The sequence below is a fragment of the Eschrichtius robustus genome, chromosome 6 (assembly GCF_028021215.1).
Source record: "Eschrichtius robustus isolate mEscRob2 chromosome 6, mEscRob2.pri, whole genome shotgun sequence".
NCBI classification, from domain to species: Eukaryota; Metazoa; Chordata; class Mammalia; order Artiodactyla; family Eschrichtiidae; genus Eschrichtius; species Eschrichtius robustus.
In genome coordinates, this window is record NC_090829.1 from 28,549,386 (window position 1) to 28,619,913 (window position 70,528).

A 70,528-nucleotide genomic window follows, 5' to 3' on the forward strand; every position below is an offset into this window, starting at 1 on the left:
ATGATAAATTTTCCTCCTTTCTTCTCCATTAAAGTTGTGTTATTCACTTTAATAAGAATGGTTTTGGCAATTATGCTATGCCTTCATTTGTATCAATAAATAACTATATGTTGTCTTGAACACTGCCAGATAAAACCACCTACAGATTTCACAGTATAAATATTTAATGGTATCTTTGCTTTGGCCAGAAATGCACACTTCCTAGATGTCATCCAGCAATAGATCGAATTGATCATTTCTCTTCAATTTGATTCATTATACTTGAATAACTAAATGAACACATAGACTAAATAATTTTTGATAACTAGAATATATGTGAAATATATTTTATATAACAGATATTTTTCTAACTAGACGTGTTAGATGTATCTATTTAAAACTAAGCAAACTGGAAATTTCTTGAATTCCTAAACTGATTTTTACAACAACTAGTCTTGAACCTAAGTCTTTTATATTCATTATCATGGGTTGTGGATTCTAGGTCCCAATTCACCCATGAGCCTGAACAAACTTCATCTACCACAAGTACAACTATAGGATAGCTGGAAACATATTGCTGGAGGCTAGAAACATATCACTGCCTTGCTTCCTCCATGTCATTGTAGAATATCTCAGAAGACAGAGCCCTAAAATGCGCATTTCTATATCTTTACTTTCTAAATTCTCTAAAAGGTTGGGGAATGGGTGAGAAGGGCAGGGAGAGAAAAGAGAATACCTAGAGTCGTTTTACTTTTAAATGAAACAATTTTTAAAAAATCGTTAAAATGATTATAAGTTTAAGAAAACAAGCATATATCCTCTGAGGACTTAAGTATGATTTCTATGTGTATCCAATTTCCTACATTTCTAAGCCTAAAGTCAAAATACTCATTCACATTCTTTTCTGTGAAACTTACAGAACTGTTTTGAAATGGCTCAGACCTACCACATTATTAATTAAATAATAAGGATAAACTAACAAATCTACCTATTCATTAAAAAATTCTTAAGGGGGAATTATTCAGAAATAGAGGTAGTCTCCTTCATTTTCTTCTATATCACTTATGTCTACTATTCTTTTAAGCCTCTCCTGATTCCAATTCTCTGCAAGGTGCTTGTTCTCAAATTTTTCTTTTGCATTCTGGGCTTGTTTATACCTTTCTGCTACTTTTGTGCTACACCAAAATTCTATGTGGAACAAAGCTTTTGTTAAGCAAACTTCCCCCTGCTCTGACCCACAGCCTACCAGAGAGAGAAAGTCAATTCTGCCCAGAGAACATGAGAAGGGGCTTCCAAGGAGAACTGGTGACCCACCCTCCTCTCTACCTGCAGATGGTTAAAAGAAACCTGAAAGAGACCTGGCCAATGTTTGGAGAAATCATAGAGGCTCTCAGACATTCAAATCTGCATACCCGGGTTGTGGCATGAGTTGGTGCTGCCCTGGTCAACTCCATCCTTTTGGAACAAAGTAAGCACTCCTCTCACCCAAAGGAATGACACTCCCTAAAGAGAGTACTGCAAACGCCCCTGTTCTTTTTAATTTGTCCTCTGTGTTTCTGCAGCTCTATCTGCCCCAGAAATTAAGCCATGGAAATTGGTGAGGTTTTGCCATCTTGATGGTAAAGAAAGGAATGTGGAAAATTCTGAACCCAGCTAGAAAACACAGCCAAGGGAAGTTCATTTTTTCCTCTATGTCAAAGTTCAGGGAAAGGCAGCCCAGCCCTCTAAATCATTTCAGATCTACAATGCGGGGGTTAAAAAGAGGGTTTAAACCAATTTTAGACTTTTACAAGATGTTTTTCTCCACCTGCTAAAGTATTTAGTTTTATTGGAGGAAGTATTCAGAACCATAAAGCTCAGGAATTGGGAAAACTTCCCCAGTCCCACAGGGTTCCCAGGGGCCCCAAGAGCTTCTGGACTCTCATGGCTCCTCCAGGAACAATAAATCCTCCAGGATCTTCGGGTTCATTTCCCAAACCTCCCCATTACCAACTGTCCTGAGCATTAGTCCCTCAGTTCTCCCCACCGTTCCTCTCTCTCCCTCCATCCACTCCCCATCCTTGTGGAAAAGTCATTTGTAAGAGAACTACAGTCTTGTGCCATGGATGTGATCAAACTAGAATCTGTTGACTCCCCCAAATATAAACTTTCCTCCACTACCAATTTTGTTTCCTGATTATCTTATCGACTTTGTTGAAGGAAAAAAAAAAAAAAAGAAAGAAAGACCAGAGAGAGATGTGTATCCCACACCCAAACTGTCTTCTATTTAACCAGCAACTAGCAATCATCCGACATTAATTTATACGGTTTGTACAAATACCTAAGCTATTTAAAAGGCTGCTCTGGGTCGTGTGTGGCAGGGAACATCTATCTGGTGAATAGGCAGTGTCACACGGTAGCATGCTCCCTTGTCAAGGCCGATTGTGTTTTAGGCAAACATTTGTGCAAACATAAAGGCAAAGGTCAAGGACTGTTCAGTCCCAGTATGTGCTAATTCACCTAGCGAACCAATGGGGCAAAAGTTGCATTTTATATGCTCGCCCCGCCAGACCCAAGCGCAGGAGTCGCGCCTGCTAACGAACAAAATCACCTCCGCTCCGCGATCAGCTAGCTCTCTTGTTAACTTCTCTCTGGCTGCCTAAGTCAGTTTCTCTGGGCTTCCTTGGCAAAAACTGGCAAAGACGTGTTTGCCAACATGTGGATGATCTCTGCCCAACCTTTGGCGCAGCACGTGTTTATTCCACTTTCCTGAGTAGGGGTGACCTAAAATTAGTAAATAAAATCTGGCTCACGGCAGATGCTTGCGGGTCGCTGTTTAGTGCTTGAATGAACGACCACTCTGTCCGGGTGCCTAAATATTGGTGTCATGAAATATACAACAGATCAGCAATATTATTCAAACCACAAAACCGAATCCCAGAGCCGCGGGTTCGTGACAGGAAAGTGCATATTACTACGCATTTGCAACACATGTTTGTGGAAAAGGGCGCGCGCGCGCTGGGAGCCGCCTTTCCAGTTTCTTTGGGGCCACTTTCAAACAATTCAGCGAACGCGGGGCATCGCTTTCCGGTGAGATATGCCTCTCACTAATACGTGTCTACGCCATCTCCCACAGATCATTCCTAGTTATTTTCCCAACCCCTGGGGAAAAAAATACAAACGATTTCGAGTGGATGTCAGTTTGAGCAAGTCGGAAGTGGAATACTTTTAGGGTTAAACAAACGCGCGCGCGCTCCAACCCTAGGGTTTACTTTGCATCAATAATCATCTGGCGAGAACCAATGGCTGAGTTTTTCCAAACCGTCCATTTAAGGGAAGAGTTTTTTCCGCTGATCAACCCGAGGGTCGCAGCTGTGCGCGTCCACAGGCAAAGAGTTTACACGTGCAAAATTCATTCCTGCGAGGCGGGCCCCTGGCTCAACAGCGGAGCGGCGCGGCTCTCGCCCGGGGCTAGAGGCCAGGACTTGTTGCCTCTGCCGCCGGAGAGGCTCTCCAAACCCCGGCACTCAGGGCTCCAGGGCTTCTGGGACCGTGATGACAGGGCTCGGGAAGAAAGCGCCTCCCTGTAAAACACCCGCAAAACCAGAGCAAAGTCGCAGGAGGCAGCCAACCCAGGAGGGAGCCTGGAGTTAGTTTCTCTTCCCTAAAACCAACAGGAAAACTCTCCCCGAAGTGCATTTTTACTGCGTTCCAAAACCAAAGAGAAAACAGGAAAAAAAAAAAAAAAAAAAGCAACTTACCCCGACCTGCCACAATACTACATTCTGAGCGTCCTTTTAACACTTTGATTCTTCCTTTAGTGCTGCAGCCTTTTCTTTCCTCTTGCCAGAAACCAACTTTCAAACTAGCTGCAATGTAAAAATAAAAATAAAAATAAACAAACAAAACTAAATAAAACCGGCTTTTACCCTTCTCACATCTTGCCAGCTAGAATCTGCCTCAAATACTTCTTCATTCTTTCTTTACCAAAATTTGCTAAACACCACCTGGGCAGCTTCACAAGGCTTAAAGTTTGTGTGGTTTGTGTGCGCAAATGTGCTAGTGTGTGTGAGTGTGTGTGTGTGCGCGCGCGCGCGGGTGTGAGAGTTGCTTTTAAAAAGACGTCGTTGTCATTCAGAGTAATAAAAGTGTGGCCCCCATCTTTGGGTGTGAGTTCTTACATGCACCTCTCATTCCAGTTAACTTTTTTCGAGCTGAGAAAAGCTGCTAGCTTACTTTCGGGAGACTTTGCTCGTTATTCATCTGTTTAGTCGCCTCAGAGGCACAAAAGCGGATCCGCGGCGTTATGAAAAATGGCCTGGGCGCGGAGAATGTCACAGTGGTCGGCGTATTATTTTAGCCTTCTTAAAAAAAAAAAAAAAACTCAGGGAAAGTTTGCTTTTGATGAATTCAATAAAAGCGAAACTGCAACGGAAGAGATTTTCAGCTAAAATCATACAGCATGGGGCAGAGCTTAAAACAGCCAGATGGCCAAAGGTAGAGAGACCCTCTCGGTTTCAAAACCCAGATCTGGAATTCCGCCGGCTGAACTTCTTAGTTTATTTAATCCCGCGTGTATCTTTTTTTTTTTTTCAATTGATTTCCCCCGCTCTTTTTTCCACCTCTCTTTTGGTTCCCCACCCCAGAGCTGCTGGTGAGACCCTGTCTTGGGATTTGCAGAAGTCACTTTGCAATTTCCCCTTTGATAATAGAGTTAAACTTTCCAGCGCTCGCAGTCTAGGGAGAAGCTAACTCGGAAGGCGGTAGGCCCACTTGTTTTGGCCCATCATCAGGTTCTTGATTCAAATGCCGCGGCCTTTGACAGCTAAGGCCTTTGAATATAAGGACAAATATTCATCCCACCCCGCCTGACCACCCCTCACCCCGCACCCCGCAATCGTGGAGTATCAGAAGAGTTTGGCTCATTCCTCAGATTTGTGCCCTCATGGATCCCTCCCTTGCGATCCCAACCCACAGGGAGCTACTTAGAGTCCCAGTAGATTTCTTAAAGATTCCCTAAAATATCCTCGGGCATCAAAGAGGAACAGACTGGAGTGACCACAGTGGCTCCTTCCTGACTTGGAATGGGACTTGTGAAATTAATATACATCCTATTTGAACCTTGTTCTTGAAGTCAGATGTTGGTTAAGCATAGAAATGGGGGGAGGGGAGCAGTAAAAACGGATGATAGGACTTAACACCTGGGACTCTTCCTCTCGAGATGGGAGGTGGGGTCGGAAGGCACCCAGGACCCCATCCCTCAGAGTCAGCCCTGACAGGATTTAGTTTGGTTTGCGAGTTAGGCCACCACCTCCGGGAAGGCCTCCGGATGGACTCTGTCCTAGAATCCCTGCAACTCTCTAGGCTGAGGAACTGGCCATGAAGGGGCAGGTTTTCAGAAGCGAGTTGGACCTGGCCCATCCTAGTCTAAATCCGAAAGACAACCCCCCAAATTGCAGGGGGTTTGGGGCATGGGTGAGAAAGAGGACAGAGAGATCAGGAAGAGCAAGGATTACTACTGGAGACTTGACTTCAGCGATCCTGCGGGGGCGGAGAAAGGGGAGGCACTATCTGAACTGCCCCAGCCTCCCCAAAGCTGAAGGGGAGAAGCAGCTCAGGCAAGGAGAACAGTGGGCCCTTTGGGGGCTCGCTGCTCCTAGTATCTGCTGTGCCACTTCCTAGCTGAGGGATCCTAATTAACGTCCCAGCCCTCTGTTTCCTCATCTCTAAAATGGACATAAATGTAGAATCTGTTTCAAATAAGGGTTTTGGTTCGTTCGTTTTATATGGGACTGTGAATGCAAAGCGCTTAGAGAAAGAGCACAATAAACATTTACTAGTGTGTTGTCAGTGTTACTTCCGCTGTTGTTTTATTATAGGCTGACGTAGGCGTTGCGGTGACAATACCTCGAAGCACAGGCTCCAAACAAGCGGGTCTCTGGACCCACGTTCTCACTCTCTAGGCTCTAGAGATCCAGACTCAGGCCCCTGGAACCCTACAGAAATCTCGACAGTCCTGGGATCGGGCCAGCTCTGCCCACCCGAGTCGATCTCCCTCCTTTCCTTGCGCAGAGCTGCAGAACCCCAGGTATCTCCGGGAAGGCCTGGAGCATTCCCAACCCTGGTCTCTCAACAGTGCCCGCACTCTAGAAAAAGCCTCCAGCTTTTCCAGAAGGGGGTTGGAAAAGGCCTTTTGGAAAAGACAAGGCGCTCACTTTTCTTTTGGAAGCAAAGGGAATCAGCTGGGGAAGGGGAACGGCAGAAAGACTCGGGGGTGACTGAGAGGGTCAGGCCAGCGCACCCTGCTCACCCCAAGTTCACACCTCGGAGCTTCCTGCTCAAGTATTTTTCGCAGAGGATGCTGGGAGGAAACCTCTGCCTTCTCCCCAGCAGACCTAAGAGGCAGAGGGGGTGGAGAGGTGCGGTCGGCCCCAGAATGGAAGCTGAAGCCCCCAACTGCTCTAGGACCCTGCAGGAAAGAGGCACAGCAACAGATCGGAATCCAAGGTACAACTCTGAAATACACTGTCATAATCAATGTCCCCATCTTGTGGGACAACCGAGCTAAAAATCCACAAGCCATGAGGTCGGCTCACATCAACCAGCGTTATGGGGCACATAGATAACAAGCCCTTTTACCTCCGCTTGGAGTTCCCCACTCATCTGTGATGTTTGAAGTGCACAAAGGTGATGCCTGGCCTCCACCTGGTCTGAAGAGGCAATGAGAACTAGAGTTCCGTCAGTGCTTTGCCTACTTTGGGCATCTCACACCTCAGACCCAAATTAGAGCACTGCCTAGCATTCAAGTTAAAAGTGGTGCAGGTCCCACACATCCTCAAGAGAAGGGGGTACCGTAAGTCCACATCCATCCCAGGGCCTCGGACTCTCGTTCCTGCGGGGGAAGCTGAGTCAAGGATCCCTGGCTTAGGGCGCAGTCGCCTCTCTCCTCTTCACTCCCCCGCTGCTGCCAAGGTTCTTTCCCAGGCAGGAGACAGAGTTTGCAGCCGCGCCTCACGTCGAATATTTACACCCTCAAGAATGGCGGTGGGAGAGAGAGGAATTCCAGGACTGAAGTTTGTGCCTAGGTTGCTCGGAAATAGGGGGAAATTTATTGGCTTTGTCCTGAAGATTTCTGTAGTTTTAACTCAGAAAAACAAGCTGCCTGTGGCCAATAGACGTTTGTAGGGGAGGGGGGTTGGAGCTGATTTTCATAACTGTCCTAACAGACCCCTGACCTTCTGGGCTGAAGATTTCTTACGATCAATGAATAGGCTCTGCTTTGAGCTTTGCAATTCTAATTAAACTACTGGAGACCCTGTCCACTTAAACATGTGTCCCGCTCCGAGGTGATGAATCGTGGTCTGTCCAAGGCACTCGCTTAGCCTCAGCTTTTAGGGCATCCCATTCAGACAACTCCGTTGGGCCAACGTTTGCTTAGGACAAATTCCACCCCCCCACCCCACCCCCCTTCTCCCTACCCGGCATCTCTCTCTTTCTCTCCCTCTCTCTCTCTCTGTCTCCCTTAATTCTCACTTGTTCTTGCCTTTCTGGGTTGGGCAAGTATCCATAGAAAGGAACTTGGGTGCGCAGGGTGGATGACTTTCCCGCCCGAGGTGGAGATCTCACATTAATTGTCCCAATAAATTGAGATATAGTGTGCGTAATGCAATGGAACAATATGGTCATAGTTCACGTGTATGACTTAATTAAGCTATTTGCAGCTTGATGCTGCAAGTCAACGGGTGTGCAAGTGGATTAACAATTGCCCGCTCCCTTATCCTCAGGATGGCGCATAATTACTTTACTAGCGGTACATATCAATTTTTGATGATTGCGGAAGCCATGCTAGCTTCACCAAGAAGCCGCTTAATAACTCTCCGTTGTGTATTAAAAAAGTAGTGTTTGGAAATATTTTGAAGCCACTCCCAACATTTTTATAGGTTCTGATTGTGGCCTTTAATGGGCCGCTGTTTCATTCCTGATGTATATTTTATAAAGGGGCAAAGGCTAAACTCCTAAGTCCCTGCTCTGAGAGGGAATTGGAGTCCCCCACCTGCTCTCCACCCAGCGAAAGCCTCTCGCTTCTGCTCCAAGCCGAGTTGGCTGACTGGTACGTAATGGATCCATATAAAGGCTTGCAGCCAGGGCTGCCACCCTTTAAAATCTTCTCTTTCTGACTCCACTTCTCTCTCTCTCTCTCTCTCTCTCTCTCACACACACACACACACACACAATCTCTTTCTCTTTCTACTAAAAGATAATCCAGGGAATCTAGAAGGATTATGAGCCCCCTCCTTCCAGGACCCTCTTCCCAGCTCCCCAAACACCTCTATGTCCTGAAGGATGCATGTCCGTCATGGGCAAGACTACGGAAAGCAAGGCGTCTGGTGGCCCAGCAGGGAAGTGTGTACTAACATGGGTTGATAAAATTTGCAACAGGGCTAATAAAATTACCCAACTTGATGACAGAGATATTGACAGTCAGACTTCCCCTGCTCTTTGCCCTTTGTCTGGAGTAAGATGGCGTCAAAGCCCCAGCTCACTTCCATCGTGGCTGGGGATGGTGACGATGATGATGTGCGTTTGTTCCATGTGATTTACTATTTGAATCTTAAGTCAAGGCTGATCGTTTGACCTCTCTGGATCGAACTAAATTCATCACTTATAATTTTATTTAAAAGCCCTGTGGCCATCCATCATAATGAGAGCATGGGGAGCCAACATTTTCCAGGGAAATGTGTCAACTTCATGGACACATGGCGCTTACACCATCCCTTTCCTGTCCTGGACTGAGCAGACACATACCTAGGGTTCCCTCTGAGGACACAAGGTTAATTCAGCTCCTGATGGGTGATGACATTTGAAAAGAGGAGTCCTTTGCTTGCCTAGGACCAAAGCTGAGTGAGAAGATGCCAAGATTTAGGCCAAGTTCTAAATGAGCTCCCTGCCTTTGGACTCAAGAGATGGTTTATGAACTGTGTGCCCATCCTCAATCCAAAGGAAATTTCAAAACATTCCAAAAATTCCTGTGAAATCAGGATCAGAGTTGATCTCCCTCATTCCTAATAGTGCTGCTGTAAATCACTTTGAAACTGCAGTGTATCTCAGCTCTACATCTTTCTGAGTATCCATGTTATTGCCTTCTAGTGAATAAATGTTACAGCAGTCTCATTAAAAATTTTAAGAAGAGTAAAAATTTCCAGTGGTCTTTAGACACAACTCAACATTAATTCTTAAAACTAAGGTTACAGAGTCCCTATTTCGAAGGTTTCCTGGTTGAGTCTATTTGTTCTTCTACCTGAAGCAGGTGATGTTTCTGCAGAAACATCTGAATGACAGCGGGAGTGAAGGACAAATCTGATAAAGCCTAATAAAGCATGAGCATTGAAATGTCATTAAACTTGCAAAGATGAGACTCAAAATCACCAAAAAGGTAAATGTCTTCATTAGTCTGATCTCTGAAGACTGTCGAACATTTCATTAATTTATAATTTATGATTGTTTGACAAATATTGAAAAGTATGTAAATATGAGCTGGATAATGTCTTTTCTGCGGGAGATGAGGAAATGACCCAAACTGTACGTGCCTGCAAGATTACACACAGGACCCAGCTCTCTGTATCAAACTGTGCCACCCCTTTAGCCAACATATTGTGCAAGTGACAAGTGAAATAGTGCAGATAAACCAATGGTTTAAAACGTAATAAAGACAACAGCCATTTGCATTTTTTACATTTTATTACAAAGGTAATTTACTATGACACATTTCTGAATGTAATTTATGAAAACATGTTAAAGCAATTACATAGTGTATACAGCCCTCAGAGCTACAAAATTCAGATAAATAATAATATTATAGACCTTTAGAGATGTTCACTATTGAAAACATATCCTTTATTTCAAAAATGGGTTGTACAGAAGAAAATAATGGCATTAAAATTTAAAATTAAGAATAAAATCTTGAAGAACAATAGAAAGTAAATGAATAATATTCTTTGCTGGAGTTGCAAAATTAAATCTTTACGATGACAATTTGCTTATTTCACAGGGTTTATTATCAACAATTTTTTTTTTCCTTCCTGGATTCAATGTTAAGTGCAAAGTATTAAAGGATTTGGGGGAGGGAGATACAAGAGGAATGTATGTTTCCTCTTTCAAACTTCTCAGCTCATTCCTTTGCCCCATTACTCTTTTCTGAAGCACAGGATTGTGCCAGCTTTGAAAAGTAAAGAGAAATCCACTCCCTGAAGGTCAGTACTGTCTGAACTGATCCTTCAAGCAGATTTTCTACACCAGCCTGTCATGAGTTATCAAAATGGGAGAGGATTCCATGGGGGACAGGAGGAGGAAAGTTTATATAATAGAGCAGGAAATAAAAATGAGAAATGTTTCATTTCGGCTCCCACTTCCCAGACATTAATTTATTTCATAATAACTTCATATTATGCTTTAAATCTGGGAGTGCAGGATTAGGTCCTTAAGATTCAGCCTCCAACTATTCTTATCAACTTTTTGGGGGGGGGGAATCTTCCTTCCTTTTGTATTTATAGGTAAAATGCTTTTCAATTGCTTTAGCTTTAAACGTCAATCATAAAAGCAAGCCTGAAATGGGGCCTTTTCCTGCCTGTGGGGGGCATGCCCTGGGTTTATTCCACAAACTTGAGACAATCTGCAAGGCCTGTTGTATGTTTGCTTGAAAGATCCCTAGGGAGTGTTAGCTGCTGCGACGGACTTACAGCCATAATTTCCCTCCCAGCCATATTAAATCTCTCAAGAAACAAACAAACAAAAACAACAACAACAAAAACACCTTATCACAACTAAATCAGAATTTGTGGGGCATTGGAAGCATATAATAATTGTGCCGAGTCCTCTTTTTCAGCTGGGAAACCTAGCAGCCCACAATAACCGGCCTTCAAAATTTCCCCCATGCCTCCCGGTTCGAGCACCCAACACCCCACCCCCCAAGTGGATGCACAGGCACTGGGCCCCTTGAAGCACCCCCATAGAGTGCTGTCCAGTTACCAGACGTGGACCATCGCCTGAATGTGGCCACCTTTCTCCAGAGCAGTGGGCAAGTGAGTCCGGGTATAGTGACCTGGACTCCCGAACTCCCTGCCCACGAACTTCTGCTCTGCCCCGCCCCCCGCTATACTGAGCAAGCAGCTGACCGTCATTCCACCTTCAGGCGAAGCTGGCGCCGGGGATGCTTCTCCCGCCAAACATCCCTCAGGTTGACGTCGCTGACGGACAGACCAGCAGCTCAGCGGGCTTTAGCTTCAGGACCCATCCCTCACCCCTACCGTACCCTTTCAGCGCCTTGGGTCGCCCTTGTACCCTGCTTTAGAGCTGATTCTCATTTTGACGCCAGGAATTGCCCCCACCAGCCGTCCCTAGCCCAGCCAAGGCTGGGGCCTAAGCCTGTTAGTCCCTGGCTCGAGCCGGGTCTCGGCACCTTCTCCTTGCCTCCAGAGCCGGACTGGGCCAAGGAGGTAGGCTGTGGGTTTGTTTTCACCAGGGTGAAGTCAGTCCTCGGTTCCAGCCTTTGTCTCTCTTGGAATGTTTAGGGGCTGCATATGCTTTTGTGTTGCAAGCAGCAAGCGGGGTCCCCAGGAGTCCCTGACCCCATGCCTTGGCGGGAGCACGGTTTCCCTGGACGACTGTGGCCGGCGAGGGGGGAGGGGGCACCGGGTGGTAATCTTGCGCAGGCACGCTGCCACGCACCCCCGAGCCAGCGCAGACGAGCAGCGCCCGCAAACACACACAAAGAAAAGTTCCTAAAGAAATGAAGAATGAATGAATGAATGAATTGCACTGATGGTGAACTCCCTGAATTCGTGGACTAGAGAAAGGAGGGAAATATAATGAGGGAGGGGATCAATAAAGAGAGGGGGCCAGAGGGAAAAGAAATAATACCTGCTGATGTGTCAACTTCAATGGGCAATCTTATAATAACAAATGAAACAATGAAAGGACTGCATTGTTTCCTATTAAGCGCTCCATCCATGACCCCGTTTATATCTGCAACAGCCATGTTTTGATGACTTGGAGTATATGCAAAAACAAACTTTCCCGCGGTGTTATTTTTTTTTTTCTCTCCTTCTACTCTGCTTGTCAAGCTTTTCTTTCCAAACAGTCAGATATTTTTTTTAAAAAAAGGCAAAGGAGAAGAAGTGGGAAAGAAACCTCCACCACCATCGCTACCCAAGAAATGATAAATAGCATCGAATAGCTAATCGCTGGAGGGCGCGTTTACCAATTCATAATCATTTATTCTTGGTGATGTATGGCTCTTACTCTTAAATCTGAAAAGCTTCTATTTGAAGGTGTAAATAGCTTTTTTTCTTTCTTGCAGTAAACCTTCCTGCATTAGCAGTGATTGATCTCATGTACAATTCGTCCCAGAGTGCTATTTTACAGGGGGAACACTAGCTTTTGGAGATTAACTGGGGCGTCTATTACATATTAATGAAGCCGGGAGATATACTAACGTTTTGGTAATTTAGTTATTTGTATCTATAGCTATCCTCGTTATTTTCTTTTAGACCCCTGCGGTTGTTATCTATCGAATTAAAAAGTGGTCCTCAGAATTATTTTTTTTTCCACTGGCAACTAAACGCCATTTAATGTGAAAAACAAATGTTGACTTCTCTCTTGAAGGAAGTGTGTTTCTTGGCAAGACATCAAAGTGTTTTAAACTGTATTAGTGGGTGATGTTAGTTCTCTTACTGGGCAGAGCCTGCGCTAAAGTAATAACTAACAGGAGGAAAAAGAAAAAAGAAGTCTTGGCTTGCTTCTATCTTAGAAAAATTATTCGATCTTCTAGGAGAGAGGGAGAAAGTTAAAACTCTAGGGTGAATGTGTTCCTCGCAAGAGGTTCCCCAAAACATTTGGAAATCCAAACTTAATCAATGTTCGGAGTGGGGTGGGGGAGGAGGAGCACAGGTTGCTCATTGATTTGCAACTTGATAATTAATATCCCACCAAATGAGACATCAACATCATTAATGCCTCTGTATTCCCGGAGACAGATTTAGTGAATTGCAATCCCGAATAAAAGCCACGTTCGACAAAGAGGTTGCTTCATGGCCCGGGATTAAATGGCCCTATTTCTCTGTTTTCTTGTAGGATTTTTATGGGGAGGGAGATTTCCTAAAATGCTCTGGCTTCCCACAGAAGACCTGCGGGATTGTCTGCGGGCAGGAAGTCTCTCCTGACACCCCGCAATTTCCCGGGTTCTGTGGAGGACGCAGGACCACTGCCGATTGCGGGAGTAGGGATAGGAGAGGAGAAAAGGGGTTGCGAAAGGCTTTGGTTCGAAGGTGGATCACCCTTTTCTACTTCCGGGAACTGCCTGCTGAGTTCAGGAGAGGCCAGGAAGCGGCATAACATCCCCGAGGGACACATCTGCCCCTGGGTCCTGACCATGTGAATCTCAGCCCCTTGGCCCTTCGGATCGCCTACCCAGGCCCGGTGCGTCTCCCCTCCTCCAAAAGGGAGTCCCCTCTACATTCCCCTCCCACAGCCTGTTACCACCCTTCTCCCAGAAGCCCCGATCTGGAGCTCCAGATGACTGGGGCCTTCCAGCCCAGCGTTTGCATTGAGGGCAGCTTCAAGACGCAACAAACTTTCTAGAGCCGCGAAACACTGAAGCGTGATGGCGCCAGTTGGCCGGGGCGCGCCCCTTTTGTTTTCGGGGGGCGATTTATGTTCTTTATAAAAATGTGGTTTGGAAAAATAGAAAGGGCCTTGAAAACGTTGTTACAATGAAAAAGGGACAAATTAGAAGACATTTTCCGTGATCAAAGGCGAGAGGGAGAGCGCGCATGGACATTCACAAAGCTTGACTTATTCACTCCCCTCCTTTGCAAGCCAGGGCAACAAGCGTGTCCCCCATTGACAAGGCGCCCTATTCAGACTGCAGGTGCGAAGTGGGCCGGAGAGGCCGGCCACATTATGTCAAGGTTGTTGGAGATTAGTGTTCGGCCTTAATAACTAAAGCGCTTGATTTACATTGGAAAAAAGCCCCCTCAGCCGTGAAAACAAAATCGTTGAACGCGTGATCATTGCGAGGGCGGCTGATATCCTAATACTCGAATTGTTCTCTGCTGGGCCCAGGCGCGCCCTGGCCTCCTCAGGAAGGACAAAGCCTGGGTTGCTGGCCTTGGACCAGGTCTCCAATCACACACCCTGTCCGGGTTCTGGAGAAATGACGATGGGTAGAAGTTTTACAGGGGCCTGAGGAAGACAGAGTGGGAGCTTCCCTGGGAGTCTAGATCTGGTCCCCCTGTTTTGGCAAAGCCTGGCATGGGAGAATCATGGCGGCTCCAGGGCCTCAGGCCCAGTGGTCAACTGTCTGAAGGCTGAAGGGCCTCCGGCATTACTTCGGTGGGAAAGCTGAGGGACTTGTCTTGAAGTGTCATGGGCAAGAACAATTCTACTCAAAGGTGATGATCCTTTGGGAATGACTGGAGAGCTGAAGGAACTTAGGAAGGACTAAGACACACCGACTAATCTGGGCTGGCTCCAAGAAGGCCAGAGTGTTCAGGCCAAATCTATTCCTCAAGGGAGAGCCCACTTCAGAGACATCCAGAACTACTTGCAGCCTCTACTTCGCTTTCTCTGCACTTTCCCTGTTTCATTTTCCCAGAGATTGGTGGTGGTGGTGGTGGGGGGGGTCCACCTTGGCCTTCGTTCTGCTTTCCCTTGTGTGGAGATTTTAGGGTAGATTCCATCCCCCCCCCATACATTACTGTATCTGTGCCTCCCAGACTCCTCCTCCCCCACCCATGAAAAGGGATGCAGAGAACAAGAGATCTGTGGTTGGGACCTAAGAACAGCCATTTCTATGTGGATATGTATCTATTCTAACTGCAATATAGTTTGTAAAAGTCAAGCTACTTAAGGCAATTTCCGTAAGATCTGTACTAGAAGAAAAGGTTCGGTGGGGACAAGGTGAGAAAGCTGTTAACTATTGTCTGGCCCTGAAAAGGTCGTAAGTCAGAGCCTTGGTAGCTGACCTGTCAGGGAAAGGTAAAAAGGCTTTATTCATGCAGTGGCTGCAATGTTCTCAGCTCTCACAGAAGTGTTTTTATGATTAGATTCTCTTACCTCTTTTCTTAATTAAAAAGCTGAACCATTAGAATAGCACCTGCATCGTGTCCTGATGGTGCCTGCATACTAATTCCAGAGCCTTTACAACCAGTAATTATAACATAAAATCAGAGATTGGATAAAACAGAAGGATTTTGCTCCCAAAGCCCTGCTAATCCCCTTTTAAAAGGGTCTGGTGAAATAATTCAGAACAGTATCCGGAAGTTGGATTACCGTTCCTTTTTTAACTTTTCACAATGAAATGATATTTCACGCTTAAAGGAAGCTCTGTTTTTCTACAACAGTTTTCTTTTCTTTTTTTTTTTTTTTGTAAGAAAGTTGGCAGGTTTTTTGAACTATACAAAGCATTTGACTATGGATTCCTTGCTTACTAAATGCAGTGCCAGAAAATGTAGGGGAAATTTGTATGGCAGGTTTGAAACACATTTTCTCAGGTAAAAGTGGCTGCAGCGTGATTGAGAATTGCATAGGTGCATCAGGCAATTCTTCTCACTTCTTTCAGAGAAAATAAATAAGCAAATCTTTTGGGGTCAGATGCCTATTTTTCATGACTTAGAAATATGCACATTTTAGGCAAAACACTTCACTAAGATGCTTTTTAACACTTAACGAATACATTGATGAGTTCAAAGGCTAGATGCCTCCGTTGAACCCCGAGCAAGACCTTGCAGTGGCACAAGCCAAGGACCATGAGCTGTCTGCAGTTTCTCCCCAGGTCTGGCAAAGAACATTATCCTCATCTGGCTAATCTGATCTTGCATGGGCCAGCCGTCAGTCACAGACAAGAGAAAACTGGGTCATCCTGATTTTCTGTGTGAATCATCTGATCATATTGTGGGTGGGTTTTTCCTCTTCTTTTCACCATCATTCCACAAATGCATGGCACAGCCAAAAGCATTGAAATTTACCCAATTTTGGTTTCTTTTCTCTGCAGACATTTCTCAAGGCTGCCCATTTATTATTGAGGTTCCGAACCATGCACAGCCCTGGTTGACTTGTTTTGAATTGACGAATACTCTTGCCCTGCATGTTGGCTCACACATAGTCTATATTGGATCTAAAGAAGCCAAAAATGCAAGACAAGTTTCAAGTTCATCTCCCCGGTCCTATTTACATTTTATCAACTTGCAACCTGAAGTAATTTTTTTCTCTCTCTTTTTTTTTTTTCTACACAGCTGTTTTGGATGTTTGCAAAGCCACTGGAAGATTCAGAGGCAAATGCCAGGACCTCTCTTAGTTGCCTACTGAGTTTCTCTTTTTCTTAAATGGTTTTGGGGTCTGAACTTGAAAATGTTCCTAGAAAACTCTCAGGCATTTTCCTCATTGAAGATATCTGGCTAAAAAGGCAATGGTGTCCTGATGCCCAGACAGGAAGTTGGTGACAAGTAGAACATGTTACTGTGGGATTCTCAGTCACTTGGTGACTAAGATCTTATTAATTTTCCCACAATGGAGATTCAGTATGGAAAAACTATGATTATGAAAAAAAAAAAAAAAGGTTCTGACGCCTTACTGGAAAGAATGTGTTTTTGTGTGACTTTTGCCCCAAACCGCTCTGCCCTGGGTTGCCCACCTTTGCTTCCCACTTGCATATTCCCTCCCTTTACACCTGGGTCTTGAAAAGCCCAAAACCAACACCGGACTCAGAGTAACCTCAGAGACTTATGGTAAAAATAAATCAACATCTGGGCCGTCTGCAGTGTCAGTGTCTTAACAAGTCATGGGGGTGACATTACGATGATCGGGTTTCTCCTGCTTCATTCTGCACCGAAATAAACTCGATTCCCTCTCATTTTTCTTGAGCCTTTCAAAAACAAATGGCGTCTCTGCCTCAGTGCCCCACTGCACCAGCATCTGGAACTCTCAGAGAACATAAACTCATGCTGTTTCAGGACCCTCAGCTAGCCTAGGTGCTGCCTGCCGAGGCACACCCTGATCTGGAGCTTGAGGCCCCTGGGTGCCACGCTTTCTAGGAGGGTCTGGAAATCTGATTCAGGGAGGAGCTAGGGGACGTGTCTGAAAGATGGAGTCTTGTGAGTAATAATAACAACAACATTAACAGCAAGCACTTAACGGGTAATTCTGGATGGTTTCAAGGATTATCCTATTTCTTGCTCAAGACACACTTGTGGAGACGATTCTTTGAAATTCTCTTTTGGCAGATGAGGAAACTGAAGCACAGGGAGGTTTCATCCCTCATCCAGGGGCACAGGGCCACAGGTGGACAAGCCCAGCCAATATTCCCATCACACCCGCACTTTCTACCTAATGCTCGCTTTCGAAGAAGCTAGTGGAGAGGCTCACCGGAAATCATTAGCAGGCTAAGGCGCCCCCAAACTGCCCTGGGGGCTGCCACTGCGGGATAGGAGGTGGGTAACTTCTTCAAAGGACACTTGAGGTTTTCTCTAGGGTGAGCTAGCCATGGGCACTCGGGCAAGAGTGACTTCACCCCTCTGCCAAAGGCCACACCATTCAACTTTCTGCCAAAAATAACTTTTCGAAGGAAGCCCGAGAACTCTTAGGGGCAGCGGCGCGCAGGTGTCCCAGCGCACTTCCCCTTTCCTCTCCTCATCCCTTGATTCCTCGGCTCGAACTCGAACTTGGGAGGTTCACAGGGCAGCGGCCCTCCTCACTCTCTCCTCTCGGCTCTCGGGGACGGTTGGGCCGCGACTCCCCGGTGCCCCTGCGGCACAGCGCGGTCCCAGGCGGGGTGCGAAGGCGCAGCTGGAGGCGCGGACGTTTCCTCTGGCAGACGTTTCCTGGGGCGGCCGTGCGGGCGGGAGGCAGCGGGATCCGGCGACGAGCCTGGAAGAGCCCTGGCCCGGGGTGCCCGGGGCCCTTCTCATCCCCACCTGCTCCCACCACAAGGATTCCGCCAGTGAAAGGGCTTTACGGAGTGCGCTCTCCCACAGAGGCCGGGCGGGGGGACCCAAACAGCAGGAGAGGCTCCTCTAACTGGTCCCGGACCCCGAGGAGGGGGACCCTTTGGCGAGAGGGACGGGAGGGGGCGCTCATCCCAGGACTAATGGCCAAGGACCTCCTCCCTCGCGGCGCCCACCGACTCGGACGCGTCGCGGCGGTTCCAGTGGGCGTCCCCTCGGGGCTGCTCTTTTCACACCGGCGCGTCGCCCTGGCACCTTTGCGCGCTGAGGTCCCTCCCGCAACCTTCTCTGCAGGCCTGCCGCCCTTGCCCTACAAGCTGGTTCTCCCAGGTGTTCTCGAAGGGAACCTAGCATCCAGACCCCCAAGAGCCGTCGTCTTCCCACTCAGAGCATCCCAAGCCCCAGCCAGGCCCTGGAGACCCAACTTCTCCCTCTTCCGGCCAGGCGGATGCGGCGCCTGCGCAGTAGGAGCAAGGGAGCCCGGCACGCGAGCGCCCGGAGGCTCAGTGACCACAAGGGAGGGTGGAGCAAGGCTCTGGTGGTTCAGGTGCTTCTGATACATCTGAAATAATTTCTCCAGTGGCCGGGCCGGATAAGAGAGCTTCTGCGTCAGATGCTAAAACTCACTGAAGAGCCCAGTCTCCCAGTCGGGGTCAGAGAAGAGTCCTGTGGGCTGTAGCCGCACAGTCTTAGGGCTTGGCTCTTCGCAGCTCTCTGCAGGGAGTAGGGAGTCGAGAGGTCTGAGCATCCGCTACTCCCAGAGAGAGGAGCGTCCAGCTGGGAAGACTCCTGCGGGCAACTGTGCCCGAGGTACCCCATCAGGGCTTAGGGAAGGCTTGGAGCCAGCCCGCCCTCTCTTTTTCTTTGTTTTATTCCCGCCAGCTAGCAGACATTTCTCTGGGAAGTCAGAGGTGGTTTGTGAGAGGGTGCGCGGTGCCGCGGAAGGCAGCCTTTCTCGGAAGACACTGCGAGCATGGTTTTACGTTTTTCTCTTCCGCAATGGAACCCGGTTAATGAGTGCCAGTGTCATTGGGGTGAAATTGGGAGCGAGAGAAGTCTTCTCTACGAAGGCTGCTTAGGTGGGTCCCTGTGTTTTTGTTGCCCCGCACAACTAGGCTTTAGAGTTGTCTCTGCGAAGCCCCCGAGGGAAGGCAGGGAAGAAGACGGGATGCTGCGGAAGGGCCCCAAATCTCTCCCAAGATGATGAAGCAGTAACAGGACACTCGGATTCAAAAGGGGAAGGGGAACATCACATCGTTTATTTCCAAAGAAAATAGCAAGACGGAGCTCCATGTACACAAAAGCCTTTGGAGGGAAAAGGAATCACAGATTTTAATTCACTTTTACATATTTACAGTGAAATTAAACCACAGCTTTCAACTATGTTTTCATTCAACAATCACTTTCAGTCAAATACATGACAACTTTTTTTTTTCTGTCAAGTTAGTTCATAATTTAAGGATGCTAAGGGGACAGGTGATAAATCACAAACAGTGTGGCTAGAGAGGGTACCAAATAGTCTAAGATTTCAGTCAGGCGTTCTTGCGTGTGTGAATTATGATTACAAAACATTTGCCTGTCTGTATAATTCACATTCATTGCAATCATTACATTGTCCCATAAATTAGCAATATAAACAAACATATGGGGACCTCCAGTAAACAAATAAAAATCAATATAAGAGACAACATTTTGTAGCAACTATAATAACAGCATGGGTTACAGCTTGGGGAAACTTCTTTACAAATCATTTAGTCAGCACACACGGGGTGGGGAGGCTGGAACATCCTTGTTTATTTAAACCACCTTTAAAACTACATCAGAAGGTTTGGGGAAAGCTGGACGGGTGAAAGTTTCTTTCTTGGGCACAATATGAAATGAAGAACTGCACATGTGGATGGGAGGGGGGCGTTTGCATGCACTTTGGGGTCGTGGACCTTCTGAACTCCAAGTGCCAAGATTCTGAAGAAAACAGGAAATTATAAAAATGTCTGTCTCCCTCAAGCCACTCTCCTTTCTATTAATGGCAGAAAGAGCTTGCTGATTGCTGCTAGTGGGAAGAAACACACAATGGGTCTATTTTTAGCAGAGATTGTCTTCGAAGGAGCAGGAAATAGTAACAATTGCTTGGCTGCAGCCTTGGTTCCAAGGATTCAGAGCAAGAATATTGGGAGCTTGAGGGGTCTCTAGGTGACCTGACTTGGACTAATTGAGTGCAGACCAGAGAAGAGAGAAGCAGACATACAGTGTAGGCTTAGGGTGTATACCCTCTGCCTGCGCTGTCTCTGCATTCTTTCCCTCCTGTCCCAGAGCCTGGGCAAAGGGCCCCTCAACATCTGCACACCTCCGCAGGCTCTGGACCTGATGTCTCTGCATTGCTTTTGTTTTTCCCTTAGCAGGACTTGGCCCTAAGTTATCAGTTAGTGTAGTGTGCATGTATTTAAAAAAAAAAAAAGTTAGATTTTATCTCTTTAGAAACGGTTTGAAACTAACGGGGCAGAGGGAGTTTGACAGAGAGGAGAACAAATCGCTGACAAAGAACCTTTTACGTTTCATCAGCGTTGTTAGGACGACAAGCAGGAATGTCTCAGATAATAACTCCCACTTCAAAGATTTCTCAGCTCAATAGAAAGCGGACCATCCTTTTTATTCAACCACAAGGACTGGCACTAAAGAAGACTCCACTGTTTGATTTTTTTTTCAACCGTGTTTATTTTTCCCCTATTCACTGGGGTACTTGGATAAAATAAACAACAAGACAATTAAGGGAACATGGACTTCTAACTTTCCTGCCATCTTCCCTATCCCCTTGGCCTTGGGCTCTTGAGTCTCTGCCCAGGGCCAGCGCAGGCCTGAGGGTTACCATACACCCCACCCTGCGGAGAAACAAGTTTGGGGGTCTGTGAGAAACTTCCGGGATAGAGGGGCAGAATGGGCTGGGCTGGGGGCCAGAGTGAAAATGTCCCAAAGGCACAGTCTGAACTCCCCAGACTCATCCAGGGTGGCTCCTTTCCTTCCCCCAAGTCCCATTGAAATTCAGGCCTCCAACATGCTCAAGATGCTGAGAGGCACTTGGCACAAAACCGAGCTGGGGATGCTCATTTGTTAAGCTTCTGAGCTCGTCCTAAAGTTATTTACTTCTGACCCTGGAGCCTCTTTAGGGCGCAGTCAAGATGCACGAGTCTGGCTCCTCCCTTTCCTGAAAGCTTCCCTGCTGCCAAAGCGCCCCTCCCCCGCCCCCATCGGAGTGCCAGGTGAACCCCTAAACGCTGGCGAGGCAGGTCCTAAGGAGGAAGTATATACTGGAGAGCACAGTGACAGTATTAAATGGCGTGAAAGCAAAGGTCAGCGCAAATGTATCTTAATAGAGTGTCTGCAGTGAAGTGTGCCGCCTTTGAAGCGGCCGCTCCCCGCGCGCATTTCCATGGCGAGCCTAACGCGGCATGCTGATGCACCGTCAAACTCACACTTTCAACCCCAAAACCCGACTCTTTGAACAACCCGAGCTTGATTAGACCTTTCTCCTTTTCTTTCCCCTCTTACAAACCATTTCCTCGCCTTTAGAAACTCGCCATCAAACCCAAATGCGCCCTCTGATCACCGCAGAAAGCAGAAACAAAGGGAGCTGAGCGGCGATTCAAGCGGCCCTTTTCTTCCCTCACATTATTATCCATTTTTATTATGATCGGGAACAAGTGCCCATTCGCGTGGGTTTTGTTTACCGGAAATTAAATGAAAATGATTTAGTCCGCGTCAAACAAAAATATATACTTGTATACACAAGAAAAAAGGCCTGTTAGACGTAAATATTATGTCCTTAATGAAAAGCCTGGACGGGCTCCAGGCTCGGCCTTTCAGGATTTCAGTGCGACTTGCCCATTGCCATAGAAATCCTAACTTACCATGAAGATGGACCGTGGCGAAGAAACATTGCTTTGTGCGCGGGCCCTTTGATGTCGCAGGCGCAAGATGCGGGCGCTCAGCTGCGCAGGGCGAGATTACCTTGCGAGCAACGCGGAGGACATCTGTAACAAGCAAATGAAAAATTAAAGGCGATTAGTGACCGACTACGCATTTTTATTTTATTTCATTGTTTTGGATGGGGGTGGGAGGCAAAATGGGGCCTAGAAATAGAAGAGAAAGAAAGGAGTCCTCTTCGGAGAGGGGGACATTTTTTAACGTCTTCAGAAGAAGCAAGTTCCCCAGATGCCCTCTGCACCTTGGCGGTGGGGCGGGTGTTCCCCGATGGGAAAGAGTTGTTTGCTGCCGACCGCGGGCCCTTGGCTAGGAGGCCTCTGGGCCCTATTGTAGTGGCGGCAGGGCGGGAAGGGGATTGCAGACACCCTTCCACAAGGACGGATTCACTAAGGATGTATTTGGAAGATCCTGGTTTTTATTAGGAGTAATGAAAACAGTCCCTCTCCAGTTAGGACGTTATTTATCTGATGGAAGTGTGCGGCCACGGGGCAGGAGTGAGAGTCTTCGAATGGTGTCTGAAGGGGAAAGAACAGAAGAAAATCCAGCAGAGTGGCAGAATCAGGGCTTGTTTGCTGGGCTCAGCTTTTTAAATTGAGCTCTTTGGGGGCTCCCCCTAGGTAGGAGTACCACACCCCTACTTATCTCCAAATTCTCAGGGGAGTGGGATGGGTCTACCAAAACTTTCTCCCCCTCCGTTTTATTCACGTCCCCCCCCCCCACCCCAAATCTTAGCAAGAATTTGGAGCAACACCATCCTCTCTGCAGAGGGTGACAGACTGGGAACCAGGCCCTGAATTTTTCCCCCCTTGGCAACAATTGCACAGACTTTTTCTCTTCCCTGCCCCCAACATCTGGTTCCTTTTCAGGGGATTTGGTACCCAGCATATCAAATACACATTCAATCTAGACCCATTGGGTGTTTGCCTTTAAAACATTTATTATTGCAGTTCATCTCTTGTTCCCCTCCCCCCGGCCTTTTTAAAACTAAGACCAACATTGTGCGATTTTTGACAAAGACCATCACAGAATTGATGTGATTCATCCAGACACTGTAGCCTAAGCTGGATCCCTTTGCTGTGGAGGCCTGGCCTCAGTGACATCATTGGCCCATTCTGCACCCTCAATGCCAAGCACCCGAAAGATTCCACAGGCAGCTCCTCAACAATTGTGGGGTGTGAGGAGAGGGTGATTGGTCTGAGGAGGCCTCAGAGCATTGAATCCTAAAGCCCCTTTACCGCTCTTTTGTCTGTAATTCCTGTTGTTTGGACTCCCCTCTTACCCCGAGTATATAATGCATACAGAGCAGACAGACAGGCAGACAGATGTCTCTGTGTGCTTGGGCCAGTCTCTGGGGGAGGGGCATAAAATCCCTAGGGAAGATGCTGAACCTCCCCTCTCTTCCCTATCATCTCCTTTATAGAAGCAGTTGGAAATTTTTGCATCTGGGATTTAAATAGCTGGGGGAGGGGAAGTGTAGGGAGGCAAAAGAGGAAGGAAAGAGGACGGAAGACAACGGCTCAGGAATTCCCTCTGCCACCTTCCCGCCACAGGAACTTCCGAGGAGGCTCCGACTGGGAGCTGGGAACGGAGTAGGGGTGGCTGTCGGGGCGGCCCAGGCCTCGAGGAAAACATTTCCCATTCTGTGAACCACACAGGGACTTCGTGGTGTTACTTTTGCCGACTGCAGTTGCCAAGACTGCACAGAAACTCTCCTAATATGTTTTCGTGTTTACCTCCTGCCTGTCTCTTTTATTTTCTTTACCCCAACCCTGGTTTCAAGCTACCCAGTTATGAGGGCGTCTCGGGGTGGGGGTGGTGGGTGGGTGCTGGATGTGACTGTAGAATCCATATGGGTACCATATTGATATTTTAAGACAATGGGCATTATATCAGCATATTCATTGAGCTCTAACAACTATTAGTGGTGACCGTCCTCCCTTCCTGCCTTCCCTGCTTCCTTCCTCACTCTCTCTTCAAGCCTCAATAACCCGGCCTAGACCTGGCAGTCAGGGTACGCGGAAGCAGCAACCACAGCAGCAACCCTAGTACCGAAGGCGGCGGCGGCGGCGGCGGCGGCGGCGGCGGCGGCGGGGCCAGGTGGCGGCGCGGGGCTTGGGGGCGCTCCGGGGGCAGCGGGGGCGGGGCCCCGCGCCCTGACACACGTACCATTCGCTCAGGTCGGCGCTACGCGCCGCCACCGCCGCCGAGGAGGCCACCGGGGGCTCGCGGCCGAAGTCCGACGAGGGCGACACGAGGGCAGACGGTGTGGCCGAGTCGTAGCCAGAGCTGGGCGGCGGCGGCGAGCGCCCGTGCACCTTCATGTGCTTACGCAGCGAGCTGGGGTGCGTGTAGCACTTGTCGCAGCCGCGCACTTTGCACGTGTAGGGCTTGTCACTCGTGTGCACGTGCGAGTGCTTCTTGCGGTCGCTGCTGTTGGCGAAGCGCCGCTCGCAGCCCTCGAACTCGCACCTGAAGGGCTTCTCCCCTGGTGGAGGCAACGCAGAGACATTAGTGCGCGTGAGCTGTGGCCCCGACTCGGCCTCACTACCCTACCCCAATTTCTCTGCCATTTTTGGGAAGAGAGCCACCAAAAAATTCAGAAACCTCTTTCCCTGGCGTCGCAAGCCTGGCACCCCCTTTCGCCGCTCAGAGCGCGCCCCCTGAGCTCCCTCCTGCACGCCTCCCCCCCTCCCCTTCTCCCGCCGGGACCTGGGGGAGGGGACGCAGCAGGAGCAACAAAGACTCCATCTTAGTCGAGTTTCCTTCCTGGAAAATCCTGATCCACTCCGGTTGTTTTCCTCCAGATTTTCTCCACCTGGAGCCAGAAGCACCTTCGCCCGGAGACTAGAGTTGACTGAGGAGCTCGCATCTGCTCAAAATTGCTGTTCCAGCCAAATGTCTTTGCTCCCCACTCCCCGCCCAGCGGTCCACCCCAAACACATCCTGGCCCAAATTGTTTCTTAAAGTAGGTTTTGTGCAAACGCCAAAGCGATGGAATAATTTAAGGATGCGCAGCCGATGCACACGGCATGTGCATAATGTGGATTCGTGCTGCAGGGAAAGGTACTCCGAGCAATTCACTTCAGACGCGATTTTTACGGGGAATGGAGCCCCCTCCCCCTTCCCCTCTACCCCCGGAGGGCAAACATTTCGTAGCATTCTTCAAATCTTGCCTAAACCATCCGGGATCCCTCCAGATACTCGCGCCGGCAATAATATTTTTATTACGCTGCTCCAGCGGCTTCCCGGAGACTCCGCCGCGGAGAGCCTGCTCTCCCAGTCCGAACTGACTGTGAAAGGTCGAGCGGCCTCCCTAGACCACCCATGGCCCACGGTCCGGCCTCCCCAGCCTGAGCCGAGAAACCGGCAAGGCAGGTTCTGCCCGGGCCAAGAGGGATCCGGGGCCATTCCCGCGATCGCACCCGTGGTCGCGGTGGCTTCAGGATGAGCGCAGCTGCTGCGATCAGGCGAGGCCTGGCTCCGCGGACCGGAGGGCAAGCGGGCAGCCGGGGTAGGCCCGGGAGGGGCTCTGATCAGTGGTGTGATGCCCTGTAGAGCCGCGGGAAGGCGCGAGCGCGCGCTAGGGTGGAAATATTCGCCGAGGACAGAGTCCCAATCCGGGAGCTCACCGCCGGCTGGATTTGCTAGCGTGTGGGGGAGGAAAGGACCCCAAGAACCCGGAAGCCCAGGTTCCTCTGGAACTGCAGATGCTAAAGGAAGGAGAGAAAGAAATGTCCGGGTGCTGCAACAAATGGATGCTGCCGGGCGCCCTGGGTTGAGGGAGAGACTACCAAGCGTCTGGCTAAGGAGGGAGAGATGCCCGGCTGGTGGAATGTTGCCTTTGTGGTTGCTTCTCCCGCCGCTTCCAGGAAAGATGGGTGCTTTGGGGCAGGTTTGAATAAACAAAGCCCCTACTCCCGAGTCCTGTTGAGGCTTAGGCAGAGTCAGAGGTTTACGCACAACCCTCGCCTCCGCACGGCAGCGGGTTAGAAGCCCAGGGCTCCTGCACTGCGCGGCCGCTGCGTCCTCCCGCTGCAGGAGTATTGTTAGTACAGTGGAACACTGGACAGTGCTGGCATCTGCCGTTTCTCGGCACACCGGTACAGTTTTATTTAGAAAAATAGAAAGATGCAGAATAAACCCTATGTCCCTATGTGCCCCCTCGTTTTCTCCCCTCATCCCTGTTAGCATCTGCAAAACTAAAACTTTTCTTCCTCCCTTCCTTCTGTCTTTTCTTTCTAAAATCACTTACAAGAACCATGTAATTCAGGACCTGCAAAAGAAAGCAAGATCTGCTAAGACAACAGAGGAGAAATAGAATTTGAGGTTGATTGCCACCCCCCAAGTATCCCCCCCCCCCGACACACACACACACTTATCCCATCTTGTGACCGACCGCCTTGTTGGACATTCATGTAAAACAGAAACAGTGATTTCGTCCCAGACGAGGTACTGAGGCGAAAAAAGCAGGGCACTGAAGGTGATATGGGCAGCCTGGAAGTTCCAAGGCCCCTGGGAGGCCAGGTGAGGCCGCGCCCCCGCGCCCTCCCGGCCTCTCCCCAGCAGCAGGAGGAGCCCCGGACTCCTCGCCTAACTCTGCACACCCCCCGCCCCACCCAACACGCAGCCTCCCGCCCTCTCCCTCCCACCAGATCTGGGCGCTGAGCCCTAGGTGGGGGGGTGGATGGATGTGGAGAAGCAGGGTTGGGCCGGGACCCCGCGGCCCGCCCTGAGTAGCCTGGGCCTGAGGCTGAGTCCTGAAAGGCCCGGGGTCTCCTCCTAGAGCCTCAGCAGCCGCGAGAGGCCTCTGCCCCGGCCCGGCGCCAGGCCCGCCCGACAAAGTTGGCAGTGGCGGGGAGGTTCGACTCGCGCCATTTTCTCGCACTTGTGGCTGGGCCGGGCTGTGCGAGCATTCCGCCCCGGCGCGGTCTCTTCTCCTCTGCCTCGGATCCCAGCCCTACCTCCCTCTACCGACTGCCTGGGAGAGTGGGGCGAGCCCCCAACACAGGGGTCCCGGGATGGGCGGCGGGCCCGCGTCTCCCTCGCGGCGGCACCATTGTTCCGGGATTTCTGTGACCGCCGCAAAGCGAAAGCTTTCGGAGTGGGATCGGAGCCGCTGCCTCCGAAGCCAGGCCCGGGATTCAGATCCCGGAAAATCTCAACTCCTGAGAAAGCAGCCTATTCGCCATTTCCGCGACTCGAGGAAATGAAACGCCATTAATATTTGAAAAGGCAATTATTTTCCTGTTGAATCGAGAACCGTCTTCATGAATAATTTGTAGTGAGGTCTATTGCCATTTGAGAAACATTTTGTTGTTGTTGTTGTTGTTTTCTCCTCTTTTCATTACTTAGGAGGAGGGTTTGAGGGAAACGCCAGAGCAGGAGAGGCTCTGTAGATTTTTTTTTTTTTTTTTTTAACTCCGGTGATACTGAATCAGGACTGCCAGTGGAAAGGGAAAGGATGCACTTAGAATTCTGTTCTGAATAGACGCAAACCTGAGCCAGCTCGGGCGCACTGAACTTGATTCTCTGCTGTAGGTCGATTGCACTGAGAATTTAACCATTTTCTGCTTCACGGACTTCAAACAGTAGGCCGGCAAAGAGCAGTAAAAGTTTGTTTAAAACCCCCCTGTCATTAAAAATGAGTTCCTACTCTGGCTCAGGACTTCGAGTCTACCTTCGTGGTGCGGGCCGCCAGCTCAATGAATAGGGAGCCTGAGGGCGGCGATTTGGGTCTCACTCCTCTCCTTCTTCCCCTGGATAAAAATCGGAGGGAGGGAGGAGTGGGGGGACAAATGCTTGCGAGAGGTGGGGGGGGGGATCCCGGAAACAGCTCAGAAAAACTATACATTTCCGAAATAAAGTAGGAGACTTAAAAGTGGACTTTAATCTGGCCTCCGAGTGTGCCAATGTCCTGGCCAGGGACCTTCCCCAAGACTGCAGGGTTTGGGGGGGAGAAGGTGGGATTTAGCAAGCTTCTTTCCCGGGTAGTGCCAGCCTGGGTGAGTTCTTTGACTCTAATAATTGCTGATGTTTTCACCAAGAATAGAGGTGCGTAAGGCAGAGTGCCAGGGAGTAGAAGTGGGGCACCAAGCTGGAACTTATTTCATCCTCTCTGTCTCTCCCATCGGTCCCCTTCTCCCGCACCCAAAATGGAAGAGGGGAGATGTTGACTTCTTAAACTTTGAGGAAGCGAGGGCAAGAAAACCCTAGCTAAGAAGAGTACAAACATCCGGCTGCTAAGCGAATTAATGTAACTTCACAGGCTGTTCTGGGAAGTGTGAAAACTTTCTCCTTGCAATTGCATTAATTAGAGATGCTTCTGGCCAGAGGAGTTCAACTTCGCAGGCTTTTGAGAGGGCTCATTTTCTCTCTGTTAACTAGAACTAACAGATGTGGTTGACACATGTCCCCATTTCACTTAACAGCTCAGTAAATGACATTTAAGGTGAATGAGTCTCCTTGGGTCTCTGCTAAAGCAAAAGGGAGGGTTTGTGAAACGTCCCGAGTGTGGGTCACCAAGGCTCCAAAACAGGGGCAAAATTAGCCCATGAGACCCTCAAATACTAAAGAAGTCACTAAGGGCCTGGTGCACTCTCACTTCAAGTGGCAGTCAGGTTGTCAGGCTGACTATTGGAAGAGTGCACCTCACACAATTCCAAAGGGACAGGGAAAAATTAAATTGTTCCTATGTCTTTACAACTTTGGGGAACAGTGCCCTTTAAAATACCTTAAAATCAAACTCCGTACGCAGGGACCACACATTTGCACACACAGAAACCCGAGCATCCCCTTCACAACCCCCAGAGCAGAAATCTCATACTATCCTTCCCACACACAGGCTCAGGAAACTTCTGTGATTCTAATTGAAGGGCATAATTAATATTTTATGAACTTGGCTCATGGAAACACCAAAATATCCCCCCTCTCCGCCCAGGTGGAACTTGAGGAAATCCAGCTCCGAGGGCCCGGAAGAGGCCCCCTGCCTCCCCAGAGGGTCCGAACGAGACAGACAGTGGCGAATACTGACCTGTGTGAGTTCTTTTGTGTATTTTGAGATTTTCTGATCTAGCAAAGACTTTCCCACACCCCGGGAAAGGACAAGGGAAGGGCTTCTCGCCCGTGTGCACGCGGATGTGATTTACAAGTTTGTATTTGGCTTTAAAGGGCTTGCCCTGGCGCGGACACTCCTCCCAGAAGCAGATGTGGTTACTCTGCTCAGGGCCTCCGACGTGCTCCACGGTGACGTGCGTGACCAGCTCGTGCATGTTGCTGAAAGTTTTGGAGCAGAGGCGCGGGGGTGCGGGGCCGTCGGCCGCCAGCCACTTGCAGATGAGCTCCTGTTTGATGGGCTGGCGCATGTAGCGGAAGAAGGCGCCGGGACCGTGGGGTGCGGCGAGGTTCATGGTCAGGTTCATGCCCCCGTAGTTGTGCAGGGCTGCGGCAGCTGCCAGGGCGTCGCTGCGGGCCACAGGTCCCGGCGGGAAGGGTTCGGGCCGTGCGTACATGTCTCCGGGGAGCCCCAGACGCAGGAGTCCGTTCAAAGTGCAGCTAGGGGAGGCCTGGGGAGGCTGCTCGTGAAAGCCCGGTAACACCGAGGGGCTGGAGGCGGCAGCGAGCTGGGGGCCATGGTGTCCGGAGCTGCTACCTGTTGTTGAGACAAATAGCGCGAGTGAGAACGGGTGGCGAGGGCTGAGCGTCCTACCCGGCCCCAGGGGGCAGGCCCAGCCCAGCCACACCACGGCCTCGGCGGTCAGCGCCGGCACCGAAAGCCAGACTGCGGCGGCAGCGATCCGGGTGGACAACGCGAGGCCAAGCGCCTCCACCGCGGTCCGGCTGGGTGGCTGTTCGATAGAGCCCCCTGTCGCTTCATGAGCAGGAGAGTGATGGTGGCGGCGGGGCGGGTGGAAGGGGCAGTGGGGTGCGCAATGCTGAGGCTGTGGGTTGCTGGGTGTCCCTGGGCTCTGCTCCAAAGGGGTCCGACTGGCGCTCCGAGCGCGCTTTGGCGGCCAACTCCCCCGGGCCCTCGGGGCCGCGGAGCCCTGCGGGGGAGTGGAGGTGGGGGAAGTGGTGATGTTGTAGGTGGTGGTGGTGCCCAAGAGCTCCGGCCATATATACGAATTTCAGCGCCCAGCTCGGCTGGGAGAGGGAGGCCTGCTGCATCCCGGCCGGGACTCCCCGGAGCTCCTTAGGTCGGGGCGCTCACGCCACCGTCACCTGACAGCGGGGAGGGGTAAGAACAGCCATAGACAACTTCTGCAAAGTTCCCCCCCCCATCAAGTTTTGGGTTGTGACTTTTTTTTCTCCCTCTCTATCAGTCTTTAATGCCTACTTGAAATCCTGTACACTACAGAGGCAGCAGCAGGGCGCGTGAGGAAGTGAATAGAGATTCGGGGCCGTGGCCCGGGCCCGCCGAGAGGAACAATCGCCTAGGTCGCCCATTGGCCCGCGTCCCGGTCCGACGTCAGCGATGACAGGTCCCTCAGCACGGGGACACACACACACTCACACACACACACACAGAGTCACAACTGCTCCCGCTCCCCTCCCCACCCCCCAGCTCGCGCTTCTACTGCACATGCGCTCTGACCCGGGCACGGATTCTTTTCTCTACTCGTGAGCCCCCTCCCCCTTCTCTCCCCGAAAGCTGGGCAGATCTGCTCTGCCTCGCCGCTCTTGGAAGTGAGCGGGGCTGGGTTATGCCTCCATTCCCCACGGCTTTGGGGAGGGGGCGTTGCGCTGCACGTAATGTCCTTCCGGGCAGACCGGACCCCCTAGCCCTGCCGGGGCCGATGGGCAGCACCCGGAGCGCGGGGACTGCGGCCTGCTTCGGCAGCTTGTCCCGGGAGTCGGGAGGAGGCGAGGGCCGGGATCCAGGGAGGAAAGGCGGCTGCAGACTAGGAGGCCGGGAGCGGGGGAGATCCTAGGCTAACAGCCCTTGCGCCTAATTTTGTTTTCTCGCTTTTCCAAATTTTCTCGCGTCGCTCAGCTTTCTCGCTCTCGCTCTTTCTCTAGCTCTCGCTCTCAGTTCCACGAACCCCCTGACCACACTTCGCCTTCCTACTTGGATCCTTTCTTCTCCCCTCCCCCTCTGTCTTCTCCCCACTCCATTCTTCCCACTTAGCCTTGCCGGCCCCTCCTCCCGGGTGCCTGGAGCGCCCAGAGACTGGCGGACCCAAGAATCTGGCCCTGAGCCGAGCCCCAGGACGGGGCCGGAGACGGTGATGACCTGGGAGAGGCTGGCTTCGAACCCACACTGCCCGCCCAAGAGGGCCTAAGAATCCTTCCCGCCGCAAATCACACCGACCCGCGGGCGACGGGCCAGAGAAATAAAGGCGAGGGGAGCGCAGCGAGGAGAAGCGGGTCCTCACCCCAGGTCTCTCTCCCACTGTCAAATTGCGGTCCTGAGCTCTGTACCCTGCCGCCGGGCGGAGACTTTGGGAAAAGGAACTTAAGAATCGTTTCCACTTTGAGCTCCCACTGGCCACTTGTTGCCCGCGGCCGGAGTCTCTGTCTCTACTCGCTTGCCTAGAGTCGAGGCCACCTTTCCCGGCCCAGGCTGTGAGAGCGACCTCGGGCCACGGCCTCCTCTCGCGGGATGCCCTCCCGGGCTGCGGGTTCCGCTTTCTTGGGGTGGGGATCGGCCGGTGGAAGAAACCTTCAGTTCTGGACCAGCCGAGTGTGGCATAAACAGGGGGGAGTGTCCTTTGTTTGTGCCGACCGGCTAGGGCCGGCTGCATCGCCCGGCGATTTAAAGTGCTGCTGGCCCTCAAGCCTGCGATGCACTCAGTAGCCGAAAATGCCAACCTAAGTTCTCTCGGGGCTCCCCGGCAGCCATAGAGAGCGCCCTCAAAGCAGTGAAAGACTTGGGTTTTTAAGAGAAGTTTGAAGGATTGAGTAAAAGACCCGGCTCCCCTAGCAGAGGTGAGAAGTTTGGACGGATTACAAGGAACTCTGATGAAGTTGATTGAGCTGCCCCAGCCATCTCCAGCACCAAGAACTATTCTTAAACATTTCCTGGTCAGTAAATAACGGTTTCTTTTAAATTTTTAAAAATAATTAACTTATTTATAATGGTTGGCAGATTCTTTGAGCCTTTCTTCATTTAATGCATTGTTCCTGGCTCAGGGCCGCAATTTAGCGAGGGATTAACTTCCACAACAATTTTCCTCGGCTTTGACAAGTCCAGGTCTTTTTGCTCCACCGGCCGGAAGAGCTTAAGCAAGCTACCAATAGATGCTGAGTTAGCATAAAAAAAAAAAAAAAAAAAGTTGAAGGAGAGCATTTGACAGCTGAAGCCCTTCTGCTCTGGAAACCAAGGGCTTCCACACAGCAGTGTTGAGACTAGACTTGGAGGATTTGTCTCCTTTCCTGGCTTTCACCCTCTCCCACACTCTCGCTTTCTGGGATTTATCCCCTTTGCCCACAGGTGCCTCCTCTCTGTTTTCCTGCCCCGTTTTCCCTTCCTCAAAGCGCTGGTTTCAAGGCTTTTCACCACACAGGTGTCTTTTGAATGATACAGTTGTCTAGGCAAACCCATGAAGGGTTCTGAAAACAACAAAAACCAAAACAAAAAACCAAACCAGTATATTCCTTTTTGGGACCCCTTGCCCAGCACTTTCTCCTAACCATTCATCAACACAGACCTTAGTCAGCTCCTCCGGCAGCATTGAGGCCTAAGTGCGGGGGCACTGATGCAGTAGTCCAACAGTGAAAATATTTTCTTTCCCATCCGAAAGTTGGCAATCTACAACCTACTGTTCAGGATGTTTGTCAAACTAACCATCTACTTTGGCTTCCATTGAAACTCTGATTTGCACAAAAACAAACCACTTAATATATACACCATGACCACACCCACATCAAAAGCTTTGAATAACAGTACAGAACAGGAGTATTCAAGTTGTTTTAGGTTGTGGACCCTTTTGGAAACCTGGTGAAGCTAGTGAACTTTAATAATCCTGTGCCTTTTGCCCACACTCATAATAGAAGAAAGCTATAACATTCCATTAGAAGGTGGCGAAAATAAAGATGCATTTTTTTCCCATCCAAATTTGTGGGACCCCCCCGCCCCGAATTCTAAGCACTTGATTCCACAGACTCCAGGGATAAGAAGCAGAGGTTATATACAATAGACTGTTACTGCACTACACAGTCTCTCTTGATAAGTTTACCCTTGAAAAGCTTTGAACATGTGTCTGGCTTTTTGTGCCAACAGTGAAAGGGCAGATACATCTGATTGAGCCAAATTCACCGACAGTAACCTGGCCCCATGGAGCTCCTTCCCAGATGCAGACTTCTTTTGAAGCACTGAAAACATCTGGACCCATCCTGGGTAGATGCTTCTTGAATAGTCAGGGGTCAGTTGACCTAAGGTCACTAAGGTTGCCTAATCTTTGCAAGTGCCTTAGAGCCACGTGGTTCACACCTTGGTGGGCTGAACACAGCAATGGGGCCAAGCATTCTCCCAGAGGGACATTTCCTCAGGGACAGAGATAGGGAGAAAAAAAAGCCATTTTACTCACTAATATAAACAGGGAACTTTGGGTGATTACATAAGGGTCTTCAAGGCGTATCTCTGAAATAAGCCCCAAAGCAGTATCCAGCTTATCACAGACGACAGATGGGGCACCGACGTCAGTGAGGCATATTTTAGTTTTCAGGGCCATTCCTTTGAGTCTTCCAGTGCCCAGGGAGCAAGGATTCCAGGTTTCACTGACTATTCATTGGGCAGGCTAAGTAGTGGTGTCCCTCAGTGGTGCTCAAAATTTTTCTTTCAAAAGTTATCTCACCACCCTTACCCCCAATACCAAATGTTTGGCTGAACCATTCTATTCCTAACTATGCTGGGGGTTATAGCATTGTTGAGTCCACATTTCTGCTTGATTTGCAGAAAAAAAGAGATATATTTGCAGCTCAGAGATATTCAGCAGAGTTTCAAGAACCACTGGGGGTTTTCATGGGGGCCTATTTGCAGCAAGTTCCACCACCAGACTCCAAACATCCCTCCGGACCTCAGAATCATGCCCTAAGCACCTTTGTTTACCTCAGCTGTGACAAAGCAACATCGTAAACTAAAGTAATTTCCTAGTCCTGCTGTATAGAAATATATTTCGGTGGTCCTACCGTCTGTTATAGCTCCTCACATCACTGGCTTAAGTGGGGGAATGTCTGACTTCCCTTCCTTGGAAAGAAAACAATGGGGGAGATTTCAGATCAATAGCTGGGATATTTTTTCCATTTTCATCTTTTCAACAATGCTAAATGATGATTATCTGTTGCAGCTTATGCCTGAGCCAGGATCCCAGAAGCCGAGGGCCACTGTACAAAGCCTGGCCAAGCACAAACCTTGTTGCGTGAATATTGTGCATCTAGGTCTGCAGTCACTTGTTCAATCCTTTCTTCCCTGTTTCTGGCGAGGGTACCATCCAAAACAAGGGGGCAAATCCCTTCGTAGGCTACTCGCAGACAGAATTCAAGATTCCTACAGTGAGAGGTTGTCTCTAGTCTTGCGGGAGAAAAAAATAACAACTTAAGCCCCAGGAGCCTTCCATAGGTCCATGCCCACATTGTACAAAGGAGAAGGGATCTGTCGGGATTTTGAAGATAAAGGAAGATATTCCTCCCCTCTTCTATGGAAGTTTGGGCTTTAATCATCATTAATGGAAGTACGTATGAAAGAAAATATGCTTGGATAAAATTTAGTTTCCCAGCAAACCATCATTTGACAAATGATTAGGAAACATTGTTAAAGGATCTTCCAGAACAGCACTGAGGAATTAAAACAACGGAATTTACATAATAACCACATCTCTCTAGGGAATTTGCCATCAAATCATCCCAAACTAATAGGAGAGAGTCATTTCCTAAGTTGTCCATTTAACTTGTATTAAGAAGGTTGCATTTCCTACCAACAAGGGAATACCTTGGAGGCAACCGTCAGCTGGTGGTGTAGTTGAAATGAGGGAAACTAGATGCCTGAAAGGGGAAACACCCAACCCTAAATCATATGCTTATTCTAAATGGAATATTAAATTAAATTCGTCACAATGAAGGTATTCCTGACAGAGCGGCTGTCAGTCACTCCCTGTTCAGACACCACATTGTGGGAACATCGTGGTTGCCACATTGCGGAAGGCTGGTGTCCCTGGTAAATATGATGCATATCATGTAAACCCCATCACCAAGATCAAAGTCTGCTCCTTTCATGGAAGCCAATACATGTCAAACCTCATTCCAATCAAATCGTCCGGAAATGAATTCAAGATGAATATGTCATAGAATAATGTGACAGTGGAACTGCAGAAGGTCAGGGGTGGTTGTTTCAATGAGAGAGTCGTCAAATATTAATTCTAGAACGTCCAGATGAGTAGACATTGAGGGGGCTTAGCTGGCTGCTGGTGGGACGTTGTGTCGCTGATTTGTGTGCAAATGCATCAGACACCAAGGTGTTGTTCTAAGTTTCATTGGAATTCAAGAAACACCCCCAAACTCACAGCCAACATAACCAAAAGACCAAAAACACATACGAAAATAACTTCCTACTTAAAAAATAACTTCAGCAAACCAATATTCAAAAAAGGATATTAACTTACTTGACTCTTTCAGGGCGTTTCGGTAAAGCCGCATTCGTTTCCTCATCACTAAAGAAGTCTTGTATCTCATTTTCTGACTTTGAGCCTGTTTGGGAAGAAAAGAGAGACAGTCACTAGCTAAACGATTTCCTACATGCTCGTATGGCAAGATTGTGTGGCCTGAATGTATGAGTGAAAGAAAGTGTTGGTCTGAAGACCTTTTCAGTGTTTTCTTTGACTATTTTCAAATTTGGAAGTGAAAGAAGAGAATTCTGCTGGGAACTACCCATATTTGCTGCAAAATAATATGTCCTGGGTGATAAAAAATATTAAAAATCATCATTTCCCAACTAGATTTTTATCCGTAACTTATTTGTGGATCTCCCTTACAGGTAGAGTTAAGCACACTTTCAGTCAGTCAGTGTTCAAACGTGTCTCACTCCAGAATTTAAACTTTTTTATCTGAGAAGCCCCCATCATTTTAAGTTCATTAATTAATTGAGTTTAGTGAGAAGGAGGGCTGGGTGTCCTCTGGGAGGTTAGCAGGTTAAAAATTGAGTTGTAAGTGTTGGAACTGATAGGAGAGGAATTTCTTTGCAGGCGTGTAGCTCCTGTTGTGCCCAAGGTGGTGTGGAATCCCTAACCCTCGCATGGCTTCCACCCCCTCACCCATCTGGAAGCCATCGCAGTTGGTTTTTGAAAGTGAATATAAAATTCATCAGATTGGGGTTGGGGGGAGATTATTTCTATCAACTGGTCCTGGCTGTCCACATTTTTTGGTTAAGCAGCTTAGAAATAACCCACCCCCACCCCCAAAATATTTGCATTCCTTATCAAATTCACTTTTTGGATAGAGCTACCCAGCCTTTGGTCATCTTAAAACCTTAAACTCATCTTGGGGACTTCTGCATCTGTCAGGCAAAGCTGAAAGCACTGGAACAGCCAAACAGAGGCGATTCACCCAGCCCCAAACCTCAATTTGGCCTAGAAAGACAAACAGTCATTGAAAAGGTCTCAGGCTGGACAAACACAGCAAGCGCTCTGTCAATGAGGACGTCTGCCTGTCTTGACACTCCAGCCCACAGAACAAGCAGTTGTTTAACTTGTTGAACCACAGGCCAAATCCAAGTGGGCCTCTGCTATCTCAAAGACTTTCCAGTTCTCTATGCTCAAAGATCTCTTTCTCTCTCCCTCAACTCCCAACCCAGGCTTGAACTAGCTTAGGTGTTTTCACCTTTCACTCTCCCTTCTTTTCTGGGTCCAAGCCTGAGGGGTGGGAGTAGGGGTTTAGACTCACCTTTTCCCAGAGGGTTTTATTTATTTTCGATTCTTTCTAACCAAAAGGCATCTGTCCCCAAAGGTAATAAGCTCCTTCCCGCACAAATCAGGAAAGAAAGAAAGCCCAACTTTGCATTCCTACAGAAGGGCAGCGTGCTGGGTGTCCTTGCTCTAAAATTTCCTCATGGCAGGATGTCTGGCACAGGAAAAGCCCTGGTTGGTTGGAACTAATAGAATTTACTTTTTTGCTTCAGAGGGAAATGGGTGTGAGTTTCCCTAAAGAACTCTGTCCACACCTACAATGCTGCTCGAGCCCTCCCTTTAAGAGGCCTGGGTCACTTCTATCCCCAGGTCCTGACAATCTTTTGTGCATTATAAACCCACAGGCATGCAAACAAATGTCTCAGAGGCTGGACTTCAGGCAGGCAACTGGGACCAACCTTAAACTGCTCCTGTAGCAGCTCCATCACCGGGCCTGTGCATGGAACCCGGGTAAATATCTTCTCCTTTGGTTCAAACTCTGACCCCACTTAGCAAGCCAGTCATCTCGCTGAAGGAGGGGTGAGAGAATCTAGGAGCAGTCCCTGGGCCCCTGGACCTGAGATCCTTGCCAACCCAGGGATATAAAAGCCCTGAAAATGTTCAGCTTGGTTTTCCCCGAATGATTGCTCCTGACTTCTCTCCTCACACCAGCCCTGGGCACTGAATCACCAGTCAGGAGCACAACCTGGAGACTTATTGGAATCTGCCTTCTTTCCCTTGAGACAAGAAAAGTGTGCCAATGAGCTTCAGTAATTGATCGTGCTGGGGGAGAGCTATGAAAGTGGGCCAGTGGGTACAGGCAAAAGGCATCATTTTTCTTTTGGGGGAACACCAAGCCTGCACATTGTGGGGTCGCCCTAACAGGCGCAGGCCTGCCCAAGGTCAGAGGTCATTTTCAGCCTGCTTCCCAAGCCAGCGACTTCAGTCCCCGAGACTTCCCCGCTGCTCCACACTGATTAACCCGCAGGAGCGCCGGCAAAGGCATGCCCGCCTCTCGGCCACAGCTCAGCCGGCGGGGCGGGTGCAGAGCAGGGGCCCGGCAGGCTGTCTGGGAGCTCCCTGGCTAAAGGCAAAACGGCTCCGGCCTCTGCCCGTGGCCTGCTGTCGCCAGCTGCACCCGGAACCTCCCTGACTCCCCTTCATCGGGCCCTCAAACACCAGGAATTTGGGCTTTGAGGCTGGGCTGTGCAACGGCCTTTTCTCATTCTTCTGTTCCCTAGAGGGAAAAGCTGAGGTTCCTCCAGCTGGGGGCTGAAGACTGGGCGACCTCCGTGTGCCCAGAATAGAATCTGCGTTAGTGGGTCGCTTGAAGGACCAGCCTGGACATTTAACCGTCCCTTTGAACACCCCCCACCCCACAAAACTGCCGGCGGCCAGACAGAGGAAGGGAACATGGTGCCTCTTCGCAGGTCGCTCTGAGGCCAATGCTGTCGGAAAAGGGGTAGAAATATGACCTTGTGATCCAAAGGGAGTTTCCTGCAGACGGTGCAGGCCAAGTTGCAGCCCCTCCAACGCCCCTTCTCCATTCCAAAGACCTCGCTGGCTCCCAGATGTCCCCATGGACCATTCATCAACCCCAAACTTTCCCTTTGGGGCAGTTCTAGCTTTCTTTCACAGCCTGACTCTGTTCCCGCCCCACTTGTCCCTAATTTCCAGGGCCTCTATGTGTCTAGGGTAGTGGCCAGAATCCCAGGTAGCTACGGCCTTCTCCTTTGAGAGCTAGTCATAGCCCTCGTTCGCATCCCGGAGAAAGAAAGTCAAGTCCCAAACCCACAGCCCGCCGCGGGCAGAGAGCGGATCCCAGCGGTCAGCGTCCTGAGGCAGGACCAGACTGCACGAAGGCGAGGATGCGGGCCCCGCAGCTGACCCAGCCGGCATCCCCCGTCAGGTTGCGGTGGAGAAACTCCATCATCTTGCTGCCAGCCGGGGTAACTTGGCTCCTTTGACCCTGGAGAGGGGAAGCCGAGTCTTTCCCTGCCATCCTCGCGGGGGCAGGACGGAGAAGCGGTCTGCAGGGGTCCCCTCCTGCGCGGGCCCAGCTTACTCGGGGCGAGGGAAGCTCTGGGCCATGACTCCCCTTCTTGGGCCAACGGTGGGACACCCAGGAGATTTACAAAGAGGGGAGGGAAGGCGGGCAGGCAACAAGCTGCCCTTGGTCCGCGTGCCAGTGGGAGCCCCATTCGTCCCCCTTGCACCGCCCCCCAGAAGAAGGGATGGACTCATCTCCAGCGTAGCCTCTCGGCGGAAGGGCCCCCTCCTCCCCTCAGTGTCAGCGGGGTGGGGCCTGTACCCACGGTTGGGGGGCTACGGAGGGAGGGGATGGGGGAAAAATCTAGCTGGGCCTCTTACCCCAGTGGGGTTTGGGTGCCAATGGCCGCGATAAGGGTGCTTCCTACCCCGCTGCTGGGGGTACAGGTCCGGTCTGTCTGCCCCCCGGACTCACGCACTTACCCCGCTCCACCTGTTGCCGGGATCGCCTCATTTCTGCACATCACTTTGAGGTGGCTGAGGGGGACCACAAAACCCTCCAAGCCTCTCTTTTGTGGTTCCAGCGAGGCGGTCATCTTTCATTTCTCCTTTTCCAGCTTTCGGGAAGCAGTTAGGGAATGTATGATGAAGCAGAAATGAGCCGTCAGGATGATATTTTAATGGCTTATATGTCACGTTGGTGCATGTGGCTTTGAACTGGAGCCGCTTGCGTTTCCTGCAGAGAGCGCCGCAAATCCCACTTGATAACTTCTACAACCCACAACTTTTTTTTCCTCACATTCACTCTTACTCTGTATATTTGGACGCGTTTCCTAAAAATACCCTCTTGTCAACGTCCCCCTTGGATATTCCACGAACAGGAGAGGAGAGGACTGACTTTTCTTTTTTGAAGAATTATTTCCCCTCTCCCCCTCCCAACGGCGGCTACCCTTCTCCCCTCAGGTCCCCTCCCTTGTTTTTTTTTTTTTGAAAGGCAGGAGAGGTGGGTTCAAGATTTGTTCTCCCTGGTGAAAGCAGTACAGCCTCTAGAGAAAGCTTCTCCTTGCAGATAAGAGTTTTACAACGGCAGTGGAGGCAGGATCCAAATTTCCCTTGTAGGCAGCAGAAAAGACTGAGTGGCTCCGATATATCTTTTTTAAAAACAAAGTATATAACATTTTTTTTTTTAAACCACCCTTCAAGCCCCAGCCCTTTGCCTTCATTCCCCATCCTGGTTCCACTCAAAGCTGGCAGGGAATTCGGGGGCTGCTGCACTCAGACTTGTTGCTGGGACCGAACATTTGATTTTTTTTTCTTTCTCAAATTTCTATTTCCCAGCACAACAAGCGCAAATGCTCAGCCAGTTTCCTTCAGACACCAGGAAACCATCCCAGCTAACAGAAGTCCAGTTTTGAGCAGGGAGAGCCCAGGGAAAGGGCAGCTCAGCTCGCCAGCCCCAAGCGAGAATCTAGTCGATGAAAAGACCAGGAAACCAGAAAGGAGGACAGGCCAACGCTGACCCTGCCTTCTTCCAGCCTGTGCAGCCCGAACAGGCGACTGGGCAAAAAATGTTCATTTTCATTTTCCTCTCGCCCAGGCACTGGTGAGTTTCCTAACGGGGCCGCCTGTGAAAGGATGAGTTGAGGTCTCTTTGTCTGAGAAAAGAGTTTAGGGCTGTGATTCAGCTGCAAAGAAGCCAAATGAAGTTAGAAACAAAGGGCAAATTGAAGGATTCCGACTCTTGGCTTTTTGTGTTTTCCTTACTAGAAAATAATTAGACCTAATGAATATGCAGACGCTTCAGCTAAACCCTCGGCCTGGGCTGCTGGGTTTTAAACAGAGCTGCGGAGAAATGCAACCTTCATCCCCCAACCCCCCGCATCCGCATGCATTTTTTGAAATGCATAAATGTTGCCCGCCTTAATTGATTGAGTCACAGGGATTTTTTTTTCCCTGCTTTTAAGTGCCATACTCCTCTACCTTTCAACAATCATTTTAATATATAGTCAATGGCTCTTTGTGGACGGGACAAAAAGCAACTACGCGCAGTTGTTGAATAGACTTTGCGCTGGGCAAAGACAGGTTAATCGAGGGCCGCATCGCGAAAACAAGCGAGTGTTGTATGTTTGCACTGAATCCAAATGTCTGCATTTTCCTAACTAAATCAAAGGGAGTGTTATTTCTTTTTCTGCTCACTCATCTGAAGGTAAGTAAATTTTCTCTGGCGATCAAAAGCCTGGTCGGCAACAAAGACCGCGCCCGCTTTTTCCACCGTCCTGGTGTGGCGAGTTGCGGAATTTCAATAACTGTGACAAGGGTGACTGATTTGTGAACTAGAAAAGGTTTGAATGTCACAAAATTTACATTGGTCCTATCTATCGGAGATTTAAATACCAAAAAAAGTATTCGGGGATTTCTAGGGAGCTTTGGGCAGTCCTGAAGAACAATGGCGTGTTGGGATATTTACAGTTTTACCTGAATGAAAGGGGCCAGGGTTGGGAACAGGAGTGCAGAGAGAGGGGTTAGTGGGGGCAGACAAGGGAGACTAGGGAAAAGGGAGAAAAGAAAAGAATATCACAGGAAAGGAAAAAATAAAAATTCGGCAACGATGTTTTCAATTTGCTAAAAAAAAAAACAAAAAAACACAAAAACAAAAAACCCTGAACCTGGAAAGTTGGAGCTCTCATCCACCTGTGCTTATTTTTGGGGGGGGAGGAGGGAGCAGGAGGTCTGATTGATTTGATAACAGTGAGAAAATCGAGGCAACCGGTTATCCTGAGAAATCACATTTCTGGTAAAGAGAAAGTGGTGTGCCTGTGTGCTCCCTAGATCTTAAATTATAAACAGGAGGGGGACGAAGCAAGAGGGAAGCGAACTTCAAAAGGAGCAAATAACAAAAGCCTCCTTTGCTGCCCTTCAAGGCGGGGACGGGGGAAAGAAAGAAAAGAAAGTTGCTGAATCGGGACATTCTGGAAGTGCCTTAGCTGTGTTTACCAGCCCCATCCCCGCCTCCTGTTCTCGGAGACGCCCGAAGTCGCTAATCGCTCAGCTAAGAGCAGGTCTGAAGAAGGACAAGATAGAGAAAGAGAGATGGAGAGGGAAAGGGAGAGGGATACGGATAAAGAGGAGAGAGAATGTCTACGAATGCGAAAAGGAAAAGAAATCGTGGCAAAATTTTTTTTTCCATAAGAAGAGGGAAAAAATTTGGCTAAAAAAAAAGTTGCTACTCCTGGCAGCCCTGTTTGTCAAAAGGGGATGTCAAGCGCTTTACAATACCTGGGATTGATGAGGCGGGCGGGCCAATGAAAGGCGCGCGGCGCCTCGGCGCGCCCTCCGTTGGCGCGGCGGCTGCGGGCGGGGGGAGCGCGGGCACACCAATGGGCGCCCGCGTCGGCAGCACGTGACGCCTCCCCCTGCTCCCATTCATCAAGGGGGGGACGGTGTCGTCCTTTCAATTCATTTATCTGCAGGAATGATTGCTGCTATCAGTCTCGCGCTCACCGCCCGGCTGAGGAGGTGAAAGTTTCTCCCCAGGAAGATAAACCGCAAAAGACAATATTGTGCATGATTTGCGCCTTTTCTTTGGCTTTTTCTTTCTTTCTTTTTTTTCTCCCCCTCCACCCCCCACCTTTTTTTTTTTTTTTTTTTTTGGCAAAAAGCAGAGGGGGAAAAAGGAGAGTGAAGGAGCGAGGAGGCGAGCCTGAGAGAAAGGAGAGAGAGAGAGAGAGGGAGAAAAGAAAGGGCGAGGGGCTAGTGGAGAAGTGAGGAGGGGCGTACGGCGCGAGGCGGAGAGAGGGCTAGCAGTCGCTGCTCCGGCGCTCACATTCCTCTATGCTGCAAATCCGGGAGGAAGTTTTTTTGGGGGGCTGAGATGCTCCTTGCCTTTCCCTGGGCAGCCTTGACGCGGGGTCCTCTCGGCAGAGACTGAGCGGCGAGAAAGTGCTAGCCGGGCCGGCGGGGTCTGCTCGGCGGGCGCCGGAGCCCGCCTTGCTCGCGGCCCGCAGCAGTCAGGCTTCCCCGCGCTTGGCCGGGCGGGCGCCCCGGCGCGCCGCGCCGCTGCCTGCGGGCTAGGACTTCGCGAGGTGGGTCGACTCCTCCTCCCTCCTCTTCTTCTTCCTCCTCTTCCTCCGCCTCCCGTTCCTCCTCCTCCACTACCTCCTCCTCCTCCTCCTAATTTTCCCTCCTCGGCGGGCGAGGGTGGGGGGGGCGGGGGAGGCCGGGGCTCGCCCCGAGCAGCCACGATGCTCCTGGACGCCGGCCCCCAGTACCCCGCGATCGGCGTGACCACCTTTGGCGCGTCCCGCCACCACTCGGCGGGCGACGTGGCCGAGCGCGACGTGGGCCTGGGCATCAACCCGTTCGCCGACGGCATGGGTGCCTTCAAGCTCAACCCCAGCTCGCACGAGCTGGCTTCCGCGGGCCAGACGGCCTTCACGTCTCAGGCTCCCGGCTACGCGGCTGCGGCGGCCCTGGGACATCACCACCATCCGGGCCACGTCGGCTCCTATTCGAGCGCAGCCTTCAACTCCACGCGGGACTTTCTGTTCCGCAACCGGGGCTTTGGCGACGCGGCGGCTGCAGCCAGCGCGCAACACAGTCTGTTCGCTGCTTCAGCCGGGGGCTTCGGGGGCCCACACGGCCACACGGACGCCGCGGGCCACCTCCTCTTCCCCGGCCTTCACGAGCAGGCGGCGGGCCATGCATCGCCCAACGTGGTCAACGGGCAGATGAGGCTTGGCTTCTCGGGGGACATGTACCCGCGGCCCGAGCAGTATGGCCAGGTGACCAGTCCGCGTTCAGAGCACTATGCCGCGCCGCAGCTGCACGGCTACGGGCCCATGAACGTGAACATGGCCGCGCATCACGGCGCCGGCGCCTTCTTCCGCTATATGCGCCAGCCCATCAAACAGGAGCTCATCTGCAAGTGGATCGAGCCCGAGCAGCTGGCCAACCCCAAAAAGTCGTGCAACAAAACTTTCAGCACCATGCACGAGCTGGTCACGCACGTCACCGTGGAGCACGTCGGCGGACCCGAGCAGAGTAACCACATCTGCTTCTGGGAGGAGTGTCCGCGCGAGGGCAAGCCCTTCAAAGCCAAATACAAACTGGTCAACCACATCCGCGTGCACACGGGCGAGAAGCCCTTCCCCTGCCCCTTCCCTGGCTGCGGCAAGGTCTTCGCCCGTTCTGAGAACTTAAAGATCCACAAAAGGACGCACACAGGTACGGAAACGGCTGTCCTTGACACCCCTCGTTCCCTATCCCAGGCCTGGGACCCGAAATCCAAAAGTCAGCGGCGTGGGCGCACAAACCCGGCCTCGGTTGGGTCTGGAAGTCAGATTCCAGCAGGCAGACAGCGAAAGTGTGCGCTGGTTTTTAGTTTGAAGCTTGAAATTCTGGTAAAGTACAGAGAGGATCGGATTAGAGGGATCTAGGGATACAGATTTTTAAATGAGAACTAAAAAAAGGCGGGGAGAGCTGAGAGACAAACCCGGTTTTGCGGAGTCCTTGGTGCGCGCGAAGCCGTGAGAGGTGGCCGGCTCCCGGCGGCGGCGGCAGCGGCAGCGGAGGCGCCAGCCGCTCCAGCTGCAGGCAAATCTAAACGTTTGCTTTCGGCCAACATCCCTTCTCCACGCACCTTAGTGAGGACTTTGCCAAAGGAAGGAGCTGAGGAAATTGGAGGAGATCGGATGAAGGGGCACAGAAAGAAACAAAAAGAGACAGAAAAGAGGGGGTGGAGATGGTGAAAGGAAGTCAATCGGGCCTGAGGAGGCTTATGCATATTTAAAGAGCCCCGATTTTAGTAGTGACTTGTTTGTGAGCAGGCTTCAGGAGTGGGGAAAGTCAGCAGAAGGCGGAGAAGTCCGTTTTGTCAATTAGATTCTATGAGGACTTTTCGAAACACCGAATACCCTGAGTTGGCCTTTAAAAATAAATAGACCGGTCGGGAGCAGTTAAAAGAAAAGTTCGCGGCGAGCTCAGGGCTCTAGTGTGGGTCGAGCAGGCCATTCTGGGCCTCTTGGGCCAACAAGGCCGGGAATCCGGTCTGCTTCCCTGTCCTGGTTTGCCCGGGTGATTTCTGAGTACTGCGTTTGGAACTTGGCGTTTTACGCCGGAGCCAGGGAAGAATTTGCGGCGCCGAGTTCTCGGCCCGGATTACCCTATAAAATGTGAGTGTGTATAGGGGTGGGGTGGGGGCGGCGACGAGCGGGGTGCGGAGCGTCGGGGAGGGGGTAAGGGGAGGAGAGAAGAGCAAAACAGCATGAGAATCAGCCCGGAATGTGAAAATTAGAAATCTAGAGCTAGGTAGAAGCTGCCTGAAGTCCTCTGTATAGCCCCGGGCCTCAAAACCAGCAGCCAGACCTGCTGCTACTCTGGGATCTAAAAAACTACCACGGCCACTAATAATAATAATAATAAAATAATAAAATCTGGATCTAATTGGATTAAGGGTTAAAATAGTTCAGATGTTTAAAATCCCAATGCAGATATATGACTTTGTTAAAGATCCGGGTTTTGAGCTTGCAAAGTGTTAACCCTGGGCCGCTGCCTTTTTAATTTTTGTTTTTATTTTTTCCTTTTGTTTAATTTTTTAAAAAGAGCCGCGGGGTTTGTTCTAACCAGACCTCTCTCTTTCTTGCCTTTCGCACCAGGGGAGAAGCCCTTCAAGTGCGAGTTCGAGGGCTGCGACCGACGCTTCGCCAATAGCAGCGATCGCAAGAAGCACATGCACGTGCACACGAGTGACAAGCCCTATCTTTGCAAGATGTGCGACAAATCCTACACGCACCCCAGCTCGTTGCGCAAACACATGAAGGTAATCGCCGCGCTCTCGCCGCCCGCCTTGGAGCCAAGAGCCCGCTCAGCTCTTCGGCCGGGGTCGGGCGGCGAGTGGCAGCCGGGCGGTGGCAGGAGCCGGCAGAGGCGGAAAGGCCACGATTCCTCTCTGCTGACTGGGGCTGGGCAGAGAGGGCAGGAGCTGGAAAAGGAGATGGGGCACCCAAGGCCGTTCTAAATTTACTGTTTAATAATAAAAATCAAAAGAAGTGAGCACTGTAGCAGAGGCCGCCACTGATGGGGAGCCAGGACAGCCCCAGCGGGATGATTCTGACGAAGCTACGGCCATGGCGGCTTGGCTGGCAGCGTTGGGCAGAGAGCTGGGGTCTTGCACGCGGTCCTGAGCGCTGGCTCACCTAACCCTGAGCAAGCAACGTTCAGCGGCTGCCGTGAGGACCATCTCAGGCTCTGGCCTCACATCCAGCCTCCCCCTCCCTAGATATTTTCTTTTGTTGAGTCCCCGGGGCACTGTCCCTCCCCGGAGCCCAGCCTCTGCGGGGCCGAGGCGGGGCAACCAAGCCCAAGTCCCGCGGGTCTGGCCTCCCTGGAGTTCAAGGGGATCCAGGGCTCCTGGGGGAGGCAGCGCTCGGCCTTCACCCCCCCCCCCCCGCAGGCGGCCGCCGCGGCGGGTCTTTATCTCCGTAAAAACGCGACTTTATTCCCGCAGGTCCACGAATCCTCCTCGCAGGGCTCGCAACCTTCGCCGGCCGCCAGCTCGGGCTATGAGTCCTCCACGCCGCCCACCATCGTGTCTCCCTCCACAGACAACCCGACCACCAGCTCCCTGTCGCCCTCCTCCTCCGCGGTCCACCACACAGCCGGCCACAGCGCGCTCTCTTCCAATTTTAACGAATGGTACGTTTAAAATCAGAAACAAAACACCGAACAAAACCCTATTTAAGAGACTGAGCACACACACACATACAAAATATTACTGAAAGAACCCTGAGCATCAAAGCAGTCCCCTCCCCACCCCCTAATCCTATTTTTTCTAAACCTGCCGATAGACCCAGGACCGAGTAAGAGAGAAGCACCAAACCTTTACTTTTTTTTTTTAATTTTCTTTTCTTAGTTTGGCAAAGGCTTGGTAGCCAAGGGGTGGGAGGGGGGTGGAGGAGAAGGCGGTCGCCTGACCAAATGCCGCCAACCCCGAGGGCCAGTTTCTCCTGGGAATCTGAACAGGCTCTCTGGGAGTCGGCTTTTTTTTTTTTTTTTTCTTTCTTCTTTGCATTCTTGTAAATACAGAATTATTAGCTTAAAACTGTACTGTTGGATTCTGTATATAGTTATATCTTGGTTGGAACGGGGGGGTGGGGTGGGATCGTGGCGTTGTGGTCTTTGCATTGGGGGAGGGGGGAGGGGCTGGGGGGAGGGGGAGGGGGAGGGGTGGGCGGCCGAAAGCCAACTGTTTGTACTGAATGGCAAGAATGTTCTAGTAAATGTGTACCAAAATGTGAATTACTTTGTACGATTACAGTCTCCACGTCGATCTAACAGAATATTATTGGTATTAATGTGCTTTTTTTGTATAAAGTGCAAACATTTCGTCCCAAAGTCTAAGTACTTTAGTGCAGTAAAATGTTGTTTTCACGTCCTGTCAAGAATTCGTATAGTACGAGCTTGGATCTGCGTGTCAAACTGTTCCATTTGTTTATGTAAAGTGATATTAAAAAAAGATATAAACTATAACTGTCCGTTGCTTTTGGCAAAAGATACAACCACATAATGTATATAATTCCTAGTTTCCATATTTATCCGCATGTAAAGGGCCGGTTTATTCATGTTACAGCTATTCAATATTTATGGCTAGAAGAACTCGTATGTACACTTTAGTTTCCAGAACTGTTTGGTAACCTTTCGTACGTTATTAAAGATTCTTAAATCTCAGTGATTGTGGTAGGAATTTCTTCTTCACCCCCAGCAACCTGCTGCCTCTTCTGCCAGCCTTAGTGGGTCTTGGGAAAAGCTCACCAGTCTTCCCTTTCTGTCATCGCAGGTCGTATAAACGTGATAAATGAACGCTACCCTGCTGGCTCTCCGAGAGGGTGTAATTAGTATTTATATCAAAATTTATGAAACAAATTTTCGGCCGCAGTATAATTTAAATGACCTTTGCAGACATAGAATAACAACCATAAAAATAACAGAAATAGATTGCGCAGGCGACATCAATATTAATGTAGGCGAATTGTCAGAAGCTCAAGGGCTCGCTCTGCAGCTTTGCAAATGAACTTGCAGCCGAGGGTTCTGCTGTCCCCCAAATTAAATTCCCCGAGTTGAAACCAAGTTGCAGATTTACAATATCATATTTTAAATTGCTGTCTTCAATTAAACCATTTATGGCCATAACTAATTTTCAGGATGTCGATGCATGCTTTTCCAGGCCTTCCTTCTTTGTACAAAAGTAAACCTCCATAAAGCATTTTATTTATATTTCTTCAAACGTGATGCTAATTCAAATTAATTACTTCCTGTGATATGTTATTATTCCTATAATTTTGCCAGTTATTAGTTCTCTCAAAAATACATCTAGGGAAGAGAATTATTTTATGTAATTTGATTATCTTTCTATCTCTTTTATTTATTTCTCATTTACTTAAGAAATTCGTTCCATTGGCTGGCGTTGATACAGTAAATTTGTAAATGAGGAGACAATATAAAAAATCTAAATTACTTGTGCTTAATGACTGTAGCAGAACGCCTTTTCTCTAAATCAGATTGTCTTTCTTGCAGTTTAGTTTGATAGATTTGCAAGCTATGCTGCTCCCTTGAAGTTAGCTGCGCTGGTAGGAACGCGAGCTTCTTTGTCTCTGGTTGTAGCTTGCATGATCGCCCCATTAAGCAGACAGCGTAGCCGGAGATCACAAATCAGGGCCTTGGCTGTAGCTGCAAGGGTGCTGATGTGTCAGAGCACCAGACGGAAACTGACCTCACTGTAGGCAAGTAGGAACCCAGACTTGCATCTTTAATATACAGTGTTATGTGTGACTCTGAGAAGGAAAGCAAGAGGGAAAAACCCTCAAGAGTATGAGAACCCCTTAAGATACTCATATCTGTTTCGAAGTGTACCATTGACCAATTACAAAATCAAAATGTTAAATTTTTTTTTGACTCGTCCTTTCATTGCTTGCTATTTGTATTTGTCACTTTTAGGCAACAAAGTTTTACTAGGTAAGGAGGGGATTTGCTACACTTTCTGTAGCACATCAAAAACTAGAGATGGTGGTGTTTAACTTTTAAAAAATTGTTTTTATGATCTTTAAGAGTAAAGATCAACCTTTCATGAAAAGAGCGCCACCTTGCAAGGTTTGGTGAGATTTAAGGAGGTTGAACACCTAAGCAGAAATTGCTGCTGGTTCCGAAAATTTGTGAGACTATAAGCTGGCCCCAGTTGGCTCTGGAGGTTTAAAATTAACTAACAGCATAGTAGTTGAAGTGACTCCAGACATTAGGGCCAATAATTAATAAACATAGAAAATAGCTCATCTCTCTAGGAAAGAAAGGTAAACACCTCAATTAATAATCCTTCCCTTTCCTTTAGAGATTAGAATGTCTGGGAGCCTGATATAAGTATAATAATAATAACAACAGTACTTTTGTAACTTTGTTAGTGTATTTAGGAAGATAGTCAATGAGTGTATTTTTCCTTTGACCATTCCTGAAAGCAGTTTACTTCAAATTTGGAAATATAAATGTCTCATTATTTGTTATGTACCTGATGCCCTTCTAAACTTTAATAACATAGTATAATAATTAAATATCATACTATGATATATGATTTAAGTAGGATATTTTAAAGATAAATTTTAGGGATAAATGTTTACTTCAAAACTACTTCATATTAAAAAATGTTTTAGACATTGAATGCCAAATAATTTTTTTTTAAAAAAACCATTTGAGGAGTACTGTGTGTGTGTGTTTGTGAATAACCTCACCAGAAAGGAACTTTTATAGTAGAAGCCAATATTTACGCCAGTCCCCCTTACGCATTCTCTTCTCCAACACTTATCACAAAGAAAAAGTCATTAATGATGTAGGTTGCCTAAAATAATGCTTCAAACTTAAATGTAGTCTATTATTTTGCTGGTACCTTTAATGTTTGCTTCTTGGGGTGTATTCTTTCTACTTTTCTTCATGGGCTATTAGGTTTTGAAATACATGAATGTGAACAGCGAAATATATTGTTAGACCCTATTTAGCAGGAGCTGAAGATGCTGCAAATGGCTGGTTTGTGTGTGTAGCTGTGGATTTTGATTTAGGCAGAAAGCTGTCCTGGTTCATATTTTGACTGCATTGTTTTCTATCACTATCAAATGATCAGAACAGCTAACAAGTTATTAAAAAGTTATATTGCGTCAACAAAAGATGCCTGACTACAAGCAACCATATTTGAGAAATGAAGAGAAATGAGTTGTGGTATGTGTGTGTGTGTACATTTCTAGAGTAAGCATGTAAATATACAAGCACCATTTATATGGGGGCTAAGTAATTTTCAAACATTTCAGATCCTTTGTTTTCTTCTTCAAAAGCTACCCCCAACTGCTTTCAGCGTTTGCAGCTGATGATTTTGATTTTTTAAAGTCAAGCATTCAAGTTAACCTTTAAGAAGCAAACCACCTCCAAAAGAAAGATGTAACCTTTCAATTGCCCCATATGCTTATCATTTTTTTTCTTTTTCTTTCTTTTTTTTTTTTTTCTTTAGCTGACAGTGTAAATAGCACTAACCTTCTTTGCTCATGGGCCTGGCATTTAGATGTTTTTATTTGTTGATGGTGAAGTTTTCTCAGAACTTTTAAAGGGCTGGCAACAGAACTACATTCCCCAAATACCTTGCCCAGCCCTGAAAACCTTCCTGATGTTCCCTTTTAGAGGTCAAGTTGTAATCAGTGTCCTGGTCTCCTTGTGAATCAGTATTGGTGGAGTTGGTACCTGAGCATACTGCTTTCCAGGAAGCAGCTTGGGGAAGGCTCTGGTCCTTACAGAGCAGAACCAATTTATGATGGGCTCGGAGTAACTATATGTGGTCTGGCAAACTCAAAATGAAGGCACTGAGCTTGTGCCTTTGATTATTTGTGAACTAGATATGAAGTCAGCAGATTCCCAGCTCACATTTCTTTTTTTTTTCCAACTCAAAATACTAATTACAAATTAATCTTGTCCTCTCTAGGTACAGAGTTCTCGCTTGCTCCTAGCATCAAGCGTAGTTCTTAGAACTATGTGTTCATATTAGGAAAACAAAGTGTTGTTTTCATAAAATTTGCCACAGTTCATCTCACTCTCTGGTTTTAGAATTCTTGAAAACAGAGTGGCAGTGGAAAGATCTATCTCATCTATGCCAGGCAAACCTGGTTCATGTTACTATAGGTTCATATTACTCAGGGTGCTGAGTTTTTTTTTTTCTTTCCAGCTTTTTACCACCCTATTCACTATCAGTAATATGTACCCATTTAAACTGGTTAGATATAGAATGTAAGATTTTATAAGAGTAACTATACAGCAATCTCTTTTTTTTTCAAATGATAATCACTAGTTTGGGGCAAGAAATAAGAAAAAAATGGTAATAACTTTCTATAGCATGCCACATTTGAGCCTTTTCCTCAAAGTTTATTGCAAGTATAACGGCATAATATACACAAAATATGAGCAGTGTTCCCCATTAATCTATGCAAGTCAGGTTCATTCCGGAGTGTCTCACCAAGCAAGAGGAAACACGATCAGCCCAAACCAGGGCCTATTTTTACCACGCAAGTTGAATTCTGGCATTAGTTCCTAACGTTTATTTCCACTTTAGAGCAAGGAGCAAAAACAGTATGAAGTTTCCAATTGATGCTATACTGGAGGTGGGTTTTTCAAGAATAAGAAACTGAATTTAGCTATCTAGTATGGAAATGACATTGCTTGTCAATGGTACTAGAGACTTCAATTGTCTGTCTCTTTTCCACAAAATTTTGACTGCCTCTGATATTGTGGGTCATCTTTGTAAGTATATGCAGAAGAATTCACGGGTTGTGAAACTTACACAGTGATATTTTCACCTACAGCATACACAAGAATCAACTATTAAGCGTGGATATAAACAGATGGGAATTATATCTATAAAAAGAAAAACAACAACAGACGTTCGAAGGCCAGCGACCTTAGCAAACTAAAAAAAAAAATTATGATTATTTTGCTTCTGTCTTTTGTGTAATAATCCCCGTTAACCTACAGAAAACATAAGGACATAAAGAAGGTGAGAGCAGCTTACATCCTAACTCCTTTTTAATTTTTTTTCTGTCTATCCGGGAAAATCCTAGCCTCTGGCAAAGAAAGCTGAAAACTGTGGAGGAAGGTAAAACCACGAAAAAGGATAGGGGTGGGTGAGTCTGCGTCAAGGGAGATTTTTGTCCTGGAGAATTTCTTGAAAATACATAAACACAGGCTTTGGAGGTGAGTTTGTGGCGGTGGGGTGGAACAGCAAGACTGCCCCACAGCCCCTCCACAGAAGGCCTGGCGGTCAGCGTTCGAGGGGCCCCTTGCGCCACCCTGCAGCCCCGCGGGGCGCTTTCCAAGTCGCTGCCGCGGGCTGGGACTGTGGCTGGGACAGCAGTGCGCAAGCGCGGCCCTGGGCCCGCGGTTCCACGTGCTAATGAATATGCATGAGGCGCCCCCCCCGCCCCCCCGCCCACACGGGCCGCGGGGAACAGCTCTGCGGCTCTGGCCCGCGAAAGCTGCCGGCCCGGCTGCCAAAACAGCGCGGCGAGGAAGCTGCACGTGTTTGTTTTGAAACCGCACTGGTTTAAGTGAGTTCACAAAGCCAGGCAGACAGTGTAGGCTCCAGCCATCGAGTGGGCCGGCAATCTCCCCCTCTTTAAGGGCCGCCCCAGTGGACTACGAGCCCTGCCCACTTAGGAGCTGTCCTCCTCCTGTCCCCTTCCAGGGAGCTGGCAGTTCTTCTAGCTCCTTGGAGAAGACGTCCCCTCCAGTCACCTGGCCCCCCTCCAGTCACAGACCCCACGCCTGCGGTGGGAGGGCAGGGCACTAAGGGTTTTCCTATCGCCCACCCTCTTTCTTTGCTCTGATCCAGGCTTGAGTGTCCCCTGTCTTTGTCTGTCTCTCTCTTTCTCCCCCTTTTCCTTTCTCTCTCCGGGTTCCTATTCCTGTCTCTGGCTGTCCCCCAGCCCCTACCCACTCATGCGGGGGGCTATCAGCCGCTTGCTTGAACGATTGCTCTAGGGTTTTCTCTCGACCCTTCCCAAATAATACTCGTCAGCTCGCGCATGCTTAAGAGCTGGTATAGTCCTGTTGAGCTCAAACGTGCTTACATGGTGTAAACGTGACAACTGGTGGGGGAACTGCCCTGGCCACGAGACCTGGAAAGTGTAGGGTGTGGTGAGGGAAACCCAGAGTTCAGGCGCTGAGCTATTGCTTTCCCCTCCTGGTGACATTCCTGGGGTTCTGCACATTGCATAATATTTTGCGGTCAATGTACTGACATTTCCAGAGCAAGTGCCTAATATGTCTGGTGGAGTGACCAACACCTGTAAACAAAGGGGAGGGGTAGTGGAGAGTCCCTGGGGCACTCTATCCTCACACCACTGTCTATAGAGCTATGCTTTTGGGTGTCCTGGTCAAAAATCGTAGATCCCATGACATCAGAAAATGGCTGCCAGACAGGTTCCAATCCTCCTTTGGATTTTACTTTCAGCTGGAGGGACAGACCCATTCCATGGGGCCCACGCCTCTCACTTCCCTCACTGCTAACAGGAGAGGGCTTTTGTCACTGCCCGGTTCGCACTGCAGCTAATCCAGGGCCAGCTTCGTTCCTGCCGGTTCTGAGATCCGGGGGCCATAGCATCATTTCACCTGACAGCCACCATTCGCCACGTCTTCAGCTTTGAACCTGGAGGTGTGGCAGAGGGGTTTTGGAAACGTTCCTGCTAGGAAAAGTCCTGTCCTCCCACCCAGCATCCGAGTCTCGGAGCTCAATAACATAGGGGTGGCCCGAGAAGAGCTGCTGGGGACCTGGCCCAGGGAGGCCTGGCAGAAGCCAATCAGCCTGGGACTGGTCCCAGGGACTCGGTGGAAAGGGGGCTGGCTCACCAGAGTTCTCTTGTCCGAGGTCCCCGGAGGACAGAGCACCTGGCGTCTAGTTAGGGGCGAAGAGTCCTTCCATGCACCGAATCCCCGCCGCAAGGGCCACCCCACAGGAAACCCATTCCCGAGTTGGGTCCTTTTATGTTTTAATATGTTGGGAGAAGGGGGCGATCTAGACTCTACGAACTCCACGCTAATTATGAAGACCTGGGTCGGGCTCGCTCTGAGCCGCTCTAACCCAGCGTGGGTTCCTGCGTTCTTGCCCAAAAGGCCAAGGCCCAAAGAACCCTTTGCATTTGGCGGAGGGCTAGAGGGAAAGGAGGGGCGGGGGCGGGAGCAGGCCGGGGTCTGCAAGCCGGCAGCCCGGCGCGGCGAACTTGGGGCTCCCGGGCTTGGCCGCCGCGTCCGTGGCGGCGACGCGGTTGCCCTCTCCGGGCCAGAGAGCGGGGACGCCCCTTCCCCGCCCCTGGCGCCCCCAGCGCCCCCGGGGTCGGCGCCAGAGTCCCTGAGGCCCGGAGGCTCTGACTTCAGGCGGCGAGGCGGGCTCTGGGGCTTCCCCGGGCCAGGCCGAGTTTGGTCTGCGGGGGCGATAGCGCGGGGCGTGGGGGGGGGGGGCGCGGGCCAGGACCAAGGAACGAGGGACCCCAAACCGGACAGGCGTTTTCCTTCCCTCCCCCTTCCCCCCGCCCCAGCCGCGCCTCAGTCCCTGCCCAAACTGCCCGTCTCCGGTAGGACTGACTGTCTGCCCGGCCTCACTCTGCTGCCAACCTTGCCCGAAATCTAGACCCCAGACCCGGTAAGTCGGTTCTTTCCCCCACCCCGTCCCGCCACCTTCCCGGCGGACTCGGCCCGCGGCTGCGTGTGCGCGAGGGGCCCGAGGCGCGCGCCGAGAAGTTGGGCTGACGTGGAGAAGCCGCGCCAGCCCGGCCTCTGCGGCTGGTGTGTAGGAACGCCGAGCACCCCAAGGTAGTCAGAGATGTCGCGGGGCTCCCCAGTGAGGAGGGACCGAAGAGGGTCCAGCCTCGCTCTCCTGGATCCTCTTTGTCCCTGTGAACAGCCACTAAAGCTATCTTTTAAGAATAAGCTTTCTGCTGGTCTCTAGTGTGTGTGTGAGTGTGTGTGTGTGTGTGTGTGTGTGTTGGGGGAGGGGAGCGGGGGAGGAGAAGTGCCCCTTCCCCTAAGCAGTTTCTAATCCCTAAGGTCCCCAACAAAGTTTACTTATGGTTTCCACTTGAATGCTGTGAAGTTAGTATTATTACTACTATTTTAAGTGAAGATTTCTAAGAGTCACAACTTCTCAAATATACGTGCCTCTTGAGGGCATTTCGACAATTACCTTGTCCACTAACTCCCCTCCTTTCCCACTGGAAAAAAATAAACTTAATTTTTCAGTAGTTGCCTTAGGACACGTCGTTTACAAATCACTAATGTGAGGGAAGAAAGGAAGAAAGAAAAACAAGCTTGGCATTTCTCGTTGGGAGTCCGCGTGCTCTATTACTGAAATGTGCAAGATGGATTTTTTGGGGGGGAGGGAGAGGCAGGGCGCTGGAAGAGTGCTTTTGAACCGCGCTGCCCTGTTGCACAGGGCTGACCTTTGGCTGACACGGCCACGGAGCAGGCCGTTCGTTAACGAGGATTTGATACATTAGACATTCGAGCTGGGCGTGTAAACCCACACTCTGAATCCAGATTTCGCTCAAATTAGTGTACGAGGAAATGATCTTTTTAAGTCCTGAGGCTTAACCAAGTGTCAGGAGAGCCGATTGCTGCCTGAAAAGGGCAGCGAAGGACACTGGGTAAAAGGCACATTCCTAGCTCCTTAAAAAACAAACAAAATAAAACCCCTAAATCTTCTTTGAATAATTCCTGAAATCCTCCAAGTCGCCACTTTTAAGTAATGCTTATAAATAAGGCTTATCATCTCGTTCTAGTGAATTCTGTTGTATTAAATCCTAACGCGAGGCAAAGTTGTGAAGACAGTGTCACAGTTATGGATATATATATATATACACACATACACACAATATATATTATACATGTATACATAATATCTTCATGTATATAATTTTTTTCTCTTTTACTCTCTGGAGATGCTAGAATGTGACAATTTATATCCGCCAGGTTGTGGGGCACCTACGGAGGGGAGAGTCACAGATTTTAAAGCCGTTTAAAAGTTGACGCGTCTCGATTTAATTTGGTTCGACTCGTGTCCAGACTTCAGAGCCCAGAAAGGGAAGGCAGGCTGGCCACAGGGACCCCGGCCTGGGGCGCGGCGGCGGAACCTGCAGCTCCCCAGCAGGCTGGAGTTGGGGACTCGGCTGTGCAGTGGCAGTGGAATGGGAGGCCAATTGGAGGATGCGGCGACTCCCGCGGTATTTACTGGCTTGGGAAAGGTATCATTTTATTTAAGTTGGCAATAGAGCTCCAACTTAAAATTTAAAAAAAAGCACCCCCCAGAAAATGTTTTCCTTCTTTTTCTCCTAATAGCAGAGCCCGCGAAGTGCTCTGAATTGTAGAGGGGGAGAATCGCTCCTGCCGGAGTTCCCAGCCACTCTTAGGGTGGAAGAGGGAAGACGAAGGGAAATCGTGTTCTTGCTCTGTGTCCCGCAGCCCTGCAACGGCGATTTCCTTCAGCTACTGTCCTGGGGGAGGATCGCCGCGACAGAGGCAGTTTTCTGCACCTGAATGTTGGCTTCCGCTGCTGGGTTTTGCTGGCGCTGCACAGAGGCGGTTGCTGGGACCAGAATTTATTCCAGGCGAAAACGTACGCGAAGCAGTTTTCGGCCTCAAATCTTTGCTCAGGGAGTCTCTGCCTCCACTCCCCTCTGTCCTCTGGATGTGGATAAAAAGACGAAAAATCAAGCGAGAAAGGCACTATCTATAATGAAAAAAAAAAAAAAGATAGTTTAAAAGCAAGGATTCTAGGGGAGAGAAGTGATTCTCCCAGACCTACGATGAAGAAATCCAGACAGGGCCCACGAGAGCTACAGGATTCGTTCCAGACCGAGTTCTGTAGACCTAGTCCCACTCACAGACTGACGGCTCGCCAAACTCGGGTCCCCGATCTTTAGGACAAGGGCAACTGGGCGGGTGGAACACTTTTCGGGACAGAGGCCCTGACCCCCTTTGGAGAAATCACACCTCTCCAGAATCTTGAGAACGCCCCTGGCTTGGGAGGGTTGCAAAAGCTGGTCTTAGGGTGAAGAGGCGAGTTGGGGGAAGAGGGAAATGTTGGGAGAGGAAGGAGAGAGGAAAAGTTGTGGCTGGTCGACTGCGAGATCGAGTTCATTTCCCCCCAGTGGCGGGTCCCAGCATCCTTCTTCCCCAGGTTTGGAGCACCAGCGAGCGGTGTTTGGGGGGAGAAACTCCCCGGATCACCGACGTTCAAGTTGTGTCAAGTTTGAGGTAGAAAAGGCGGGTCTATTTCATTTTAAGGTCCACTTTTGGAGTCAGTGGAAACAATCTACCGTTGACTTTCATAAAGAGTGGAAGGGAGGAAGCGCCCGCCGCTTGAGGACTTGCCCGAGTTTCTTTGGCCCTCTGTCTAGACCGCCCACGAACGTCCAGCCCCGGGAGTCTCCCCCTGGCTTGGGGCCTCCACACGCGGTCTCGAGTCTGGGTGCCCGCGTGTGTCCGGAAGCAGCGGGCGCTGCGGTTTTGCCTGCGGCAGGACTTTTTGGTGGGCACGGGGGCAGCCCCTTTCGCCCCTTCTGGGGTTTCCTCCGGCCCTGCCCCGGGCTCCCTTCCCGCAGCCCCCTCTGCCCGGGGCCCGGCCACCCGGGGGCTGCTCTGGACCTGACGCAGGCAGCGCGGTCGCTGACGTCAGGGGCTCCCGGTGGCCCGAGCCCCGGCCACAAGGCACCCGGCGCGAGCGTCATTAATTATCAGGCGCCAGATATTGCGAAGAAAGCTCAAGCTTTTCAGGCGGGAACTGATTTTGAGATTTATATGTATATATATATATATATTTTGGTGTGGGGAGCGGGAAAAGAAGAGAAAAAAAAAGTGGAGTGGGAAACAGTGATTCGGTTTCTCAAAGCATAGTTAGTAACTTCGCACCCTCCAGCGTCCAGGTCCGCCCCCTGGGTGCACCCTTCCGTAGGTGTGGGCTCCTCATTTTGTACCTGGTTTGGGAGGTTCTTGGTGGACGCGCCAATATTTGTTCCTGCGAGACTCGCATCGAAAACTTCCCTGTAGATTCAAGCTCGAGGAGTTCAATCATCTCCAGCACCCAAGGGGATGAGATGGAGTTGGGCATTGCGTCCTAAACCTGGATCTAGGATGTTCATAGCACCCTTTCCATTTGGTTAGATCCTTAGCCAGAGATCTGATATTATTATTGTTGTTGTTGAGTAAAAAGAGGGGGGAAACCCCCACGTACACCGATAGGGCCAAGATAAATGAGCAGTGCGATTCGGTATCAGCAACGAAACCTTTCATTTGTAGCATCGAAAGCAGCTCTCCTTTTTTTCTTTTGTTTTAAAAGGAATTAGACATATAGTATTTAGCTCAAAATAGAATTTTAAGCGGCAAAAACTTCTTCAAAATCACACCAGTTCTTGGTTCTAGCTCTAATACATTTTCAAAAACCCTTTCTCTGAGGATCACTGCCGAGTAAACACAGGGCACAGCAGGGTCATTGTGAGGCGAATTCTCTCTTGGGCTCTTCCCTGCAAAGGGAAAAAAAAAAAAAAAAAAATCATGCAGTATGATAAATTCCACAGGTGATGGTGAAGTGATTTTCTGAAAAAAAGAAGAAAGTGAAATTAGAATTAAACTAAAAACCCACCCAAATTAAGACAATTTTTATGTAAGTGGAAATAATAATCCACAAATTCAAATGTCTTAAATATTATCTTATTTGCCATAAATAATTTCCCTGAAATTGGCTAGTTGAATTAGCCATTTGGAAGATCCTGAATATAAAAATAAAACTCATATATATCACTGCATATAGTCAGTAAATAGAGGCTCTCACAGATATAAAATTATCTTCATACATATGAATACAGAATATATTTGATAGTACCCATGGAGTCAGAACACAAAGCCTGTCTAGTTATATCTATAGGAGGTTGGAAATATCCTGAAAAGTACTTTAAATGGCAGGTAATTTGTTTAGAGTTTCACAGACAGAAAAAGAATGGACTGAACTTTAATTTTTCTTTTGAAACTTTTAGAGCCCTGTAGGCAGCTTTTGATTCAGAACTGTGATGGTGACCATTTTATTCTGAAATCAGTAATTTATTTTTAACCAGTAATTATATGATAAACGTTTAGCAAGTATATACTGATTTCTCAGAAGTGTACAGCAACTATTTTGTAAAATATGAGGAAAAATGGAGCTCATTCTTAAACAAAGTGTAAATATATTTGTAGTATTGAAATCTTTATGGAGAATTTTAAAAAGATTAAAAGGTCACATTAATAAATGTACAAAATTCCACAAACACGCACCAATAAAAATTTCCAGGAATTGTGTGTTAAAAGTATTTGAAAAGAGATACCCGCACACAAAAAGAAAAATAAAAAGCAACCTTAGGGTAAATAAAAACAAAGGTCCAGGGTCCAACCTTTTTTCTCTTTAATTATTATTATGTTTTTATGGCTTGTAATACCTAGACTTTTGTTTAAAATTCTAAAAGTGTGTGTTAACTGTAATAAAAGATATTTGAAGTTGAGGACAACAGTTAATCAGCATTCAACAACTTCAGTTTCTATTTTACATGCTACTACTTTTATATACTATAAATATTTCCAGAGAGCTCTGCTCTTTTTTGGTACAGTAGGATGAAATTTATGGGTCTAAGATGTTTTCTGGATTATGTTTATTATACTCCGGCTGAGAAAAACCTTAAGATATTCATTAGATTAAAAAAGTCAGCTAATATTGTTATAGTTCCTGAATCAATAAATATTTACAGATTTAAGGCAATAATTGAATTGAAGTGCCAAATTTCAAGGTCATTATGTGTGTATGTATATCTTCACATAGTAATTTGTACAAGTTGGACAGTATCCTATGGGGTTTATGTGATTTTTGGTGCTGCCTCAGTCATAATTTCACTTGCTGACCTGGTAAAGTCAGTTGATATCCTTGGCTCTTAGCTTTTTCACTTGTGAAATCAGTGCCCTAGATAAGATGCTCACTAAATTTTTATATAGTTCTTAATGCAGTGGTCTGTCTTACTCTTACTTATGGATTAACATTTTAAAAACTTTTAAAGGTAGAATTTTATTTGTGAAAAAATTTAATCAGGGAAATCTACTTAACTGATTTGGATATAAATGCAATCGACTAGCAATTCCGATTGTAAAACCTCATTAAGGTTTTTTTTGTGAGTCCTGTTTTAGAAATATGCATTCTATTAAACGGGGCAGGGCGGGGGGATACAGGAAACCTATCTTTCTCTCTTATCTTGAAAAGGAAATAACATACATTCCTAATGTTTTGTTTGTGTGAATTACAAAGAATATTTTCATAAACCTGGGGCAGAGGGTACTTAGGAGATGGAAACATTATTAAATTCAGTTGTTTAAGGGCATGCATTTGGGAATTGTGAACTTTCAGTCCTGGCCATATGCAAATATATGTTTGCTATATGTATTAATTCACTGAATTTACAAATCCCACTATGTAAAATAACAAAAATAAGAGGAAAACACAATTCTCCTGCACACTCTTATGGCTGGATCAGTGTGAAGAGCTAAATATATTGAGTATATTATTCAATCTACAGGTTTTGCAGCTGTAGCTTGTTACTTACCTATCAGCTGACTGCATTTGACTGGACCAATTAATTGATTAATTAATTAAAGCAACAAACTTTAAAGTATGGTCATTGTTATTGAGACTATGGCATTTCAAAAAAAAAAAATTCCAAATGCTTTCTTCCCTCCAGGAATATAATAGGAGAGACACATAGAATTAAACAAAATGTAAGGTAAGATATGGTATTTGTCATAAGAGAGGCATAAACAAAATTTGATTGGGCAGTGTTTGACGTTTTGATCACTTGCTAATTTCCAAAATCAGAACAAAATTTCACATCACAAACTTTTCCTTCTCTTTCATACTCTCCTTTCCTCCATTCCCTCCCCTTACCTCCTCCCTTTTCTCTTCCCCTCTCCCTGGCTCTGAAACCTAAGGCAATATGACATTTTCAAAAGACCTTTCTTGGGGTGGTGGCAGTGGGTTTGTGAGCTTGCTGCCTGAATCCTCTCCAGGCTTTTGTCTTTTGGGGGCAGTTTTGTCCGAGTGCCCATCTGTAGCCAGCTAGCCTGGGCTCCCATAGATGAGCTTAAGCTCTGTGAATGCTGGGTCTAAGGGCTGGTCAGAGCTTTTCAGCTACGAGGGTGTCCATTTTTATGGTTGAAGTGGGTCAGACCAAGCAGAGACCAAGTTCTGACAACTCCAGACAAATATTTGAAAAGAGGACACTCGTCACCAGGACATTCGCACTTGCAGAATTGTGCAGGATTTCTCTCTCTTCTATTATTTGTTTGATCTAATACAGATTCCCTTGTCACTAACAAAAAGGCCTTTTTCTCCTTTTCATGATGGTTCATTTGTTCATTTTTATTGTTTTAAAAATATTTACTATAAAAATTTCAGCATACTAACTACTTTTTTTCATAAATTTTCTATCTGTTCTGAAATGTTAAGCAGTTGAGCCATGTTTTTCCTTTCCCTGAGGCTGACTTGATTCTCTGGCAGTATGTTCCAAGAAAATTTTATGTCCTCCTTATACTATTTCATAGTCACCCCATGAAACCAAGGAATAATTAATTTTCTCCAAAACGGGTTGCATTCAAGTGTTTTAGAAGCTCTAAGTAGGACTAACCTGTAGCTAATCAAAGATGTAGAAATAACTGGTCAGTTTATATGTTATTTCAGATTCCTCTTTTTTCTCCTTTGTTGCCATTCTTTGGGTCAGTTGGAAAGTGGCACAGCCCAGACCAGTCTGATTAGTACTTGCTGGCTGTTTGGACGAGTAGATTCAGGCAGGAGGGGTTGCAAAGTGTGTTTGAGGACTTGGTTTTGTCATTTTCATGTGATTCCTATCCTGTTTGTAAAATAAAGTCTTCATTCTGAACAATTTCTAGCATATACAAAAGTAGAGAGAATAATGTAATAAATCTCCATCACCCAACATCAATATTTATCAACTCATAGCCAATTTAATTTTGTCTATATTTCCATCCACTATTCTCCCCCAGGATTATTTTAAAGCACATTCTAGACATATTATTTAATATGTAAATATTTATTATTTAACTAATATATAGTTAATGTTTGCTACAAAGCCGAGTGGCTTTTTCAAAGCAACTAGTGTGTTTTTCTGAAACACTGCCTGGTTTGAGCTTTTAGGTTGCTGTTCTTGATCCTTTTAACGGTTTTGCTTCCAATACCAGAGCCTTTATTAGCCACTGGAATCAAGGAGCTCTGTAGTTCTCAAGAGAAAAAGAATAATTCAGTTGATTATCATCATAATCAATGAAGATGGAAGCTTCAAGTGGGAAATCTCACAATTCCCAGAGTCTAGTAGTCAAAGTGGATCAGAATAATTTACTCAGAAGTTTCTGAGTTTGGGAAAATGTGATGACTATAAATTTCTTTTATAAAAAAATAATATGATCTTGTGCTGGTATGGAAAAACCATTGTACTTGAAAAACTATCACCTATGTGCATTGGATTTCAGCTTCAAACTACCCAAGGCAACCCCCCAATTATCGATACAATAATAAATATGAATTTGTGCAATGTGTTTTAAGTGTAATGTTTTCTTATCTCATTAAATTGTATGAAGCTGTATGCTGTGGTTAATTTTTAAAAAGAGAGTACTGATCCCTTAGAAATCTATGCCAAACTATTTATGGATGAAATAGTATGATGTCTAGAATTCGCTTCAAATAATCTTGGGTGGGGGGTGGTGAGTGAGTGTAGGAAGAATCAAGATTTTTATTGCTGGGTGATGGGTACTTGGGGGTTCATGATAATATTCTCACTACTTCTGTAAATAATTAAATTTTTTCTTAATAAAATAGTAAAAAAAAAAAAAAAAGACAAAAAAGCCAGGAAAATCCCACTAAAGTGTCTATCTATCCATTCATCTATCAGCAGAGAAGTCAAAAGTTAGAATGAAAATGTTTGGAATTTAAAATTAAAAAGGTGGAGGTTTATTTCCTTCACCTTGGACTACCTATGTGTATACTTGGAAAAGCCAATGAACCTCTTTTAATTTGGGTTTTCACATGTATAAAAATACTCCACCTGGTTTAAACAAATGCCAGTATTTTTCCAGATACCCCTATATGTTAGATATCAATTCCTAACACCTTGCAAGCAAAAATGTTGCTTAATAATTTAAACTTGCAGTTACTTGAATGTTTGCCATCTAATTGTTTTGAGATCTATGGAAAGATCTAGTTGTTACTTTCTGCTTGTAGTTGTTTTGTGCATTGATTATGATAGAACCTTTCTCAGTATGTGGGGAAAATAATGATTGCTATAGATTTTAAAATGAGATTATTGCTAGAGCATAATGCTGGGCCATCCACTTTCCTGGTGGGAGATGTGGACTCTTGAAGTTCAGGGTTAACCCCTGCCTCATTGTTTCTTCCTTTATAGCATATCTGCCCTTCAGACTTCATTTCTGGGCCATTCCTGCTGGAGGTAGAAAACATATCAGCCTCCTCAGCTTCAGTTCATTGTGGAACTTGGAGTTGAATCATGATTTTCAGTCTTGGGTTTTCAGAGCAGGTCTCTGTGTTTAGATTATGTTGCCCTTCCTCATTGTCTAGCCAGGTCTGCAATATTAGGGATGAGAACCAGTAAACCCTTCAAAGTGGCAAACTTGCCTTCCTCCTAACCTGATCTTCCCATAGATTGGGACTCTACATGAGCTGGCTATGCCAGATTTTCCTGCCTGGGACTCAGATCTCCCCTAGGGTACAAAACAGCCCTAGACCTTACGCTGAGACTAGAACATTAGAAGCATTCTAGTCCTTTCCTTCCTGGGGCTAGATCCTGGTCCATACATCTCCAGTAGCTGTGGTTCTCCTGATAGCACTCAGAAATGGTGGCTTGGCTTTTCTTATCACTGTGCTATGCCTGCTGCAACAGACTTCTGGTACCAAACCATATCTGAACATGCCAAGCTTTGGAAGCCATGCAGTGAACTGACTGACCTTCCTTGGTCCAACCTTTGCCATCAAGTAAGCATTTCCCAGAGGGTTTGCATCAGAATCATCTGGGGGATGTTTGTAAAAATTCATATTCCTGGACTTTACTCCAGATCTAATGAATCAGAATGTCTGGGTCAGGGTGTTCATCAGGAATGTGCATTTTATTTTATTTTTTATTTTTTTGGCTGTGCTGCATTGCTTGTGGGATCTTAGTTCCCCGACCAGGGATTGAAACCACGCCCTCTGCAGTGAAAGCACGGAGTCTTAACCACTGGACTGCCAGGGAATTCCCAGGAATGTGTATTTTAATTAAATGCAGTTTAAAAATCACTAACTAAAGCCTTAGACTTTGCCCTTGGATTTGGGCTTTTCTCTGAACCCAAGTTTTCTTTTCTTTCTCTGGTTTCCATTGCTATGATTTTAAATTGCCTGATTCCTGTGCTTTCTAGTGTCTGGACTTTAGTAGAGATTCAGAAAAACAACAGCAACAATAATAAGAAGAACACTGGACTGGTTCTTAGCAAGCAAGGCTAGCTGTCTCAAACATACTACTTGTGTTACCACCAGTTCCCTTACTGAAATTCACTGTCTTCTTTCTTGATCTAGCATTAGAGTATGAATAAGTGCATGATGCTAGTAATAATAACTCACATGAAAGTACTTTTCAGGAAGTTTAAAATCACTATATAAGTGCAATGTATTATTTAACAAACAGTTAATGAACTCATAGTCTATTTGGGGGCACTGTACAACTTGCCCCCTGAACACAGTACAAAGGAAATGAAGGATATATTTTCTGCCCGAGGAAAACCTATAATGAAGATAACAGGCACACATAATATTACAGGAAAACAATCGGAAAGCAACATACCTGATCAGTATCCCAAATATTCTCTTTAGTGATGCAAATCTGAGTTCCCTGGAAGATATTGGATAACCATGTGTTTATGTACCAACTGTTGTATCTGTTTATGTTATCTATGAATTTATGTAGTCATCTCTATCAAATGCCTACTATTCATTATATCTATATTTTTCTGTTTTTAAGTGAATGTGAGGTGCTTAGAATGTAAGCTCCATGCGGGCGAGCATTTTTCTCTGTTTTCTTTACTGATGTGTTTTTACTACACAAACTGTGTCAGCTACATAATGTACGTTCAATAAGTATTTGTTGTCTGACTGACTGTCCTAATGGTTGACTAAATGAAGTTAATCAGAAAATAGTTTCAAAAGGTGATGAGTGTAAGGGAGATCTCACAGGTGTCCATAGATACATAGGAAATGGTTGTGGGGGGGGGGACTGTGGGATTGTAAAATAGAATTGTCTTGGGGGGGCGGGGTGAATGTCTCCACATTTGACAGTTTTGGTCTGCCTCCTATGGGCCAAGTCAGTTACTGACGACTTGGGGTGGTTGTAATTGTGATTTTCTGGCTCTGAGGAGGAAACCCCCCGCCTTTAGATCTGAGACTGTTGAGTAGTGGAACTTAATTCTGTTTGGGGATGTAGGCATGGGGAGGTGCTTTTTGGAATTGGAAATTTTTTTTCCTTTAGGAATTTTGTCTGTTTGCCTACACAAATACTTTGGACGGTGGCACACATTTGCCAAGTTTGACTGGCTGTGGTTTCATTTGTAGCATTGTCTCCTTTGCAATTTCAGTTTCCAATCCATATGAGGAAAGAGAGGAAGATTTTCTCTTGGAAACTATTCGTGAGGTTAGTCAACGTTGAACCAGCTACTGATCATACACCGCTTGTACCCAACCAGGATTCTAAATCCATCTGGAATATAATTCGGCAATCTTTTGATCTATATTATACGTGAAATTTTAATTGTTAAAAAAATTACTTGCACATATAGCAGTTTGTTGTTTGTATCCCAGTACTGAAGAACAGTGATACCATGTGTGGACATATATTTTAAAACTGCAGTTTTCAACCTTTCATTCACTCAACAAATATTTATTGCCTGCCTCCTAAGTGCCGGGCCCTCTTCTAGGTTCTGGAGACAAGGTGATCAACAAGTCAAAGTTCCTTGTGGAAATTACATTCTAGTGGGAAGACAGGTGATGATAATAAACACGGAAAGAACACATATAAAAGGGAACTTCAGATAGTCTTAAGTGCTCTGTTAAACCAACATAGGATAATGTGTTAGAGAAAGCCTTGAGGGGTGGAGAGGCTAGTGTAATCAGTGGCCTTTCTGAGGTGTCAGCGTTTGGGCTGAGACCCAAATGATGTGCAGGAATTAGCTATGAGAAGAATAAGGGGTAGGGGATTCTGGCTGAGGAAAAAGCATATAAAGGCCCTGGTCAGGAACTAGCTTGATGTGTTCATTAAAGCATTCATTTATCCTCTAAGCAAATATTTGCTCAGTGCCTATTTTGTGCCAGGTACAACATACTCTAAAGTACTAGGGAAACGTTGATGAATAAAACAGGCATTTTGGGTTCCAGCTCTCATAGAACTATGTTCTAGTGGGGAAGAAAGACAAAACAAAAACAAACAAGAAAAGTATCAGATGATAATAAATGAATACTAAGTGAGAAGGAATAATGTGATAGGAACTTTTTGGTGGGGCCAGAGAATGCCTTTCTGAGTAAGTGACCTGTATATTAGGAAGGTGGCAATATGAAATTCACACTTGTGTCACATCCTCCCTTTGGATATTTCAAGTGATGGGTTGGTACATAGTAATACAGGCTGAGGATAATGTGTGACACCTGTAGATTTACCTGTAACCCCAGCACTTTCTCTTCCGCTGATGAATGCATATGGGAATGCAAGGAACTACAACTGTTTGAGTTTACAAAAAAGAGAAATAATTTGTAAATTTATGTACTTTATTTGTAGTAGTAAATTATGTACAGCTCTCCTCACCAAGGGTTTGGGATATTTAGGGTCAGAATATCTGTTTTAATTGATGGGAATGTATGGCAGAATTAAGGAGCTTTTGCTAAATAAATATTAAAGAATAGCTTTAATAGTGATGAAACTTAAAATTAAATAATGAGGGTATGCAGATTAATGTGGATATGAGCAATCCTGCAAAGGCAAGAATCAGCCTTGGTTTTAGCCTTCTTATACTTTTTTATTAAAAGCAGTGGATTCAGCATTGAGAACATTTTTTTGTATAATTTTTTTCAAATGTTGGGATATTGCCTTATTTTATACCATGGAAAATGTATTGGATATTTAAGTTAAGAGTCTAACATTGCAAGGAATCCAATTCTGTTTAAAGTAGTTCATGTTAAAGGGTGTTTACTGATAGAAAAGAGCATAAGGAAACAGAGCTTACATTCTGCATGTGGATGGCACTGAAAAGTAGGAGGCCACATGCATCTCTGTCTCTACACATCTGCTCCATCTATTCTCCTGTTCCTCCCCTCTCATAAGCTTTCTTTCCTTACGTATCTTTTTTCCGTCTCTCCAAAAATTCACTTTACATATGGTGTTGGTTGATAATGGTCTCAAATTCTACATGGCCTATAGTTCCAACCCTCACAGTAGTCTGACTGACTTAATCTCTCCACGACCCTATTCCAAATTTTTGGAAGAGTTGATCTGATTTTTTTCCACTTTGAATCAGATTGGTCCAATCTAATTAGACTCTGGTCCAATCAGCTGTAGCTGGAGTGGGGAAGCAGCAGATAGGGGCTACATAGTATGTACCTGTGGTATATTAGGTAATTATTAACAAATAATATCCCCTTACATAAAAAGTAATTAATGACTATATCACGTTTAAAAACTTGAAACAATCCTTACAAGGGTAAAGTATCAATACTCTATTGATAGACTTTCCATCCACACCAATCATGAGCCCATTCACCCTTTCCCTACTCACTACTCTCCCTAGAGCTAAACTAGATTTGAAGATATACACATATACACACATTCCATAGAAAATACATAATATTATATAAATTAATTTCTCTGTTTAACAAATATTAATTGAATACGCTGGGGATTAGGCATTGAATAAAGTGAATAAAGATCCTTGCCCTCATGGAGCTTACCTTCTAGGGGATGCAGACAGAGATAAAACTAAATAAATAAATGTGTTATGTGGTATTTGAAAAGATCGTAAGTGCTGTGCAAAAAAAAAATAAATCCTGAGGATAAATAGGAAACAAACAGAGTGGTCAGAGAACAGTTCTAATTGAAGGTGACATTTGAGCCAAGACTTGTAAGAGGTCATCTAGAGAAAGGACATTCTAAACAGAAGGAACAGCAAGTGACCTGCATGTTCAAAGAACACAAATTTCTGTGAGTCTGAAGCAGAATGAATGAGGGGAGAGTAGGAGCGGTCAGAGTGATTGAGAAATGCTGGGAGCTGGGGAAGGAGTTGGGTGACTGATCATTCAGGTTCTTGCTAACAAGTTTAAGGCCTTTGGCTTTTATTCTCTGTGAAGTGGAAGACACTGTTAGGTTTTGAGTGGAGTAAGTTGATCTGACATATTTTAAGTGGATCATTATGGTTTCTGTGTTGAGACCCGACTGAAGGAGGCTGGCAGCGGCCGGATGTTAGGAGGCTGTGGCTACGAGGCAGGCAAGAGCTCATAGTGACTTTGACAAAGAAGTACGTAGCAGAAAAGGTGGTGAGTAGTCAAGATTGTGGACTGATTCTGAAGGGGGAGCCAACAGAGGTTTCTTCTGGATTAGATGTCCAGGTGAGAGAAAGCAAGAGGTCAGGGTTGACAAGTTTCTGAACTTGAATAACTGCAATGCAGTTGTCAGTAACTGAGATACAGAAGACTGTGGAAAGGGAAGGTTTTTAGTATATGTGTGTGTTTGTGGGAAAATCAGGAACTCGATTTTGGGAAGGTTAAATTAAAGATGCCTTTAGACATTTGGGTCGAGTGGTTGAGCAGGCAGTCGGATTTGAGTCCTCAGCATAGTGACAGTATTTAAAGCCTTGAGACTGAATGAGACCAGCAAGAAATGAATTTGACGGTAGAAAAGAAGAGGTTTAAAGCCCATCTTTGGCACCCCAATATTTATTTATTTTTTAATTAAAAAAAATTTTTGGCTGTTTTGGGTCTTCATTGCGGTGTGTGGGCTTTCTCTAGTTGTGACGAGCGTGGGCTACTCTTCGTTGTGGTGCGCAGGCTCTAGGCGCGTGGGCTCAGTAGTTGTGGCACACGGGCTCTAGAGTGCAGCCTCAGTAGTTGTGGTGCACAGGCTTAGTTGCTTCACGGCATATGGGATCTTCTCGGACCAGGGCTTGAACCTGTGTCCCCTGCATTGGCGGGCGGATTCTTAACCACTGCACCACTAGGGAAGTCCTGACACCCCAATATTTAGAAGTCTTAGAGATTTGCAAAAATTAGCAAAGGAGAATGAGAAACAGTGAGAAAGGAGGAAATACAGGAAAGGTGGTGTCCAGGAAGCCGAGTGAGGGAGGTGTTTCAAGAAGGAAGGAATGATCAGATGTGCCAAATATTGATTATAGGCCAAGTCAGATAAGTGATCATTTGATTCAGTAACACAGAGGCTATTTGACGTAAGCAGTTGGGGTTGTGATGGTGGAGATAAAGATCTCTTTGGAGTGGGTTTGAAGGAGACAATAAGAAGAAAGGAATTGGAGACAATGACTATATAGGATGAATAAAATGGTAATATTATGTATTCTGCAAATTTTTCACAGAGCAATATGTGCTAGGGATTCATACTATTCTTTACAGCTCTAGCTCACTTCTCTTAATCATTCCATAACTTTCAATTATATGAATGACCACAAAGTGTTAAGATGGTTCTCTAAACAGGCCCTAACTCTCTGTTTTATTTTTTTTTATTTTTTATTTTTTATAAATTTTATTTATTTATTTATTTATTTATTTTTGGCTGTGTTGGGTCTTCGTTTCTGTGCGAGGGCTTTCTCTAGTTGCGGCAAGCGGGGGCCACTCTTCATCGCGGTGCGCGGGCCTCTTACTACCGTGGCCTCTCTTGTTGCGGAGCACAGGCTCCAGACGCGCAGGCTCAGTAGTTGTGGCTCATGGGCCCAGTTGCTCCGCGGCACGTGGGATCTTCCCAGACCAGGGCTCGAACCCGTGTCCCCTGCATTGGCAGGCTGATTCTCAACCACTGCACCACCAGGGAAGCCCCTAACTCTCTGTTTTAGTAGCAAGAATGTCATTCATCCCTACCCTAACACACTAATACAGATGAAATGTTAAGTGGAAATCCAGAGATAGTGGGAGAGGCCAAAGCATTTTCAATAGTCTGTATGGGGACAAGAATAGACAGCAGCCTGGCTGCAGTGGGGATTTCATAAGGAAACCAGTAGAAAATAAAGGTTCCTAAACTGGTCTCTGAGAGCTCTCCTCCTTGGATTAGGACCAACACTACACAGGCAAACATAGTCCTATGCCTCACAAGAGACACCCTTTCAGACCATAGATACTTCTGCCAGTAATATATTTTTTTCAAAACATGTAAGTTCCCATAATTTGGTTATGAAACCAATTATAGCTCTCCATTTCCTTTGTGCTAAAGAGTGAAAGTTTTTTCAGTTGTTGTTTGGGTACCAGTCTCTGGGATGAACATCCGTGCTCTCTGATGCTATTCTCTCTACTCTCAAAAAAACTCATCCTATTTTGGAATGCTTTCTAGCTTGGAACCTCTTTTAGTT

The 70,528-nt window shown here is 47.5% G+C and overlaps 2 protein-coding genes across 2 annotated transcripts; one reads left to right on the forward strand and one right to left on the reverse strand.

Moving 5' to 3' along the window:
- Positions 1-23,974: 23,974 nt before the first annotated feature.
- Positions 23,975-42,417, reverse strand: ZIC4 (Zic family member 4). Its single transcript, XM_068545623.1, has 4 exons — positions 42,071-42,417; positions 35,528-35,612; positions 28,963-29,580; positions 23,975-24,417 (listed from the first exon to the last, which is right to left on the reverse strand). Exons 1-4 carry the CDS (start codon positions 42,215-42,217, stop codon positions 23,975-23,977), a joined length of 1,293 nt encoding a protein of 430 aa, XP_068401724.1. The 5' UTR covers positions 42,218-42,417.
- Positions 42,418-42,999: 582 nt separating this feature from the next.
- On the forward strand, positions 43,000-46,929 carry ZIC1 (Zic family member 1). Its single transcript, XM_068546064.1, has 3 exons — positions 43,000-44,017; positions 45,448-45,611; positions 46,299-46,929. Exons 1-3 carry the CDS (start codon positions 43,036-43,038, stop codon positions 46,494-46,496), a joined length of 1,344 nt encoding a protein of 447 aa, XP_068402165.1. The 5' UTR covers positions 43,000-43,035; the 3' UTR covers positions 46,497-46,929.
- The last annotated feature ends 23,599 nt before the right edge of the window (positions 46,930-70,528 follow it).

What these genes read in the sequence shown, in the direction of transcription:
- ZIC4 (XM_068545623.1), bottom strand. Translation starts at nt 42,217, where the DNA reads ATGGGAGCAGGGGGAGGCGTCACGTGCTGCCGACGCGGGCGCCCATTG. An exon ending in GCCCGCCTCATCAATCCCAG is followed by an intron (nt 35,613 to 42,070) that starts GTATTGTAAAGC and finishes CTTCCCAAACAG; the next exon opens with GCTCAAAGTCAGAAAATGAG. An exon ending in AAACGCCCTGAAAGAGTCAA is followed by an intron (nt 29,581 to 35,527) that starts GTAAGTTAATAT and finishes TCTCAACAACAG; the next exon opens with GTAGCAGCTCCGGACACCAT.
- ZIC1 (XM_068546064.1), top strand. Translation starts at nt 43,036, where the DNA reads ATGCTCCTGGACGCCGGCCCCCAGTACCCCGCGATCGGCGTGACCACC. An exon ending in CCACAAAAGGACGCACACAG is followed by an intron (nt 44,018 to 45,447) that starts GTACGGAAACGG and finishes CTTTCGCACCAG; the next exon opens with GGGAGAAGCCCTTCAAGTGC. An exon ending in CGTTGCGCAAACACATGAAG is followed by an intron (nt 45,612 to 46,298) that starts GTAATCGCCGCG and finishes TTATTCCCGCAG; the next exon opens with GTCCACGAATCCTCCTCGCA.